We start from the raw sequence: 72,089 nt of genomic DNA on the forward strand, positions 1-72,089 counted from the left end.
TTTATGAAATCCTAGTCAAGCTTCAGCGAGGCGTCTATCAGTTGAATGGAAATGCCGTCCGTATTGCTAATGAATTTGTTAAAAGGTCTAATAGCGATACTTCCCAGATTCCACTCTTGATGCAAAGTTTTGCTCCTGCGGATTACAACATTGAATCCTTTTCTGCGAATTACACTGGCCAAGGTATGACCACGAGAGCCTATCAGGAGTGGGGCATCAAACTTTCTCGCAAAACTTTGGCTGACCCGTTAAAGGCCTTTATTTTATATGTTGATCATGTTGGTACAAAACGAAATAAGTATCTTCGTTTTTCCAGTGATGAGGACTGGATGATGTTCCCTTTAATAGCATAAGGTCCTCTGGTGTGGGGTCTCGAAGAGAATGGGGCTGCTCGCACTGGTCCTCTCCTCAACAAGCCCATCTCGCAGCGTATGACGCAGGTCGATTTCGCTGGCATAAGATGCCCAACGAGGTTAGTCTTATCTTTCTTTGGTCTCTTTGCCTTTATTTTATTATCTCCTAACGTCTCTGTTCCTGTCTCAGTATCCTCTTCCCTCGTATGGTATGCTGAAAGACCGTTCTAAAAAATCAGTCCAAACACAGGTTCGTATCTCGTGGCATTCCTTTTGGTTGTTGTTTTTGTCGATTCCTGTCCTCCCATTTTCAGGAGAATGAGCCTCAAATAATGGATGGATCTGCTAAGAATTTGAGGAAACCCCAACATTCTGGGGCTCCTTTCGCCACTGCCCAGGTATCCGTTTCTTTCTTAACTTGTTTTCTTCTTTTCGCGTCATCCCTTAACCTCATGGATTTTAGGACGATCATCCCACCTTTCGCACTTCACAGCGTCGCCGTCATGTCTTGGATGTGGACATCTTGACCCAAGTCCATTCCTCGGTACTACCTCGCACTGATTGATCTCCTCGTCAGCATCCTCGTTCGTCTGGGGAAACTATCCTGTCGCGTAGTGCCCCTTTTCCCGAACCTACTTCGTCTAGAGGGGGTCAACAAGCTAACGAAGTGGAGGATCCTTATCTTCTTCCTAACTTAAATTTTTAAGAGAGATTTTTGTTTCGACTCGCGGAAATCCCTCCTTAAGGTCTGAGGCTACTGAGTCTTTGATTTCTCTCAGTTTTAAAGATTTTTTGGCTGACGATCAATCTTTTATTTTGGACGCTTCTTTGAACCTTTCTATGGAGCAACATTCTTCCATAATGGGTTTGGTGAGTCTTTGTCCTGAGTTAATCATTCATTTTCCCCTTATGGTATTTTGCGGAATTTTAAAGTAGATTTTTCATTTTTTAGGAACAACATCGCAGTATGGCTCATCTCGTGGAACTTCGGGAGACTCGAGAACTGATGAAAAATTCTAGCGCTCATATTCTCCATCTAGTGGAGCAACTTGCAGAAGAGAGGAAAATCTCATCTGGTCTTCACCGTGACTCTCTTTTTCTTTGTTACCTTAGCACTGGCTTTCTCTTGATGATGACTTGCCTGTTTAATTCCTTCATTCCTCAGAACATGAGTAAGAGCTTAAGGATCAGGTTTCTCTTCTATCACAGGAGAAGGACGATCTTTCAAGTAAGGTCTCTACTCTCCAAGAGGATGTCCATTTTCTGCAGGAGGATCTCGATCATATGGTGAAGGACGCAACCCTGATGGAAAGGCGTCTTTGCAGAAATGCCCAGGACGAGAAGGTCCGGATCTTTAACGAGTTCCGTGATTCCCAAGGTATTCCTCGCGTTCCTCTGGATCTCGAAGTATTTCCTGATGACGAGCCTGATTCCGCTGCCAAAGAATTAATTCCTACTGTCCATGAGTCATCCCCTATCGGCGAGGATACTGAAACCGACGAGGTTCATGAAGAGGATGATTGCGAGGATACAGAATCCGACGAGGATCATGAAACGGATGATTGAGGACACATGACTTTTTAGAACTTTGATATTCTTGTAATCTTAACTTTTATTTCGGCTTAATACTCCCAATCTTAGGGGCAGACTTATTTGTATGTAAATAATGTATTTACCTCTTCTTTGTGTTTTTGTGTTTACATATATCTCGTGCCTTTACCTTCATAATACGAACTTCGTACCAAGTATATACTTTGGAAAGACGCTGAGTATTGTGAGGATAATGCTAAAGAAGAACATAAATTATAAAAGTATATACTTGCATCTTGTTCTTGTTGAGCATTAACTGATCAATACAGTGTCTCATTATTAGTCAAATTTCATGCTTAGCCCTTGTTACTTTCTGCACAAATTTATGTTTACCTTATGGATCAACGAGGTCTTATTGTGCCTCCTAGTTAAAGTCTTATTTTGCCTCATCCCTTTTGAGGGATTTTAATTCGACGAAGTATCAGGCGCTTATTACCCTTGCGAATAATAATCCATCTACCTCGTCTTAACATTTATTTTATTTTTCTCTGCGACAATGAGACAGGCAAACCTATTCCCATGAACATTATCCCCATGAAATTGTCGTCTTTTTTGGTCACACAACTCCCTAATCTGGAGGGTGCCATCCATTTATATTCCCCTTGATTGGCCTTTTAAGGAGGGCAACCCTAACATGCATGTTGGTATCCTCTCATCCAGTTATTACGACAGTCAGTTATTTTCGTGGCTTCTTATCTCCTTCGTCGATATGGCTTGGGGTTACAAAGCCACATCCTAAGTTAGGTTTCTTTGGTATCGATTGCATCATAGCCAAGACTTACCAAACAGACATGGCCGATAACGCTCCAGACGTCCCAGACACCCGCAGCTCAAACGAATACGCCGGCGCCTTGGTCATATTTTTGCACCTCTTACTGAAGGAAATCATAAAAAGGGACCCTCAGCGGATAGGTATTATCATTTCCCCTATCTTATCTCTCTGAGAGTTTTTCACGACATGCGTTTGGTCTTGCCTCTTGCACTTTCATGCGAACTAGGGTGCATGTCGTGGATTCTCAGCCTTCCTAGGCGAAGGTTTTAAGTTTCCTTAGAAACTGTTTATCCATGAATCTTATTTGCCTCTTAATGTGAGGTTTTATTTCTCCTTAGTTATATCTTGAATTTTGTTCGCTGATTCCGGAAGTCTTGTTTTTGTATAAGCTGATTATGGAAGAGATATTTCATTAATAAACCCCATTCAAGTACATGTTTATTGCCTTTTCTGCATTACAACATACATTCACGGATAATACTTCTTGATATATACTGGATTCCAAGGGTGACACAATTTTCGGTCTTGCCTCTCGATCTCGCCGTATATTATGTTCCCTTCTTTGTCTGTGTCTTTTCCTTCGCAATCCGCCAACTCGTATGCCCCATTTCCAACTACCCTTTTCACGATATAAGGACCTTCCCACGTAGACTCTAGATTTACTCCTGATCCCTTCTGATATGGGGGTATTTCTCGCAGCACAAGCTCTCCAGGTACGAAGCTCCGGGGTTTTACCCTTTTGTTATACTCCCTTGACAACCTCTGATGATAATTTACCATATGTTGTAATGCGAATTCCCTGATTTCCTCAAGGTCGTCTAATTTCGCTAGAATCAAATCCGAGTTTAGCCCTTTATCCCATGCTTCTCTTCTCGTGGTGGGAAGGATGATTTCAGCAGGTAGCACTGCCTCATCTTCATATGTCAAACAAAAGGGTGACATCCCCGTTGCATCCCGCCTGGTGGTTCTATATGACCATAGCACGTTTGGAATCTGTTCACACCATCCCTTATGATGATCGTCCAACTTTTAGTTTAATGTTGTTGCTAGCGTCTTGTTTGTAGCCTCCGTCTTGTTTCTTCAATGTGAGTTACCTTGAAGTAGTTTTGTGTTGCCAACTGAGCTGCTTGTTTTGCTGCCAAGCTCTCAGCCATTTACGTCGATGTAGCCACTGTCTGATAGTTGTTGTCCATAAATCCCAGCCTTGCTACTATCTCACCTCCTTAAATTGGATTCATGGTATCCATGGTTGTTTTTCCATTTTCTTCGTTGAAGCCATATCTTTCTTGTTTGTTTTCTTGAATACCAACTTGTCTATTTTTATTTCATTCTCAATAGTTCTAACCAATCCCGTTGGGGTTTGTTTTTGTTCTCGGAAGATAACTTCACATCTTGATTTCCCTATGTTCCATGTCATAATGCCACAAACTGCTACCCAACCAATCATATCATCCTCCCATTCTTTAGGATTTGTGAACCAGGTTTGAATCCAACTTAATTAGAAGGGTCTGGTACTTCTGCAATTTTTGCATCTAACGGACTTCGGAGTTTTTTTCCTAAAAACTTCCATTTCACTTCAATTAAGATTTCAAACCTTTGTTCCGTAAATTCTGATAATGAAGTTCACCCACTAATTGACTTAATAAAAAAAATACGTATGAAATAAGAAAACGAAAAATAAGGCACATACCCGAAAACGAGTAAACATGAACATGTGGAATGCCTGGGTATTTTGATCTCCGAGGATGAAAATCTGACCAAAAATTGTCGCCACAACTTGCTGCTGTAACAAAGACTGCCAATCCTGCAAACCTTCAAAAAGTGCAACTGCCGCCCCGTTCCAAAACCTGCAAACACCTCATTTTGTCGCATTTTTTAGTGATGTGGCTTTGGTCTACAAACTAATAGCGGTATTTGCAGGTTCATTGTTGTTATCCTGACCTAACGTTGTATGTGATGGTAATTTTTTTTGCGTTGTGGAATCTCAATGAGCATTTAGAAACCTTAAACTAACGTGACAACTCCATGGCTTCAAGTAACACAATGACCATTTATGCCCATCCCAGTCGACATCAAATCTTAACCATGAAAGCGTAAGTAAGTTCAGTCTTTTAAATATTCGGACAACCATACACAACATTTTCAAGCTATAAAATCATTGAGGTATCATTTCTTAGCAATTAAAAAGAGGTAGACTAAAAAGAGGAAAAAAAAGAGAGGAGAGAAACAAAGTGGAAAACAATATACTTACAATTTGCATTTGATTTATTCTTCTGTTTGCTCCTCTTTTATCTCCTCTTCTCCACTTCAGGTCAGGTACTACCACATCTTATCCACTTCACGGACTACCACATCCGTCACTATTCATCCACTCCATCTCCATTACAATCTTCTTCTTCACCTCAACTACATAAAAAAAAATACTGCGAATTTGAGAGGAGGAGAATCATTCGCTAAAAATAAGATGTCGTTAGATTTCGGGTTTTAGAAAAAAGATGCATCAATCGATTTGATTTTGGGTTTTATAATCGCATTTAAATTACTCAATCTACACCAAATATTTAATAGGAAAACCCTCGGAAAGAGTCAAGGTTAATAATTGAGTAACTTTGTAGAACAGAGATTGAACTGAAGTTGGAGAAAATTGAAGGTTACGGTTTAATCAGATTAATAAGGACATATGATCATCGTTCTCGTTTGCGATTAGGTTTCTCCTCTGAACCTAAGTCGAAGAATACAGAGAGAGTAATGAGTTTCTGCTTCAGATCTTGTATATATAACTTTTATTTTTAGGTCCTTATAAATTTAGTTATTTTATTACAAACCCACCCAATATCGCCCGTATTATACCGAAATCCTTATTAGATGGACGGCTGTAATCAAATTTCGTGTTTTTAAGTCATCTAATCTGACAAACCATATTGAAAGTACACACAAATTTGAGGTCGTACCAGAAAAGTCTATTTTCTTTATATTAGTAAGATTATTCATCTCTTTTTCCTCCTTTCAATTGATGTACCTATTACATATCATTTGTTTACGAAAGCGAGAACATTACAGATCGATATTGGTCTAACTATAGACATTAGAAATTAACATGATCTTGCTTAATTAAATAGCCTGTCATCCGCCTAAACACAAATGACAGTCACTTCTTACAGGGCACACGGCAAGATAATCCTTGCTTGGGGTCGGTTTTTTCTAAAGATTTCATTGTGTTATGAAATGAATTATATTGATAAATGAGGTGGCAATATTTTGAGAAGCTATTATTTATGTGTCTTATCCTCCCAAGATCCCACATAATAAAAGTATCTGAAAGCCTTCTCTTCAACCAACTTAGTCACAGTAATCATCGGATGATTCTTCACCCCAACCCACAAATAACGATAAGATCATGCAAAAGTCAAACCCAAAGTCAAATTTAGTCAACCTTGAATTCCTTTCGTTTATTTTCATCTGATTTGTATTCAGTTCTTCAATCTTTTGTTTTCTCTCTTTCTCTTATCTTTCTGTATATTTTTATGGTTTAATTTTATTGTTTTTTATCCTTTTTGGCCTCTTTGGAAAACCCTAATTTCAATTTTATCTTGTTTCTTATTGCTTTATGACAATCTTTAATTCTAATTGATCTTTTTCCCTTTAATGGCAGCTTAATTTCTCTCTTGCTTGTTGCCACACATTTGTATAGCAGCAGTATTATCCTATCACATCATGGAACATCTTCCCAGTTGGCAGTCTCAAAGTTGGCATTTTTAATGTTGGCTTTTTATTGTAGTGGTGCATATGTTATTCATCCTTATCGGTTCTCTTGATGTTAGTCTGAGTTGGGTTCATTATATTGGTTATCATGTCTCCCCTGTATGGAAAATTGCTCTTGAGGTTATCGGTTATCCATCTCACTTCAGTAGCTTCGATTTCTTCAACCTTTTATGAGTTATCTTTATTTCTTAAACCTTTCACCCATACATATTTTCTCCCTATTTTGACACCTCCTCTAAATTTTGATTATAAAAACTACATCAACGTATTGATTTTCATTCATAACCTTCTCTATTCTTTCAATATTTTTCCTTTCTTCACTAATATGGCTAGACCTGTTATGTCAAATATTTCTCAACAAATGGAAGAAATTTCAATCAGTGAATAACCAATTAGAAGGAGGGTTGTTATGCATTCTAATACTGCTATTTTAACTGGAGTCAGAGATTGGAGGTATTGCCGGCAAACTCTATGCCCCTGGTGTTATGATATGGCAAGATGTTGAACGTTCTTCTAAATTCATCCGGCCTCACATCAAAAGACATAGTCAATGGTTTGTTCAGGTGCGTAGCTTGGAACCTAATATTTTTGTTATTAAATTTCAAGTTAATGAAGATAAAGAAGCTATTCTTTTTGGAGGAGCTTGGAATTTTGATGGTCATTTGATAGTCTTGAAAGACTGGAATTTAACTATAGACTATCATCAGTTAGATTTTTCGGTTTCACCCTACTGGTTAGAATACAAATATCTTTTGCCAGAATTTACTTATGCAGACATCTTGAGAATGATAGGTAATATTGTTGGTGAGGTTAGAGTTGTCGAACCTGATGGTATTAACCCTCCTACTTCTTCCAAGTACAGAGTTTTAGTTCTTATCAACGTTAACACTCCGCTTATTACTGGAATTACAACTGTAAACGCTGCTGGAGTCACTAGATGGATTGTGTTTTTTTTAATGAAAAACAACTATACCGCCTTTGTCCTGATTGTAAAGTACCTAATCATGAAGAAAACGATTGTGGTGATAAGATAAATCAAAGACATGAAATGGAAGATACAATTCGAGGCTTTGGATTTGCTGAACCTATATTTCCACCTCAAAGAATCCTCAAGAAGAATCTCAACTCTTTCTGCAACATTATTCTCAGGATCAACCTCGACCATATGATGGAATGCGTATATCCATTTTCTCGGCTACTGCTTCTGATGCAGGAGCTTCAGCATCTTTCAATAACCAATCTCAGCCTTCTTCATCAGTTAGACCATCTTCTACTCTAACTAGCGATGGTGCTAGTACTAGTGGTACTAAAAAGAGGTATCGTCGACTTCCAACTTGCTCATAACTTCTGAGACTCAAGTTGAAGCTGCTGACCTTAACAATGGAAATATCGTTGATAATATTGAAGAGACTGCCTATGTTCATGATGATATCACTATTTCTGCTCAAAATAATGTGTGGGACATTGCTGCTGCAAATGCTTTCAATGCTCAGAACCATACTGATGCATGGAAACATGTGTCTATCTTTTTTACTCAGTCTCTCTTATTTTTTTCTACTTTATTTTCTCTGTTTTGTTTTTACTATTTTCATTTTGCTTTCCTTTTTATTTTGTCCAATATGAAAATTCTGTCTTGGAATTGTCAAGGTATAGGAAACCTCCATACTAGAGATTATCTTATTTTTTGTTTGAACAACAATGATCCATATATCTTTTTATTATCAGAAACCAAAGCTCAAGATAATAACATGAGACTGTACCTTTCTCGTACCAAATATCCTCATAATTGGTTTGATCCATCTTTAGGTTTATCTGGTGGTATTGCTCTGGCTTGGAAACCAGGAATAGATATAGAAATAATGCATACTACCTCTGACACTATTCATGCAATTATCCATACACATGATATAAAATGGATTTTTTGATTACCTTTATGTACGGTGCTCATAATGCAATAGATAATCAAAATCAGTGGCAGTATCTTTTAGATATGCATTCTTCAGTTGACATTCCTTGGGTGTTATTAGGTGATTTAAATTTTACAATGCATGACTCTGAAACTCAAACAAACAGTAAGTCTCATCCTCATCATGCTAGACATCTTAGAGACACTGTTCAACAACTAGGTCTCATTGATTTGGGGTATTCAGGAGCAGACACTACTTGGTCTAATCACAGATATGGAGAGGATTATGTTTCTGCTAGACTAGATAGAGCACTAGTAAATAGACTTTGGATTAATAATAATACACATGCTCATCTACAACACTTAATCCCAATTGCTTCAGATCATAGTCCCATTTGGCTTCATACTATACCCAGTACTACCAAACAATCACCTTTTAAACTCTACAAATGCTGGTTTCGAGTGGCTTCTTGTACATATACTATTGCTCAGAGTTGGCAACATCAATTTTTGGGATCTCCTTTTTATCAGTTTTCTAGTAAGCTAAAATTCACCAGAACTCAACTGCAACTTTGGACTACACAACATACAGACTCATCTTCAATAATGTTACGCCAACAAATTTCCTTCTTCTCACCCTCAAGTTAGGCAGTTAAGTAACTCTCTACAACAATGTCTTACTATTCAAAAATAGTTCTATATGCAGCAAGCAGGTGATAAATTTCTTGAAGCTGGCAGAAACACGTCTTATTTTCACTCTCTTGCCAATTTTAATAAAAGAAGATCTCATATTGGTGCTATACAAGGACCTTTGGGTATTTGGTTCGACAACATAAATGATATTGAGGATATATTTCTTAAACATTTTATGAACATCTCCACTACTTCTAACCCTTCTGTTCATCCAGAAATGTTGCAGCTTTTTAACCCTTGTATTTATCAAGATCAGAATAATTGTCTAATTCAGATGCCTGATGCTCAAGAAATTAAAGAAGTGGTATTCCAGATTATACCTTGGGAGTCTCCGGGTAATGATGGATTCCAAGTGGGCTTTTATCAGCAGTGCTGGGATATTATCAACAATAAGGTAATTTCGATGGTTCAATATTTTCTCAAATACAAACATATGCTCAAATCCATAAACCATACATATCAAGTTCTTATCCCAAAGATTCAATATCCTCAAACACCTGCTGATTATAGACCTATTAGTCTATGCAATGTTAGTTATAAAATTATTTCAAATATTCTGGCAAACCATTTGAAACCGCTTCTTTCTGATCTTATTTCACCTGCTCAAACTGCCTTTGTTTCTGGTTGACATATCCATGACAATATCATTATTGCTCATGAGATTTTGCACAGTATGAAGCTTAAAAAGATTAATCAAGCTCTTGTAGGTTTTAAATTAGATATGTCGAAAGCTTTCGACATATCTAATGGCCTTTTTTGATGTCCATCTTTCGTCAACTAGGATTTCACAATGATTGGATTAATATGATTGATCAGTGTATTTCTACTACAAATGTTTCTCTTCTTATCAATGGCAGTCATAGTTCTTCTTTCTCTCCGACTTGTGGTCTTCGTCAAGGTGACCCATTGTCTCCATATTTATTTTTGTTCATCATGGAAGCTTTTTCTAGACTTTTCCAGACTAATGTTGATAATAGACATATTAAAGGAATAAAGATTAATCAATATTGTCCAGAGATTAATCATCTGTTTTTAGCAGATGATTGTTTGTTATTTTTCCAAGCTAATTCCTCACAGATGGTGCATCTTCAACATTTACTTCATGTCTTTGGTCAGGCTTCAGGACAGATCATTAATATGCAGAAATCGACTATCTTTTTTGGTAAGCATACCTCTCACAGTCAGAAGTCTAATATATCTGGTATCATTAACATGAAAGTGATGGGTCTTGGTGAAAAATACTTGGGTATTCCTCTTCTAATGCACGGGTCAAGACAAAAAAATTATCAAGGAAGTATTGATAACATGAATAACAGATTACAAGGGTGGCAGAGTAAAATTGTTAACCAGGTAGGTAGAACAACTCAAGTGAATACGGTGCTGAGTACTATGGACATGTATCGTATGCAGGTTTTTAAACTTCCAGAATCCACTTTGTATAAAATGGAAAAAATTCAAAGATCTTATTGGTGGAATAACTACAGCAAAACCATTCTCATCATTTTGTTGCTTGGAACAAGGTATGCACACCTAAAAGACTTGGTGGTTTAGGTATTAAGGATTTAACCAATTACAATTTAACTTTTTTAGCAAAATTGGCTTGGAAATTGATTCATAATCAGGAAGCTTTATGGGAAAAGGTGCTTAAGGGTAAACATTTTCCTCATCATGATTAAATTTTTTTCCTCCCCCGGAAAGCTCTAACTCAAGTTGGATTTGGCAGAGTATTTGTTATGGACTTAAAATTATTATGAAGCATGCAAAATGGAAGGTTGGTAACGGTAGTCCTATCAACATATGTACACCTAACTAGATTCCATCTACGGATTCTTCAATTCAAGGCTGGGATAATTTGAATACTAATGACTATCAGTGGGTTTCTGATCTAATTGATATGTAAGCTGAGCAATGGAATGTGACACTGCTTAGGAAGTTATTTACTATGGAACAAATAAACTCTATCTTAACTATTCCTATTCAATTAGATGTAGAAGATAAGTTAATTTGTCCTTTCACAGCCACAAGCATCTTCACAAATGCTTCAACCTATAAAATGCTTTGTTAAAAAGATTTGAATTCTGATATGTCAATGGGTCTGTCTCAAAGTTTTTGGTTAACCTTCTGGAAGATGAAAATCCCTTACAAATATCATATTTTCGTGTAGAAAGTTATCATGATGTTGTTCCTGTCAATTCTAGAATATTTAAACATATGAATCTTTCTAATCAGCTCTGTGTTCTCTGCAATTTGAACCAGATTGAAGATTTGGATCACATGATACTTCACCGTCCATTCTCTCAACAAATTTGGCAGAAGTTTTTTGCTCAGCAATTTGTTTCTATAATGCAGCATACTTCTATTCTCTCCTGGATTCAAAGCTGGCAAGATAACGATACTAATATCTCTATTAATAAAACCCTTCACTTCATTCACTTAACATCCTGCATTGTGCATTTTATTTGGAAACATAGATGTAGAACTGTCTTTAGTAACATAACACCCAATCATAACTCTGTCATACATCAAGTAAACTCATATGTTGTTTATCATCATATAGGACATACACCTGACACTCTTAATGTTTCTCTGAGTAATACTCGCACCTTAAATTTTACTAGGAATCCTCCTCCCTTACACTTTTTGAAAATAAACATTGATGTTTCGTACAATCCTCATACTTTGTTAGCTGGTATTGGTATTATAGCAAGGACTTCTACAAGAGCATATGTCATGGGAAGGGTAACATTCAAAAGAGCTATCCACGTCCAGCAAGTTGAAGCTTGGGCAATGTTGGAGGCTATGCAAATGGAAACAGTCAATGGTTGGTCTAATGTAATCTTTGAAACTGATAACCTTGGTAACAGTTCTGTTCTTAATCAACAAAACACTCTCTCTCACTGGAAAAGTATGCCACTTCTTAGAAAATGCATCAACATATGTAATATTAATCCTATCTGGTCTTGTGTGTTTGTACATAGAGTTTGTAAAAAGCTGCGGATGCCTTGGCTAAGGCAGCTAGAAAACTGAATTTATGTGGGGAATGGTGGTTTCAACCACCAAACTTGTTAATTCCTTACATATATAAAGATGTATCAAACCAGTTTTTGTAATATAAGTGTACACTTTGTTCAAAAAAAAAACCAACTTAGTCAAACTAGTAATTTTCCACCACTTTCGGCAATAAATCTAGGCTTACCCAAGTTGGTTAGGGAGTCGGAATTTAATGTTGCATGGGTGGCAGTTGTGGAGTTGGCTTCGAGAAATTTTAATGGACGGTCCTGGATTCCTGATAATTATTTAGTAATCATCTAAAATATCAAGCTTTTAATAGGAAAAATAAACGTACTTTTGAAGGATCAACCTTGAAAGTGCTTCATATTTTCACAATGATAAGTAACCTATAGAAGATATTGGGTATGGGTAAAGAACTCTTTACAATTTTCTGCACTGAGTAAATTTGATAAGATTTGTACCCAAGAGAGACCCTCGTTTTTGCAACAAAACTCATCGTTATTACCACGAGATCAGTACATAATATTGGGGTTCAGATCCATCTACATTTTAATACTGCCGCAACAAAATAGCTAACAAGAAACACTTGGTCTCTCGGATTGCTCCATGAACCTCACTACGATCTAGGATAAGAAGAAGAGAAAGAGAACCAAACAGATGCAAGCGATAAACAAAAGCAAGAAGAAATAAAGTACTCAAGGATTTACAGTAGTTCAACAATATATACAATGTGTGTAATATTGTCTACATCCACCAAACGTCTACGACCTTTTTCTTTATTATAGAACCACCAATTGAGAATTACACAACTGATTGACTAAATCAATACATCGACTCACCACATCCGTGACCGAACACAAGAACTCTCACAAGTACCCTATAAGATCCAAAGTAGTGTCTTCACGCATACGTGATAACATTTACCACATTATCTATGACAAAGAGATGATCTTCTCTGCACACCCTGATATAAATTATCATGGACGCCTTCTGCTCAACACCAATAATCTACTCCAGCACCACCAAGATGATATTCTCCTTAAAAATATGTCTTACCAACATCTCCATATTAATACTCCATGACGACATATCCCTCAACATCGATAAGCATTTCATAAGCGCCATAATGATGTACTCCTTCCACCATTAGGTCTCTCACATACCACCCCAAGAGGTGGTATGAATTCCTCAAATCTCCATTGAAAATTCCATAGCTAAAACTCATAGCTTAGGCCTCCTTATATACTATACATATTACTTATCCTACAAGTTTAGGGTTTCCATAACTTGTCCATTAAGATCCTAGACATTAGGAATAAGTGAACAAATTTGGCTTAATCCCAAATATATGACCGACTTAGTTTTGGTTTTTCCTAAACTTAAATTAACCGACCCAAAATATGTTTGAGTTTATCCTAAACTCTAACACCGACCTAACCTACAATTCTCCACCTATGATCATGCATTCATGCATGAGACGATCAACTTGTTGTTCATCCATCTTCTGAACATTGATTGCACCATCACTGGTTGCCTACATATCCTCAATAGGAATCAAATCGAAATGTAGTTCACTCCAGAACTCCACCATAAGAGAGCAAACCAAACTTGAACATCACTAAATAAAGACTTAACAATCCAACCTATAGGTGATTGTATAAATCTCCATCACGGTGAAAAATTACCGACCATTAAAACAACCATCATCATACGATCACCCGTTATGCAACTTCTTGAGATACACCTTACTCCTTTATGTTCACAACTCCATATTGATTGGCATCAATCCAGGTGTATTGCATGACAACTCAATAAGACCATACACAATCATTTTTCATAAGCTACCTTCGAACTTAGTTAGAGTCATTATACGCCCTTAAGCCTTCATCGGCCGCTTCAAACTTTCTCCAAACTAAGAACACATCTTCGCCTTGGCTTGTCTTTCTCGACCTAAACTCCAAGTTGCACACCACATCCGTTAGGGTTGACATCCATAACTACTCGATCACCAAATAAAATTACCATAGTAGCCTTTGTGCTCTGCCTAAGTATTAACTTAGCATAACCATAGTCTTCATCTTCGTTTCTAAACTCCATCCGAGTCAATTCCTTATTTAAAAAAACTGACCACATACTTGCTCTTTTCCACGAGCATGTCCTCCAAAGCGAGTTAACGACAAACTTTGTGTTAGTTTATACTAAACCAACCATTATGTTGGCTTCCAAGAAACTAACCATCTTGTATGTACTAAACCATATTGAGCATGACTCTAACTGCGCACCAATTACAACTAATCCATGGATCACTTCCATTACGTACGAATCTCGATCTCATCTCTATGAATCTTTCTTTACGAGCCTATCTCCGATTGGATCATGATTTTACGACCATATTTACCCAATTGAGTTTTACTCCTTTAAAAAGATCATCATATCTTCAATTAATGGATACATACCAAACATCAAACGTGTCTAGCTTCACAGAGACTTTGACCGCTGACACACCAAACTTCTTACCATTTCAGCAACCTCACGGGCTTTGAGATAATCGTCAATCTAGTCTTTTATCAATTTCTTAAGAAAGCATAGACTTCATGACAGTCAAACCACAACACAATCGGACTCGGATAGAACTGTGACCATCGTCAAAGAATTTACTGTTACCCTTGTAACAATACATAATTTCACACATTCTGCTTTGTGCATATCCCTTTCCTATCTTGCTCCAAACGTACAACTATGTTTCGGAATCTGATAATTCGTCTTTCACATAAAGACCTAGTCACACCCAGCCATAATCGGAAACCTTAGGTAACTTCCTCAAGATCCAAGTAATTCAAGACGATGTTGTGTTTATCTTCTCATGCTATATATAGAAAATAACTTGACGGAAACTATATCGTTGCTGAATCAAATTTCTCAATTGAAATATTTACCTTCATCTCTACAAGCTCTATCCTTATTGAAAACAATTTCAATAACCATAAAAGATGAGAAAACTACCAAATATTATCATTGATATAATGTATCTCTCTCCAACAGAAAGTCTCACACTGATCATCAAGAAATCAAATAGCCAATGGATAGTAAAAGGTTGATGGAAAAAAATGCAGAAATTGCAGCCCACTCAAATTCATGCACCGTATTTTCTCCAAGTAGTATACGCTAGATCCCGTAGCCACATCACCATACACATTGTAGTATTGTATCTTTATTCTTTAAACTCTTGAAGTGTCTAAGCGATACCTTTTTAATTCCTCACTAAACGGGTCTTTACAATGTATGAACGTATCATCAAAATAAATAGACCAATATGTTTCTCCCAACGGTCTTGCACTTCAACTAGCTTTGATCGACTTCAAATGGTGTAAAACCGAACAACTCTTCGACAAAACGTCATCGATAAGAATCAAAAGATCACAAACTATCTAGCTTATCCATAGGAAACAGTAAGAGAGAAAATCCAAAACATTGTTCTTCAATGACATAATGCCATACTCAAAACAGATAAACAAACCCTACAAATTGTGTTAACAAACTGCTTCCTATACAACAATAAGAATTCATAGCTCCACCGCAACCAACATCACATCTCATCCAACGATCATGTCCTGCAACTATTTGTAGCCACATGCTTCAAATACTAAGATTGAAAATCAAATTCTTCACTTCTGGAACATATCAAACCCTGGCCAACGATAAATACTTCCGAAATGAAACCTACTACGAGAGTTTCCCAAATCCTTATTGTAAACAACTAAGGCAGAACGAGTATGAATTCATCTTCACAATTCTTCAACTTTAGGTTAAAGAAAACTCAGCAACATGATCCAACTGATGATGATTGATAACTAAATTATTATTTTCCTTGGTATAATGAGACTTTGACATGCTAATATTCCATCTTTAATTCCACAAACATAAAACCTAATATTTATAGCCCAACTACTATATTCTTGCCTTCTTGTGTCTTGTCAAGCAAACACCGATTAATTGAAAACCAATCTACGCAGGTCTTTCAAATAGTTTAAGAATACAGTACGAAGTATAGAGAATATATAAACTTAGTTGAAGCCATGAATAGGGTTTAAGCTCCAATAAGTATCAATGTCAAATCGCTAATGTAGAGCACCATTAACAACAAGACCACAAATATTGACCATATCGAAAGTAGATTATATATAATAACATTCCTTCAGAAGTACACTTTACTTTGCTTTGTTCCAAAATTGATGAAATCAAATCCTACACATACTTGAAAACAACAAACTTTGCATCTTCAGAAGCTGTAACATCAAATCCTCACATACTTGATGAAACCAAATCCTTCGTCTTCAAAATTTTCTGCCAACCAGAAAACCCAATACTTCTCTCTTCAAATCTTTTATCCAACCTAAAGCTATGATACCAATTGTTGGGGTTCAGATCCATCTACATGCTAATGCTGCGGAAACAAAATAGCTAACAAGAAACACTTGGGTCTCTCGGATTACTCCATGAACCTCACTACGTTCTAAGATAAGAAGAACAGAAAGAGAACCAAACAGATGCAAGCCATAAACAAAATCACCAAGAAATAAAGTACTCACGGATTTAACGTGGTTCAAAAATATACACAATGTGTGTAATATTGTCTACATCCACCAAATGGCTACGACCTCTTTCTATATTATAGAACCACCAATTGAGAATTACACAACTAATTGACTAAATCAATCCATCGACTCACCGCATTCGTTACCAAACACAAGAACTCTCACAAGTACCCTATAAGCCGTCTTCACCCATACGAGATAAAGTTTACCACATTATCTACCACAAAGAGATGATCTTCTCTGCACACCCTGATATAGATTATCATGGACACCTTCTGCTCAACACCAATAATCTAGTCCAGAACCACCAAGATGATCTTATCCTTAAAAAGATGTCTTACCGACATCTCCATATTGATACTCCATAACGACATATCTCTTAACATCGATAAGCATTCCATAAACATCGTAATGATATACTCATTTCACCATTAGGCAGGGGCGGAGGCAGTGTGTTGCAAGGGTGTGCAATTCCTATATTTCTCTATTTTGCAAGCCTAGGTAAATCACCAACCGAATCTTGCACCCCCTAGAAATGTGGAGTTGAAAGCGCAAGAGTGCAAGCTCAATTCCTAATCTTAGTTCTCACTTCTAAATCACGTACTCACACAGCCAGAGACGAGTGTCGCAACCATTAAGGGAAACTTAGCACCAATAACAATGGTAGCAACCATTAAAGACAAGTTAACAACAATGACAAGGGATAGATGAACACTGATTCTTTGGTGTGCAAAGAAAAAAAAAATTGGTTCTTTTATTTTGTTGTGTATCTTTGATGAGTGCTAAAAAGTGCATATTTCTATATATTTTTCTTGGCATTTAACTCATCTTTTGTGCATTAATTCTACATTTTATCCCATATTCTGTATTTTCATTGTTTTCAAGAATAAATATTTTTATTAATTAATTTTGCATTTTTAGGTTGTAAATAAAGTTTGGATGAATTACGGAGCAAAAAGAGCAGAAAAGTGGTCAAAGCCAAGAGGAATCACACAAGGAAGCCGCGAAGAATGTTGTGCGCAAGACCAAAAGTCTAGAACTGGGCTTGAAGAGGAAGAATTATTCTTAAAGAAGATATGGGCTTGGCATACCCAAGGCCCAAACCCCTCACCCAAACCCATTTCCGATATCCATACCCGCCTTCATCTTCAGCCGTGAGATTGGATCATCTCAGCATCCTACGGTCGCCTCATCGTCGTGCATCAAAATCTGAAAATCCTGCTTCACACTACAGCACCTAACTCTAATCTGCGCCGTTAATTTTGATGTATTATACATCCAACGGTCGCTACAAGCTGAGCTTCGCAAATCATCAAGCTTGCTATCCCCGCCACACACCCAAGCACCTAATACCTATACCCATCAACCAAACACTCCCCTCCTTCTTCTCCATCGACTTCACCTCCCTCACCCCCGTCTGCAGAACCACTCCCCATCGCCTGCACCACCATCACCTCCACCACCTTTCTCAACCACTCCACAACCAAACCAACTACAACCCATCTCATTTCCCATCATTTCCCTACCTCTCTACCTATCTATTTCATCAATCTCTCTTCTTTTCTTTCTCTAAAACCCTAGGAGAGAAATTAATGAATTAGGTCGAGTTAGAAAAGCAATTGGAAGGCATGGAGAGGAGCAGGAGAGTCAGAAGAATAATGGGTCGACGCATGGAGTAGTTATCATTCCATCAAATTAGGTAAATCAGTAACCCTAATTTCTCTGATTTGGGGAAAAATTATTGTAACCCTAATTGAGTGCTTGCAACTATAAACAGATGTTGTAGGTGTGTGTAAAAGATATGCCTGGGCTAGCCAGAGCTTCACCCAAGAGGACTGGACTAGCCAGTGCCTCAACTGTGATGTTTTGATTTGTTCTATCAATGCTATGTTTATGTTCAATGTTTCAATTCCAGTTATTTAATGTGTTAAACATGTTATAGTTTTATTTGCCAGGGTTTAGATGAAACCCTAGCTTAACATTTGTTATTCATGCTCTTGTCAGTAGCCATGAGGTGTTTAAATGCTCATAGTGAAACTCCATCTTAGGGATTCAACGCTAGCCTTTCACATTGGATGTCAGGTATCCATTGTAGTTAGAATCATCTAGTGTTGCTGAACTGCAACTCATGCTTAATTTTATATATTGTTCTTTTGATTAATTGTGCTTTAGCTAGACATTTAATGCTTAGGAGGAGTACCTTAGTTGTGATAGGAGATTTCATATCAAAATGACCCTTGCTATATAAAGGATTGACATCCCTCTTGTTAGTGGTTATAGAAAAACAAAGTTACTGTCAGTGATGAATAATCAGTGTGAGTTAGAGGTGGATTCAAAGACCTTGGTATTTGGTTTACATTTGTTTCCAAATTCTTGCTTCACTGTTTGCTTCTAAATTCTATACTTCACTGCCTTTGGCTCATTGCCATTGTAACTGTCATTTGCCACTGTCACTCTTTGCTTCATTAGTTCACTGCTCAGAGAATTAGCTTAGGAAACTTTAACTCACACCCTAGTCCCTGTGGATTCGACCCGTATTTGCACAAGATACAACCGACACCGTGCACTTGCGGTTACAACATGTAGGCTTCTTATTCTCTTATTTTACACACATTCCCAAGCCTACCAAGTTTTTGGCGCCGCTGCCGGGGACTTGGCTGCTTTTTTGGTGAAGTTTTTCTTGTATCTTAGTTTGCTGTTCTTGCATAACTTGATGTGCATCTTACTGTTTTGCATTGCATCTTAGTTAACTGCATCTTAGTGTAACTTGCATTAGCATATTGCATATCTTGCATTTAGTGTAATCATTTAGTGTAAGCATTTAGCTCATCATAACTTGTATTCATTACTGCATATTCATCTTTGCATTGCATACTCATTGCAATCTTGCCATTGTACTGTGCCTAACCTTCTTCTCCCTTGGCTGAACCCTTGTTGTTGCTGTTGTTGAGTTGCAGCTGGGCCTGCCACTTGCTGCTACTTTCTTCTTCTCCCTGCTGCTGCTGCTACTTCTTCCTGCTGCTGCTGGTGCTTGGGCCATTGCTACAGCCAGCCTCTGGTGCTGCTGCTGTTTTCCTTCTGCTGTTGTTGAGTTGCTGGTCTGAGCTTTTTGCTGAGAACCAAGCCCAACTGGGCTGTGCAACCAAACCGAGCAGCTGGGCTGTGCTTAAACAAGTAAGCCTAAACCAATTAAGAGAACCCAAACTGTGGGCTTCCATTTTTCTTGTGGGCTTGTAATTTATTTTACATTAGGCTTACTGTTTTTAATTTATTATGGGCTTGAATTTAGTTTAACTGTTGTAACTAAACTGGACTGTGGACTTTTAAAACTGAAATTTTGGGTTTCAAAACCCCAACAACAAACTTCCTAAAACGTTTTTAAGCCCAAGTGGGCTCGTATTTTGGCTAACTGAGAGCCCAAAAATCAAATACCCGGATTGGCCTCGTGCATTTATGGGCTTGGTTCACTGAACTCGTTAGTTGGGCCGTGTACTCAAATCTCTAGGACGTTCGCTGGGCTTGTCCCACAGAAAATTTGAACCAGTTAGTTGGGCCTCATCCCATTAAAACCAAAAGGAGTTTTCAAAACCCATAAGAACCAAATGTTTCCCATCAAAAACCAAATGTTTTTCATTCCCATCAAAACCAAAAATTTCCCATAAAAAACCAAATTTTTGAAAACCCATTAAAACCAAATAGTGGGCTTTATGTCTTTTCAATATGGGCCAACCTCGTGCTCTCCATGAATACATGTATCCCACAATAAAAATTCCATTATCATGTATTGTCTTACCTCAAACCAATAACCCTTTTAAAATATATGCAAGCATGATACAAATACTTCCTATATTTCGAGGGTTCGATTCTGAGAACCCCTATACTCATGTAAGAGAGTTTGAACAAATTTGTCGGACTATGCAACCTGATCATATGTCCGAAGACTCTCTGAAATTGCGTTTGTTTACATTTTCTCTAAAGGAAAGGGCCAAAACATGGTTTTACGGTTTGAGACTACAATCAATCAACACTTGGGACCAACTCACAGATCTATTTTTCAGAAAATTCTTTCCACATCATAGGACCATCGTTATTCGTCAAAGTATCAATTGTTTTGTCCAATTGGATGAGGAAACTGTTTTTCACTATTTTGAACGTTTTAATGATTTGTTGAGCGAATGTCCGCACCATGGATTTGAGAAGTGGAGACTTGTCGTCATCCTCTATGAGGGACTAGACTTTAAATCTCGAACCATGGTTGAGTCTATGTGTAATGGTTAATTTCTTGATAAACCTGTGGATGATGCATGGAAATTTTTAGCTGAGATTGCAGAGAAAACCCATCAATGGGAATCTGTTAGGGAAACATGGTCAACGCCACATGGTATGAGTCACCCCCATGAGTTAGAGTCTTATTCTTGTGATAGCTCCGACCTTAGGATTGAAAATTATCCTAGATTGCAAAATCCCTATCATGATGATGATGATGAATCAAATTTTTAAAATGGTATTTTAAGTCCAACTCGTACAAACGATGTTGAATATGAGCCTCATCTAGAGGAAAATGAGTTGACCGAGAACACCAGAGCTGTTAATAGGGACGAGTATGCATATTACTCGGATGATGATATGATGTTGGAAGAGCTAGTTATTCTTGAAGAGTCAATTCCGGTGTCTTGTGACTCCGAAATTCCAGACCATAGTGAAGAAACTTCCATGAATGATGTTTCTCCTAATATTCATATTCATTGCAATTCAGATAATTTGGACACTGATATGAGGCTTGTACAATTGTGCTGTGAAGATGAGCATGACATAGGAAAGGTTGAATCTTTTGTAGACATTAATGTTATTATACATGAAAACGAATTTGGTGTGTCTGATTCCCTGCCTAAGTCCCAATATGTTGTTTCTTCCGATGTTGATTTGAATACTACGGACAATCATGATACCGAGCTAGGTTTTGATGTTTTGTTCGATGAATATGAGCATGATTTACCTGTTTCTGATTTAGGGAAAGTATGTACTAGTACTATTGATCATGAAAATAAATTAGAAGTGCCTGCTTTCTTGCCTAAGTCACAGATTGAGATTATTCCACCCAACCTAGATTTGGTTTGTAACAAAAATTTTAAACCAACTTTTCTGAAAATTCCCAACCTAGGATTGGAACTGCGTGCCTCTCAAGTCCTCTTGGACTATTTTGCATCTAAATACAATACTTTTAAGGAGCCACAATTGGAATATGCATATTTGTCCGTCCCTAACAAAGTCCATTTCGAGTTAGACCTTGTGCATGATGAACCCCTAAAACCGCGATATTTTGTATCCAATAGTATATCTAGTGTAAAATCAAGGTTTAGGGGTAGCTCATTTGGTTGTTCACTCCCGCTCCCATTTCAGTCCAATTTTAGTGTTTTGAAACTGTCTATGTTTCAACACTTTGTCTTTTGGGTTGATCCTTGGTATTTGGTTTACATTTGTTTCCAAATTCTTGCTTCACTGTTTGCTTCTAAATTCTATACTTCACTGCCTTTGGCTCATTGCCATTGTAACTGTCATTTGCCACTGTCACTCTTTGCTTCATTAGTTCACTGCTCAGAGAATTAGCTTAGGAAACTTTAACTCACACCCTAGTCCCTTTGGATTCGACCCGTATTTGCACAAGATACAACCGACACCGTGCACTTGCAGTTACAACATGTAGGCTTCTTATTCTCTTATTTTACACACATTCCCAAGCCTACCAAGTTTTTGGCGCCGCTGCCGGGGACTTGGCTGCTTTTTTGTTGAAGTTTTTCTTGTATCTTAGTTTGCTGTTCTTGCATAACTTGATGTGCATCTTACTGTTTTGCATTGCATCTTAGTTAACTGCATCTTAGTGTAACTTGCATTAGCATATTGCATCTTAGTTTGCATATCTTGCATTTAGTGTAATCATTTAGTGTAAACATTTAGCTCATCATAACTTGTATTCATTACTGCATATTCATCTTTGCATTGCATACTCATTGCAATCTTGCCATTGTACTGTGCCTAACCTTCTTCTCCCTTGGCTGAACCCTTGTTGTTGCTGCTGTTGAGTTGCAGCTGGGCCTGCCACTTGCTGCTACTTTCTTCTTCTCCCTGCTGCTGCTGCTACTTCTTCCTGCTGCTGCTGGTGCTTGGGCCATTGCTACAGCCAGCCTCTGGTGCTGCTGCTGTTTTCCTTCTGCTGTTGTTGAGTTGCTGGTCTGAGCTTGTTGCTGAGAACCAAGCCCAACTGGGCTGTGCAACCAAACCGAGCAGCTGGGCTGTGCTTAAACAAGTAAGCCTAAACCCATTAAGAGAACCCAAACTGTGGGCTTCCATTTTTCTTGTGGGCTTGTAATTTATTTTACATTGGGCTTACTGTTTTTAATTTATTGTGGGCTTGAATTTAGTTTAACTGTTGTAACTAAACTGGACTGTGGACGTTTAAAACTGAAATTTTGGGTTTCAAAACCCCAACAACAAACTTCCTAAAACGTTTTTAAGCCCAAGTGGGCTCGTATTTTGGCTAACTGAGAGCCCAAAAATCAAATACCCGGCTTGGCCTCGTGCATTTCTGGGCTTGGTTCACTGAACTCGTTAGTTGGGCCGTGTACTCAAATCTCTAGGACGTTCGCTGGGCTTGTCCCACAGAAAATTTGAACCAGTTAGTTGGGCCTCATCCCATTAAAACCAAAAGGAGTTTTCAAAACCCATAAGAACCAAATGTTTCCTATCAAAAACCAAATGTTTTTCATTCCCATCAAAACCAAAATTTTCCCATAAAAAACCAAATTTTTGAAAACCCATTAAAACCAAATAGTGGGCTTTGTGTCTTTTCAATATGGGCCAACCTCGTGCTCTCCATGAATACATGTATCCCACAATAAAAATTCCATTATCATGTATTGTCTTACCTCAAACCAATAACCCTTTTAAAATATATGCAAGCATGATACAAATACTTCCTATATTTCGAGGGTTCGATTCTGAGAACCCCTATACTCATGTAAGAGAGTTTGAACAAATTTGTCGGACTATGCAACCTGATCATATGTCCGAAGACTCTCTGAAATTGCGTTTGTTTACATTTTCTCTAAAGGAAAGGGCCAAAACATGGTTTTACGGTTTGAGACCACAATCAATCAACACTTGGGACCAACTCACAGATCTATTTTTCAGAAAATTCTTTCCACATCATAGGACCATCGTTATTCGTCAAAGTATCAATTGTTTTGTCCAATTGGATGAGGAAACTGTTTTTCACTATTTTGAACGTTTTAATGATTTGTTGAGTGAATGTCCGCACCATGGATTTGAGAAGTGGAGACTTGTCGTCATCCTCTATGAGGGACTAGACTTTAAATCTCGAACCATGGTTGAGTCTATGTGTAATGGTTAATTTCTTGATAAACCTGTGGATGATGCATGGAAATTTTTAGCTGAGATTGCAGAGAAAACCCATCAATGGGAATCTGTTAGGGAAACAGGGTCAACGCCACATGGTATGAGTCACCCCCATGAGTTAGAGTCTTATTCTTGTGATAGCTCCGACCTTAGGATTGAAAATTATCCTAGATTGCAAAATCCCTATCATGATGATGATGATGAATCAAATTTTTAAAATGGTATTTTAAGTCCAACTCGTACAAACGATGTTGAATATGAGCCTCATCTAGAGGAATATGCATGATGAACCCCTAACAAAGTCCCTAACAAAGTCCATTTCGAGTTAGACCTTGTGCATGATGAACCCCTAAAACCGCGATATTTTGTATCCAATAGTATATCTAGTGTAAAATCAAGGTTTAGGGGTAGCTCATTTGGTTGTTCACTCCCGCTCCCATTTCAGTCCAATTTTAGTGTTTTGAAACTGTCTATGTTTCAACACTTTGTCTTTTGGGTTGATCCTCAACTCTTTATACTTTATGTATATGTTGAATATGAGCCTCATTTTAAGGAGCCACAATTGGAATATGCATATTTGTCCGTCCCTAACAAAGTCCATTTCGAGTTAGACCTTGTGCATGCTGAACCCCTAAAACCGCGATATTTTGTATCCAATAGTATATCTAGTGTAAAATCAAGGTTTAGGGGTAGCTCATTTGGTTGTTCACTCCCGCTCCCATTTCAGTCCAATTTTAGTGTTTTGAAACTGTCTATGTTTCAACACTTTGTCTTTTGGGTTGATCCTCAACTCTTTAGACTTTATGTATATAGTGAATTTTTGTATATAATCCTGAAGATTCAAAATCTTCAGGTTGAGTCACTTTGACTTGATTTCTTTTTCCATTTCTGTATATATTTTTCTACTCCATGGTGATCGCGGCTGAAATATGTTGGATTCTAACCATGAACAATGGAGTTCGGTTCTTTCTTTCGTCAAATCGGGTAATCTCTTTCCTTTCTATCAAAACTCAACATGTTCTTCTGATTTGTCCAAGTTATAAATCTGTTTATCATTAGAAACATTGAGGACAATGTTTAGTTTAGGTTTGGGGGTATGGTATAGATACCACGATAACATGTTATAATTAAAAACAAAACTCCTTCTTTTTGAAAAAAAAATGAAAAATGAAAAAAAAAATTAAAAAACATAAAAATGGAGCTCATTTACCTAGAAATGTTGACTCTTGTGCAAATATGTAATTTTTAGGATTCTTAGTCTAGATATTTAGGCACCCTGATTCTAGCACAATTCACATAATGATAAGAAACCTGCACGCGCACGATCTACCAATACATGTATAGCCTCATCCTTGAGGTGTTCTATCGGAAGTCACGATTGCCAATCACTTTAGAATACTGAACGAAACTTGACTAGCTTGTTCTTTGGTTGGTTGGGATAGAAGGTGGAGGTTACATTAAGAAAGACAACCATCGAATTTAACTGGGTGCATCAAAAAGGGCTACCTCTTGCAAAGTGTCATGTAATTTTTTGTTTCTTTTTGCTTATGTATCAAAAGTGTTAACATGTTAAAAACAAGAAAAAAAAAAAGAAAAAAAAAAAAAACGGATGTATATATTCAGAAAAATATCAAAAAAAAAAAAATCAAGTATTTATCAATTCCATCCTCTCTTGTTCCAAAAATAAAAGAGAGTAGTCAATGTAAATAAGAGTCATCTTTTGTGTTTTTGTGTTATAAGCAAGGAAGGGTGTATGCCATTGATGTACAACGCGAGTAATTGTGAAATACCTCCAACTCATACACAATTCTCGTAAAGTCCGGACAGCTGGCTAGATTTCGACCTCGGTTCTTAGCCTGAGAAACTATCTCTTGGTGATTAGTAGTCATAACATCCGATATTTCTTTACACATGTGTAGATACACTTTACACTCTTATCACATGTCTTTATTTGTTATCAGTGCTAGGATTGTGCCTTTGATAGCTAGATTGACATCTCCATTTTGCTGTGAGCTTCTACTGTCTTGCACATGTCACATTTCATGGAATCTGAGCTTATATTTTGTCCTAGAACTTTGTAGGTACGTTCTAAGCAAACCTTCACGAGACTTCAACTCGTTCACTAGGGACACTTAGTGGTTTAAAAGGCTTAGTGCATACGCTAAATGCATTCGAGAGACCAGCGACAGTGGTATAGGTAGTATTTCCTTAGTTTTGTTTTACTTGAGGACAAGTAAAATTCAGGTTTGGGGGTATTTGATGAGTGCTAAAAATTGCATATTTCTATATATTTTTCTTGGCATTTAACTCATCTTTTGTGCATTAATTCTACATTTTATCTCATATTCTGTATTTTCATTGTTTTCAAGAATAAATATTTTTATTAATTAATTTTGCATTTTTAGGTTGTAAATAAAGTTTGGATGAATTACGGAGCAAAAAGAGCAGAAAAGTGGTGGAAGCCAAGAGGAATCATACAAGGAAGCCGCGAAGAATGTTGTGCGCAAGACCAAAAGGCTAGAACTGGGCTTGAAGAGGAAGAATTATTCTTAAAGAAGATATGGGCTTGGCATACCCAAGGCCCAAACCCCTCACCCAAACCCATTTCCAATATCCATACCCGCCTTCATCTTCAGCCGTCAGATTGGATCATCTCAGCATCCTACGGTCGCCTCATCGTCGTGCATCAAAATATGAAGATCCTGCTTCACACTACAGCACCTAACTCTAATCTGCGCCGTTAATTTTGATGTATTATACATCCAACGGTCGCTACAGGCTCCCTTCTATCTCGCCGTCAGATTGATCTATCAATTCCACATCCAACAGCTGAGCTTCGCAAATCATCAAGCTTGCTATCCCCGCCACACACCCAAGCACCTAATACCTATACCCATCAACCAAACACTCCCCTCCTTCTTCTCCATCGACTTCACCTCCCTCACCCCCGTCTGCAGAACCACTCCCCATCGCCTGCACCACCATCATCACCTCCACCACCTTTCTCAACCACTCCACAACCAAACCAACTACAACCCATCTCCTTTCCCATCAGTTCCCTACCTCTCTACCTATCTATTTCATCAATCTCTCTTCTTTTCTTTCTCTGAAACCCTAGGAGAGAAATTAATGAATTAGGTCGAGTTAGAAAAGAAATTGGAAGGCATGGAGAGGAGCAGGAGAGTCAGAAGAAGAATGGGTCGACGCATGGAGTAGTTATCATTCCATCAAATTAGGTAAATCAGTAACCCTAATTTCTCTGATTTGGGGGAAAATTATTGTAACCCTAATTGAGTGCTTGCAACTATAAATAGATGTTGTAGGTGTGTGTAAAAGATATGCCTGGTCTAGCCAGAGCTTCACCCAAGAGGACTGGACTAGCCAGTGCCTCAACTGTGCTGTTTTGATTTGTTCTATCAATGCTCTGTTTATGTTCAATGTTTCAATTCCAGTTATTTAATGTGTTAAACATGTTCTAGTTTTATTTGCCAGGGTTTAGATGAAACCCTAGCTTAACATTTGTTATTCATGCTCTTGTCAGTAGCCATGAGGTGTTTAAATGCTCATAGTGAAACTCCATCTTAGGGCTTCAACACTAGCCTTTCACATTGGATGTCAGGCATCCATTGTAGTTAGAATCATCTAGTGTTGCTGAACTGCAACTCATGCTTAATTTTATATATTGTTCTTTTGATTAATTGTGCTTTAGCTAGACAGTTAATGCTTAGGAGGAGTACCTTAGTTGTGATAGGAGATTTCATATCAAAATTACCCTTGCTATATAGAGGATTGACATCCCTCTTTCTAGTGGTTATAGAAAAACAAAGTTACTGTCAGTGATGAATAATCAGTGCGAGTTAGAGGTGGATTCAAAGACCTTGGTATTTGGTTTACATTTGTTTCCAAATTCTTGCTTCACTGTTTGCTTCTAAATTCTATATTTCACTGCCTTTGGCTCATTGCCATTGTAACTGTCATTTGCCACTGTCACTCTTTGCTTCATTAGTTCACTGCTCAGAGAATTAGCTTAGGAAACTTCAACTCACACCCTAGTCCCTGTGGATTCGACCCGTATTTGCACAAGCTACAACCGACACCGTGCACTTGCGGTTATAACATGTAGGCTTCTTATTCTCTTATTTTACACACATTCCCAAGCCTACCAATCTTCCGTGTACCCCGCTCTTCAATTCCTGGCTCCGCCCCTGCCATTAGGTCTCTCACGTTTCACCCCAAAAGGTGGGATGAATTCCTCAAATCTCCATTGAAAATTCCATAGCTAAAACTCATAACCTAGACCTCCTTATATACCATACATATTACTTATCCTATACGTTTAGGATTTCCATAACTTGTCCATTAACATCCTAGACTTAGGAATAAGTGAACAAATTTGGCTTAATCCCAAAAATATATGACCGACTTAGTTTTGGTTTTTCCTAAACCTAAACTAACCAACCCAAAATATGTTTGAGTTTATCCTAAACCCTAACAACGACCTAACCTACACGTAACCATGGCTTATTACTGACTAGTATCATTTGGTCACATTTAGTAAATTGTACCTGTTGCTAAGCATTAGTATGACGTGATCCAGTTTGCGTCATACAAAAACTGAATGATTAGAGCTATTGGAGACGCCTATATACAATTATTACTTTTTATCATGTTAGCATCTAACTAAGAAAATGCGATTCATAAAAATTTCAGTATGCTACGGAAACGGAAATGTTTGGTGTACCGAAAACATACACCGTGATCTGCATGTTCGGGAGAGTTTAGTCTCTTCCTAAAGTGGGTGAGGAAGAATCTGAGGGCGAAGGACATGATGGATTTTCTAGTGAAGATAGAGATGTTGGTCAAGAGGATTCTACTGTTTTGTCTTCGTCTAAGTAGGCGAAAATTAGCAAGTTTAGTCAGAGCACAGGTAGGCCAAGGAAGGCATCAAAGGATAAACCTCTCGCTAATATTGTTTACCATTTGACCCTTGAGCCAGCTTCTGTCGTTCCACCTTTTACTGCACATTCCTCTTCTGCGAACATCGATAAAGGGAAAAGAACAGATGGTTTTCAACACGTTCCGCGATCAGTGCTACCTGAAAGTTCGTCTACCTCGGAAGGAGTTGCTGCGAATTTTATTTCTAAGATTGCCTCTGTCGCTCAATTTTCCATGTCCGATCCTGGTCTTGCCCCTGTTCGTGAACTGGCGCTGAATCTTGCTTCTCTGTCTTCTACTAGTGCATTTCGGCTTGGTATCGAGCTTTTGCTCGAACAACATCTTGCCTTTGATTATTTGGTAGGTCCAATCAGGGGCGGAGCTACTAGTGAGGTGGGTGGGTCACTGGACCCACCTAAATTTTGGTTAATCCTTAATTAGTATTACACGTCCTGAAAATGTAAGGGTGAAAAACGTTATAGCAGGCAAATGAAGGAAATAAATGAGTGAAAAAAGGCTGATTTTTAGGCTTCAGTTTAACAATCTCAATTGAAATGAACCTATTTCTACTCTGTTTAATTAACTTGTTCTTCAAAGGTGCAAAGCTCCATGAGAAGCGAAAACGATGTTGCACAATGCTTTGTGCAAGTCCCAATTGATCATGTTTATTGGCATCAACTAATATTTGAATGGATTCATTTAAGGTGGGACTTGATGATTATAGCTTCGTACTTCTGTGTTCAAACGAGATGTTTACATCAAAAGGTGGTTTTCCTTGTGATTAGTTATGATTCCAAAATATTTTTCGTATTACCCCACCCAACTAAAAATCCTAGCTCCGCCACTGGGTCCAATGGCTTATACCTTTACTTCAGTAAGTGGTGAAACTTCGTGACTCATATGTTTCGTTTTCTAGAACATGTTCCGGAGAGTTTCTCAGCTTGAGGATTACCGCAAGGTAGTGAGTGTAGTTCTCGCCCAGTCTGCTCAAATTTCATCTTTGGAGACTGGCGTTGCAAGTTTACAAGGCGATGTCTCTCTACTTCTCAAGGAACGCGACAAGCTTGTCAGGGACGTAGCTACCAACGAAGGCTTAGTAAAGGCTGCTCGAACTAGGAATGACATAATAGCAGGTAGATTTTCATCTTTCCTCTTACTTTGTTTCTTTATCGATTTTCTAGGGATATCTTCCTTAGTTGAGGATCTTGAGATTCCTTGCAGAGGTCTTTAACCTGTCTGATCTTGCTATCGCCGTGGAGTTAGATAGATAAGCTCTTCTGGTGTATTTTAATTCCCTTAATCAAAGTTTTATATTGGATGACTATGATGAAGACCATGTTGAAGATGGTGTTGAGAATTATAAGCTGAAGTATGGAAATCTTAAGTTTGAGTTTAGGAAGTTATTTTCTTTCGTGACATCCTCTAGGTCTCGCACTAGGAATCTTCAAGGTGTAGTTGATCAATTAAACAATTAAAAGAAGATCCTAGTTAGCGAAAAGAATGATATTGGACGTGTACACATGCTCTACCACAGTAGTGGAACAACAACAGCCAGAGCAAGCCGTCAGTAACCACCAGAACAAGTCTCCAGGAAGGTCTGAATCCTATGCAGTCATAGTTTGTTGTATTTAGTTGAAACTTTCCTGTATATTCGTGATAAGTTGAGTTATTCTCTGTATTTTGTATCCATATATATATCTAATGAAAAGAAAGAGTCGACATAGTTGTGAGACAATTCCACAGAGAAACCGTGTAGTTTAAGATGGTATCCTTGTAGATCCTAGGAACCCTAATCTCCAGACTTCCGCTTCACCTCTGTCATCCTTTTTTTTCCTTTCATCATGACTGAATCTGATCAATCATATCCTAATTCTCCAGTTCACACCTCTTCAGGGGAACCTACCCAACCCAATGAAACCCATATCAATCCTCCAGGGAATCCAAAACCTCTAGACCCTTACATAATCCATCCTAGTGACAACCCTGCGACAGTGATGTCTTCTCCACTTCTGCAAGGGGATAATTATGGTTCCTGGGTCAGAGGAATCACAAAATCTGTGAATGCTAAGGGAAAACTTGGTTTTGTTGATGGATCTCTCCCTCCTCCAATAGATGCATTGCAGTTCCAATGCTGGAAGAGATGTGACGATCTTGTAGGCAGTTGGCTTCTCAACTCATGCCAACCAGACATCAGGGCTAGCTGTTTATATGCCCCCAATTCCCATGCTATCTGGAAGGACTTGCAGGTGAGATTCAGTGTTTCCAATGCTCCAATTCTTTTTCGTTTAAAGTCCTCTATTGCTTCCATCAGACAGGAGTCTATGTCTGTGTCACTCTATTATACGAAAATCAAAACACTCTGGGATCAGTATGATTCCCTGGTAGCTTCTACAGAGGCCTGTATTTGTGGTGCTGGCAAGCACATGATTAAAAGGCTTGAAAGGGAGCGTGCCATGGAGTTTCTACAAGGTCTGCATGACAGGTTTTCCAACCTTCGCAGTCAGATCTTAACCATGGACCCTTTCCCTACTGCACTCCATATTTTCAATCTGGTTCAGCAGGAGGAAGAACAAAAACACATCACTGTTGTTTCTCTTCCAACAGTTGATGCTGCTGCACTCAATTCGAATCGCCATTTTCCATCCAGTTCTCGTTCTTCAGCCAACCAAAACAAGCGCCAGCGTCCGTTCTGTGACTATTGTAACAAGCTTGGCCATGTCAGAGACAAGTGTTATCGACTCCATGGTTTTCCTCCCAGCACCAGCAACTCTCTTCCTCCATCTACCAGCAATATGCACATCACAGCAGCGACTACAGTTGCACCAGCTGATACGTCTGCCATTCAGCATGCTCTGCCAACGCTGTCTGCTGACCAATATTCCCGTCTTATAGCCTTGATTAATCCTGCACCAGAGTCTGCACAGATTGATACTCGTACCAATTTTGCAGGTATCACCTTATCCACGTCTCTTGTTGATCCCTGGTTTGTAGACAGTGGTGCCACACACCACATCTGTAATTCATTGCACTATTTTAAATCATATATGTCTGTTCAGTCATTGATTCAAATGCAACTACCAGATGGATCATTCTCCGTTGTTAAGCATATTGGCGAAGTTTTTTTCTCGCCTACACTTACGCTGTCGAATGTGCATCATATTCCTAATTTCAAATTCAATCTTATTTCTGTGAGTCAGTTGACTCGCCAAACTAATTGTGTCGCTTATTTCTTCGACAATGTCTGTTTCTTTCAGGACCGAGTAACGAGAAAAGTGATTGGTCAGGATGATTTCATCTCCGGCCTATATCATCTCCAAGTCATTCCTCATTAGTCCTTCAATCGAGTCTTGTGTAATAAAGCATCTGCCGATGTTTGGCATTGCAGGCTAGGCCATCCTAGCTTAGAACGTTTCAAATTTCTTTGTCGTAATTTTGATTATATTAAATCTAGTTCTACTCACTTCTGTGATGTATGTCCATTGGCTAAACAAAGTCGTTTATCCTTTAATAAAGTTGCATTGTCTTCGAAACGCTGTTTTGAACTTATTCATTGTGATATTTGGGGTCCTTTTGTGACACCCTCCCTCACAGGTGCTAAATATTTTCTCACTATAGTTGATGATTTTTCACGTTGTACATGGATTTATCTCATGCACACCAAAAGTGAAACTTTTAAATTTCTCAAATAATTTTTTAATTTTGTTATCACTCAATATTCTAACAAAATTGATCACATATCCACTGGCACTCCCGTTCGATTTCTTTCATCCTTGCAAAGATTGCAGTCTGATAATGGCTCAGAATTTTTATCCAGAGAAATGCAAACATGGTTTCATGACCATGGTATTTATCATCAACGGAGTTGTGTTTCCACTCCTCAACAGAATGGTGTTGTTGAACGTAAACATCGTCATCTTTTTAGCGTGGCTCGTGCTCTTCGTTTTCAATCACATTTTCCAATCACTTACTGGGGAGAATGTTTACTCACGGCATGTTATCTCATTAATAAAATGCCTACTCCTTTTTTGCAACATAAAACTCCACATGAAGTTCTCCTTGGTGATGTTCCTAATTAACGTCATTTACGCGTTTTTGGTTGTTTGTGTTATGCTCGAAACACAAAAATAAAAACTAAATTTGATTCACGAGCTAAGCCTGGTGTATTTTTGGGATATCCCTATAATCACAAAGGTTACATTATTTTGGATCATCTCACAAACACAATTTTTGTGTCCAGAGATGTTGTTTTTCATGAGCATTTGTTTCCCTTCAAAGATGCTCAATTGACATCTGACAATGTAATTTCACCTTCTATAGATTCTGATGATGTTTTCTATGAGGAATTCATACCTGTTGTTCCATCAAATCATGTGACAGATACATCTTCTCCTAGTCTTTCACCTTTTTTGCAAGAAGATGATTCTAATTCGTCCACACACACTTCGAATGATTCTTCTTCTCCTGTGAATGACTCTCATTCTACATTCAGTTCTCCGGGCGTTCCACCTGACGCAGTTGTTTCTCCTAATCCTATTTCTGCCACCGAGAATGTTTTACGCAGATCCATCAGAGAACATCATCGTCCTTCTCACTTGAAAGATTACATTTGCTCTATTAAAAGGTTCTTCCAACTCTCTCTATCCTCTTACCAATTATATTTCTTTTGATAAATTCACTCCGCAACATCGTGCTTTTCTCTCTTCGGTCATTGCTAATGATGAACCACGATCCTTTACGGAGGCCATTAAATCTCCAGCGTGGTGTGATGCCATGATTAAAGAACATACTGCTCTCCAAGATAATGATACTTTTACTATGACTACTCTTCCCCCTGGAAAATCTGCCATTGGCTGTAAATGGGTATTTAAGCTTAAATATAAACCGAATGGTGACATTGAACGTCATAAAGCCCGGCTGGTTTCCAAACGATACACACAACAAGAAGGTATTGACTATCATGATACTTTTGCTCCTGTTGCTAAATTAGTCACTGTTCGTGTTTTATTGTCTATTGCTGCCATTTTTAATTTGCCTCTTCATCAACTTGATGTCAATAATGCGTTTTTACAAGGGGATCTCCATGAAGAAATCTACATGAGACTTCCTCCTGGTTTTCAGAAAAAGGGAGATACTCGTGTTTATAAACTCAATAAATCTCTGTATGGTCTTAAGCAGGCATCTCGTCAATGGTTTGATAAATTTTCTACTGCCTTACTTGAGAAAGGTTTTCAACAGTCTCGTGCTGATTACTCTCTTTTTCTTTTTCACAAAGGTGCAGTCTCTATTTATGTTTTGGTTTATGTCGACGATATCATCATTACAGGTAATAATGACTTGGCTATTCACGAACTCAAACATAAACTAGAAGCCAAATTCTCGCTCAAAAATCTTGGGCGTTTGCAATATTTTCTGGGAATTGAAGTTTCTCGTTCTCCAAAAGGTATTTTCCTTGGACAACGTAAATATATTCTCGACATTTTCCAAGATGCATGTTTTTTGGGCGCTAAACCTGCTGCTTCTCCTATGGAGCAACACCTTAAATTATTACCGGATTCAGGAAATCCTCTACCTGATCCAAGTGTCTATCGACGATTACTTGGTCGTCTATTATATCTTCAGGTGACTCGCCCTGATATCACTTATTCTGTGAATTATTTAAGTCAATTTCTGCAACATCCTTGTTCTAGTCATTTGGATGCTGCTTATCGTGTGGTTCGTTATCTCAAAGGTACTGTTAGTCATGGAATTTTTCTCTCTGCAACTAGCTCTCTTTCCCTAGCTGGTTATACTAATTCAGATTGGGCAGGTTGCCCAATTACTCGTCGTTTTACGGCAGGATATTTCACAATGCTGAGTGCTAGTCCTATTTCTTGGAAATCCAAGAAACAACCCACTATTTCTCTTTCTTCTGCTGATACAGAATATCGAGCTCTCGCCAGGGTAACTTCTAAGTTACAATGGCTACATTATTTATTCACTGATCTTCGTGTTAATATTCCGAAACCAATCCCAGTCTATTGTGACAATCAGGCTGCTATTCACATTTTTGAAAATCCGGTATTTCACGAACGAACTAAACAAATCGAAATTGATTGTTATTTTGTTCGCGAAAAATTGATCTCCGGTCTCATCAAACCGACCCACATTCCCTCTGCAGCCCAATTGGCTGACCTTTTCACCAAACCACTTGGTGTGGATCACTTTCGCCATCTTGTCAGCAAGTTGGGCGTTCGGCAACATCATCCTCCCGCTCCTACTTGAGGGGGGTATTGGACGTGTACACATGCTCTACCACAGTAGTGGCACAACAACAGCCAGAGCAAGCCGTCAGTAACCACCAGAACAAGTCTCCAGGAAGGTCCGAATCCTATGCAGTCATAGTTTGTTGTATTTAGTTGAAACTTCTCTGTATATTCGTGATAAGTTGATCTATTCTCTGTATTTTGTATCCATATATATATCTAATGAAAAGAAAGAGTCGACATAGTTGTGAGACAATTCCACAGAGAAACCGTGTAGTTTAAGAAATGAATTGATTAAGGAGGGGGAGAAACCTCTCCAGGCTTGTCAAAGGGAAAATCATGAACTCCGCGTGATTCTTGAGGAAATCCGAGTTCGCCTTAGGATTGAAGGTATTGAACGACTTTGATAAGGCTTTAGGCGAGGTTGAGGAAAACAGGGTCATAGCTGTTAAATATGCTAGTTGGGTAGAAAATCACTAGATGGTTATAGATTCTGTGATTATGCAGAATGAAGGTGTCTTAAATGATCCATTCTTAGTTTCCCAACTTGTTCTTTTTTCAATTGTTTTTCCTTTTCTAACACATTTTTCTTTTCGCAGAGAATGAGAAGAACCTTCAAGTGGAGAGGGATTCTTTGAGGGAGAAATTTGAGCGTTTGCAACAAGAATTGGCGATGTTAAAAAGTGGCGAAGCCTCCTCTTAGCATCAACATACTGACTTGTCTGAGAAACTTTCTTTGGCGAATGATGAACTTCTTCACGTTAAGACTGAGGTTGAACGATGCAGGGGAACTATGGAAGGTAGGTATGCATTGTTGAAGCACCGGAAAAGGTCCCAACTCATTAATGGTGGCCGCGAAGCGCAAAGATTGTGTAACAAAGTTGCTAGGGATACTGCTGATCTTGTTACTTCTGAGAATGGTTTCCCTCCTAGAAAGTTTCTTGATGTTCCCGTTTCTTTGGATGAAGTTGTTGATCCTGGGTCTAGTGACGAGGAGGAGGTTTATGAAAATGAGGAAGAATTCGAGGAAGAGGATGAATACTGACGGTGATGGCAAGTCTAAGGGTGAACTCCTTGAACACGTTAGATAGGATGGACTTGCTGATGAATCTGTTGTGAATGATGCTGAAGGTGATCGGCATCCATCTCATAATCCAGGGCAGAGCCAAACGGTACCTTCTTCTGAAGGTGGCATCTTAGGTTCTTCACGTCCTGGGACTGTTGGTCATTTTTCATCGTCCTCTCCATATCGTGACTGGGCTGCCTTTTAATCACTTTTTCGCTTTAAGACATTATATTTTTTAATATTGTCTGTTTTTGTGGGCGCTCCCAAACTCGGGGGGCATGACTTGAACTTCGAGGAATTTGGGACATGTTTTTCTGTGTCGAGAAAAGATTGAAATAGATACATGTATATTTTAAGTTACTTATTTTGTACCGTTAGTTAGGGTGTCTGACTGACAGGGTGGGAAGCACAAGGGTTTTAACATCCTCATTCTTGCCTCTGCTTTCCACCTTTAAAGGAGGACTATATCCTAAAATGCTCATATTTTAAGGGAATCTAGGGCTCTTTTACTGAGTTCGTCATGTTAATGTGAAATATCAATATGTATAATACTTAGCTGGAGAGTGTCATGTCCACTTTGTCCATGTTCGCTCTACAATGCGATTTTATATCTGCCTTATTAGTGAAGTCCATCCAATGTTTCAACTTTCGTCGCACATTTTGGATATTTTCATATTAATTTGCTTGATATTCATAGGTCTTAACTTCCTCCTAAGTAAGGTCTTACCGCCTTCTACCACGTAGAACTTTAAAGGACTTATGGTTGCCTTGGGCAGGGTCTTCCACTTGTTGGGAGACGATATATCAGTTCCATATGTTCTCGCGAGTCATTGGCCATCGATCTCGCCTTAACTGTGTTAGTATTCTTACCTCCGCAGGTTATTTCTGCGACAATATACCGTTCCTAGGTACTTCCGAGAGTAAAAAGCCCCAATTGACACATTTATATTCCCCCTGAGTCGCCCCTTCAAGGAAGCCACCCCTAACCATTTTGGTTGAGCTCCTCCCATCCGGTTATTCAACGACCAGTGTTGTCGCAACCCCATGTTTTTCTCCTAAGTGACTTAATAGGCATGAGATCACACCCTAAGTGGGGTTTCTTTGGACCGAGTGTATCACATTCCAGGCCATATTCTATTCCACTGGTCTGCTTTTACACCCCGTACCGGAGATCTTATTCGTTGAATGGTTCATTCTCAGTGGCCTCCATTGGATGTTCTTTTCTTTCACCCAAATAACTTTCTTTCCCAGGATACAACAGCTATGACGCGCGTTAGGGCTTAAGGGTCGCCTCTTACACACTGTGCAGTCCTCCTGTCGCACAGTTATGTGCGAACTAAGTTGAAACCCCATCACTGCAGTCTCAGCCTCCCTAAGTAGAGGTTTTGATAATACTTTGCTGGCCCCTATTGAGGTCTTATGAAATTTTTTATATTTCTTGTCGCTTTGCTTTCGTATCGCTTTTAGTTTTCTCGCCCAATTATCAAAAGAACTTGCTTCATTGTTGAACTGATACATAGATGATGTGGGGGAGCGATATATGTTTTTCAAGCTCTTTTCTATTTTGTGTGTTTGACTGTCGCATGGTGAGTAGAGTGCGACAAGTAGTCACCACTTCCTTTGTCTCATATTTTTGTCAGGGATTGATGTCTAGTGTGGTCATTATTGTCTTTTTCACAGATCTGCCTCACATTCTTTTACGCGATTTTCCGTTTTTCTTATTTATAGTTTGCGATACTTCATTGGTTCCTTGACTTCTCCTTGTTGTAATGCGGACGTGGTTCACTTGTTATACCATATTCGCCCATTGTTGTCCTCAGTACGATGCCTTCTTGTTCATCCTGTGTTCTTTTCGCCGGAGCTGGCGTATTTCACCTAACGAACTTTTGTCTTCTCATCCTCCCCTCTCTTTCTAGATCTCTTTCCCTACAAGATGTCTTGTAACTTTGCCCATATTCCATCCCCAATTCGTATTCTCGGATCCTCCTTCGTAGGTTCTGATTTTCTATCATTAGCCACTCACGTTCTTGCGTGATATTTATTCTTTCTTCTATCAACGCTCTCTCTGTTTCTCTCCATTGTGCAAATCGTGCTTCATTTTCACTCTGAAGTGTGATTTTGGTAGTGGAATCGGCTTTCTCTTCTTCGATCGCCCCAGTTATCGTCTATCATTGGCCTGTCTGGGTCATCTGGTTTAACCCACTCCATCCAATACTGTGGATCTTCCATGGATGCAACTAGCTCTTTTCTGTGCCTGCCGTCGGGATTACTCTACTGCGCTGCTAGGATCTTCAGGGTCAGGGGTTCTCAGATCCACTGAAGATTAGGGTTTTTTACAATGCAAGTTTTGAAAGGGTGATGGATTCAAATAGTGTGCGAGTGAGTTCTCATAGTGGGCAAGAAGGTAATGATGATTGATAGTTTCCGATCGAATGCTATCAGGTGAGGAAAAATCCTCCCTGTTTCTAGCGCCAAAATGTAGTTATGGAAAATTCCACAACTACACCCAATGAAGTAATAAGAACACAAAGTCTAAGTCATGGATATGGACTCAGACATTCATGATATTATGTATCACTTGACACTAAATATGATCTTCAAACAAGCTTCTTTATTGAAAGTATGATGCTCTTACAATTATCACAGATATTTCATTACAGAATGATGGGAATAATAGCTAGAACTCAAGACCTAATTCTCTTCCTTTTCTCTCTATTATTATTATCGCTGCCACTAGACTCAACCCCTCTTTCTTCATTCTTTAGGTCTTTATATAGGCAAATACCCAGGTAGAAGACAATTGGGTTCACGTGCATGGTCTCCGCTAGCTGACTTCTGTTTAACCTGTCTTATTCACCAGGCTTTTGGAAGATGTCGCTGTCTTTCGCGTGGCTCCTTCGCGGTCTTCATAATAGATGTCGTGATGTGCTTATCGTGTGATCATCCTTCGTGCGTCTCCTTCTTTCTCGCGTGATTTCCTTTCTGCTAAGTCTTCTCTTCGTCGTATTGATTATTGTCTTAGTTTAAGCGAGGTTATAATTTAGTCTTGCGCGATATTTATCCCCTACATCCAAAAACATGATGCTTATTTTCTTATATGCATGTATCTTATACATGAATACTTTTGAACTACATGTCAAAAAATAATTGGTAGAAAATGAACTTTTAATTTATAGATAAAAGATATGTGGATTATTACATGTACTACGTGGTCAATTGATAGTAACCCTAACTTTATACCTGTAAGACAACAAACCAACAAACGGAAATCGTAGCTCTCTGCTTCTACAAGCTCATGAACCTATCGACTTATGGAAGAGTACTCTATACCTATTCAAACAAATGAAACAATTTAGAATTATATATATGGTTAAATGTAATATAGAGAACACTATATGCATCTATTGTGGCATGAAAAATCCAACCCTGTTCGAATTCTGTTGATTAATCTGTTAACCGAAAAATATGTTTAAAACACTGATTATCAAAGAGTGAAAATAAAGTTTCCTAAACTTGAAAAATTCCACAATACAAATATAATTAGGATTATTAATATAAGTTTATTAACTCCTATATAATAGCGAAAGCTTTTTAGTATCAAAAATAAAAAATAAAACTAAAAACAAGAAGTCTTTTAACGATAGTTACAAGATATGTATGATACTAAAAGAAATAGATGGAGAAGTGATTTCATCCCTCAGAAAACAAGTAACATAATAAATGTATAAAAATCATGATAATATAAGTCTTTTTTTCAAATCATGGATCTGAAAAGAAAATAGAATAATTTCGGAAATATTATTATAAAGATGAACGAAAATAAAAACATAGGATGTTCAACATTCAAAGAATATCTACAATAGAAACGCTATGTAAACATGGATATAATTCAGAATCGAGAAAGTGTGAAAATTTGTAAAGAAGGTTTTATAGCATATAAAACTGAAGAAAGAATACGGATATTCGATTGCAATAAGTAGACATATAGGTTTGGTTTCAGGTTTAATGACTAGCACAAGTGAAATAGTATTAAAAGGTAATGTCATGCTTCGTTTTACGTTAAACCTTATGGTTGTTTCATGTTATTTTTTAATTTTTATATACTATTGCTTTCTTATTTTACTCAGAAAACTAGTTGTTTTTGCAGATGTCGTCACAATTTTTCCCATAAAAAAGTTGTTCTAATCTGAAACAAAAAATAAAAGACTCACCATCAAGGTTGTATTGTATCTACACGTAGTCAACCTTGGGGGAGTTATCAAGGTTGTGGAAGTGGATTTTTGGAACAGGCTAAGGTTACTTTCGGAAGTTTTATAAATAGTATACTATCTAGGCAATTTACGTAAATACTAAGGGGATGACTCCATTGTAGATTCACACTTGATATAAATTATTTATTGTATAATAAATTAAGTTATAGTCCCTCGTTTCCCAAAGTTTCATGTCTTTCAGGAGGTTCCAGGTTAGAGCTCCGATGGCGTAGTATTGCAGGAAATTAACATGGATGGTAGAGTTAGCTTGCCCCTTTGTAACACAATATTAGCGTCTCCTTCCGCTTCGGCTGCTTTGGCTAGGTTACCCATGAGGCTCGCTGGTAAATTAACACGACAACCTGTTCAATTCATGTAATAATACGTTATTGGAGTTTAGCTTGTTATGCTTCCGACTAGTCAATATAAAAAATACATAAATTATAATAAATATATTATTATATTTAAAGTTGTAGTCTATTTTAGGTTGAGTTTGAGCCGTAAAATTTATCTTTAAACTCCTATTTAAGGGGCATGTATTAAAATATTAATGTCATGTGATTTTATACTATGAATGAGTTTTGATTAGATTAGAAAATTTCTTTTTATCTTTTCAATGACTAACTCACCATAGTTCTGCAAACCCGAAGAAAGGGAGAAGAACAGAGGTGTGATGCTGAACAACCAAATAATCCTAGCTAAATTGGGGCCTATGATGATTAATTGGGGTCTATGAATTTCTTCATCCACCACATAGAAAATGATAAATGGTGTTTAAATTTGATGAAACTACCATTTTACCTTCTATGAAATTTTAATACTACCAATTTATCCTCATTAAATCCTAATAAAAAAAAAAAAAAAAAAAACTAAATCAAATCAAAATTATTTCCATTTCATTTCCATCAAAATTCAAAATTCAAAATCAAAAGAAAACATTGTAGATAATCACCAAATTCATTAAAATAGGTAATTTTTCGTTTTAGCTCGTTCTATTAACCCAATCCCCTGGAGTAGGTTTCAATAACATGTAATCACTCAAACAATCCAATTTTTTTAAGTCACAGTTTTTTGGGTTTATAAGAATCTGTCTACGTCAATGCACTTGTAAACCGATTTCATTTAGAAACGGTTGTTGTTTATGCCCACAAAGACCTATTGTCCTGGATAGACATTCTCGTTGGAGGAAATTGAACCAGAATCGGTTTACGTTAATGCTCACATAGCCAGATTCTTGTATGGAAGAGATAATTATTTTTCTGTGGCTTTTTTTTTGTTCGAATCGGATTACATAAGCATTTTTATAAACCGATTCCTGTTGTGTAATATCAGGAATCGGTTTTTACATATGTATCGTGTAAACCGATTCTGACTAACCCATTTTTATTTTTATAAATGAGTATGAAATCATACTCGATTTCATTTCGACTACAAATGAAAATAGTTTTGTACTCGAATTGAAAACGAGTATAACTTTATACTCGAATCGAAAACGAGTATAACTTTATACTCGAATCGAAAAAGAGTACAACTTCTTAAACGATATGAAATCCGAGTATGAAGTCATACTCATTTTTAACTCGGGTATAAAAATGAATTTTAATTTATTTGATGCTTAATAACACATAATCTACAGATAAAAAAAAATTACTCACAATCGGTCTATGTTCATGTCCATTTAAACCGATTCGGATAATCGGTTGATTTTCATGTCCATATAAACCGATTCTGGGTAGAAGCAAGTTTTAAAAAATCTCTATATGTTTTTGAGGTTACAATAGGTTGATACCAATGAAAACATAGATTCTGAGTTGGTGTTGTTCAAAAAATATTTAAATTTTAAATGTTTTCATATTCAAATGATTCAGTAACACAACTTAATTTCACATCTAACACGATATTTTATCACTAATCACCAAAATTAACACTAATTAATCAGAGGTAAATTTTCCATTAAAAAATAATTTATTAAGGGGTAATCCATTTTACTTCAAAATGTTTTTTTTGTCATTTAGTGATAAGCCCAAATTAATTCCTATAGACCCCAATTTAACCAGGCAAATAATGTATGTACGGAAACCGAAAATAATCTAGTGGATACTGTATACCTAGTATGAGTGTAAGTCACTTATAATTCCATTTCCATTTTATCATAGAAATAAAAGTACGAAGAAATTAAACCACATAGTATGATTGTAAGTCACTTATATAGCCAAAGAGTAATTCTTATTAACATTGTTCTTTCAAGCACGCGGACTTATTATTTGTCTTTATTTCAAATGCCCAATTCAGTGGTCAAAGAAATCGAGAAGATAATGCGTAACTTTTTTGGGGGTCTACTACTTCTACTGAAAAGCGGAGCTGGGTGTCCTGGCCTAAAAATAAAGTGCCTAAAGCTAATGGAGATATTGGAATTAAGAAGCTGAAACTTGTCAATAAAGCACTACATTGTAAGTGGATCCGGAGATATGGAGGAGAAAAAGCAGCGTTGTGGAGAAAGATAATTCATGAAAATTTTGGAGGTGATCCTAATTCCTTTTTTCCTAGAACTACTTTAAAATCTATGGTCCATGGTCTCTGGGCAGAAATTCTAAAATCTAGAGAGTATGTTAAGTCTAGCACATCATTTATAGTATGTAATGGTGATAGTATATGTTTTTGGACCGATAAGTGGATAGGGGATAATACTCTTGAGAATAGGTTTCCGGCAACTGTCAAGGTTTCTAGAAACAAACTTGCAACTGTCAAGGAGATGAAATTTTAATTTCAGTAGAAGTCTTTATGAAATTGAAACCGCAAATCTGTTGCAAGTGCTAGAAGGTTTCGCAACTTCAATTCACAATTTTGGTCAAGATTTTTCCGTGGCAAACTGTTATTCTTCAATGGATGTGGATGGTTTTATTTCGTTTCTCATGCATAAATTTGGAATCCAAAAATTCCATTTGAAGGTTTCCTTTCTAGTATGGACACTCTGTCACAACGGAGCTCCAACTTTGGATAAGTTTTATAGGGCTGGTATGGTAAACTCTGATCAATGCTTGTTATGTTCTAGGAATCAAGAAATGTTTTGGATAGTTTTGGAGTAAGTTGGGTATTTGCTGACAACGTTATGTCTAATATCTAGAAATGGTCCAATAAAAAGAATAATAAGATGATAAGATTCGGGGATGCTACCATTTCCTATTTGGTGGGCAATTTGGACGGAGCACAACTGTAGGTTATACAACAATAGGAAAAGAAGCTTAAATCAACTGGTGATTTCTGTCGAATGTAATTTATTAAATTGGTCTTTTCATTCTAAGTTATTCAAAGGCTTTTGTCTAAGTACTTTAATTCGTAATTGGGGGCTGTTGTTGGTAACAACTAATTTTCTTTTTTCTTTTTTGTACTCTTAATATTTCATTACTTTGAAGAGTTGTTAATTTTTAATGAAATTTTCCCATATACTTTCAAAAAAGAAAAGAAATTAAACCGATGTCACGGAATTGAGTAAGGGTCACTAAATATACTAAACAAATTAGTAGTACTGGTATAGACATGGATGGGCTAAGAAATTAATGGCGGTGTTAAGAGTCAATTATTCATGTGGTATAGAATTGGTGGTTGTTCATATTTTAAATAAAAATGAGTATGGATTCATTTGGTATATGAATCAAGATGAAACTATATACATCAGACATAGTATAATTACGCGGAAACAACGAATGGGTGAAACCAGTTTCATCGTAGTATCAACATGGATGAAATTACATATAACAGATGAAACCAATTTCATAATAGGTTTAACATGGACGAAATCAAATTCCACCAATTTCTAAAACAGGATGAAACCAGTTTCATACTAATTAGCATGGATAAAAATAAATTTAACCAAATTTAAAACAGGATGATACCAGTTTGTCAGTTTCGTACTAATTTAAACATGGATGGAAACAAATTCAAGTAAGATTTCTCCTAGATATTATTTGAGTAATTTTTTCTTTTAAGTTTACAACTAGGATGGATCCAGTTTCATCCTAGCTATTTTTCGAATAATTTTTTTATGGGAATTTTAACAAACTGCCACACTTGCAAATCCCGATTCAAGAAACTGCCACCGTTTTTTTCAGAGTTTATTTAATGCCACAACCGTTAGCACTAACGTCTTGGACCCACATGATTGGTCAAACTTTTTTGACTTTGTCCAGATTACTTACACGTGTCTTATGTGGACGGCTCAAGATGTCGAGCATGAGATTATTACACGTAGCACAGGCTAAATGACTATTTTATCCTTCGTGGGATTGAAAACAGTTTGCAACTTTGTATCGTTTCATTTTTTTTCTAGGGTTTGCTCGTTCTCTCTGTCCGCTCTGTTCTCTAGTGGAAGAAATTAGGGTTTGGGTCAGTTTTCAGCGGGATTTTGCTTAGGTTTAGTGTCTGAGTAAAGGGTTGGGGAGCGATCGAGATTCAGAAAAAGAAGGGGAAGGACAAGCAGCAGATATGGTATGATTGCAAACCCTAATTTCGTTTTTCTGAGTTGAATTAGGGGTTTTCTCTTAGGTTTCTGTTTCTCTTTCTTGTACTTTTTTTCTCTTGCTCTATGTCCGCTCTGTTCTCTAGTGGAAGAAATTAGGGTTTGGGTCAGTTTTCAGCGGGATTTTGCTTAGGTTTAGTGTCTGAGTAAAGGGTTGGGGAGCTGAAGATGAAGAAGAATAAGGGGAAGCACAAGCAGCGGATATGGTACGATTTCAAACCCTAATTTCGTGTGTTTGATGAGTTTTATTTTAGGAGTTTTCTGTGTGAAGTGTGGAATTTTTAAAACCCTAATTTCGTGTGTTTGATGAATTGATGAATTTTATTTTAGGGCTTTTCTGTGTGAAGTGTGGAATTTGATGAATTTTATTTTGTTTGTTCATTTACAGTGACCATACATATTATCCATATAGAGATATCAGTGTGTTTGTTGTGAATAGTAAACTTAATTTGCTATTCCCTCACATGGATAGAGATAGAATTGACCTTAAGGAATTTGAGAAGATGTTGCGTGTTAAGTTGCATCTTGATGAAACAGAAATTCCAAATTTATATTGGACCATAGACCCATGTCTGCCTGAGTATTTGGTTACAAATGAAGACTTGTTTAAGTTTTGGGAGCATGCTGTACCTGATGATAAAGGGTTCATATGTTTACAAATGAGTGTAATGAATTCAGAATTTAGGAATGACAATGACTTCATTAAGGATGCAATGGAACAACCAGTAGTAACAATTGATGAGACTCCTAAGAAGGCACCTAAGAGGATTGCTAAGAAGCCAGTTTCAAAGGAAAAGTCAGTAAAGATATCACCTACAAGGAGATCACCAAGGTTGCATGCTCAATCAAAGAATGAAAACTCAAATGGAGGAGCATCTAGGAAGTTTTTGTTCATGGATCTGTTAAATGAAGTGGAATCTCAGGGTTTTTCTTGCCTAAGTCAAGCCACTGTTGTTGGTTCTAGCAGTACACCAGTTGATAGCTTTAATCATGATTACTGGGTTGATGAAGTAAACAACACTGCTGCAGGGGATAAGACTGATGCAGGGGATAAGACTGATACAGGGGATAAGACTGCTGCAGGGGATAAGACTGATACAGGGGATAAGACTGATGCAGGGGATAAGGCTAATGCAGGGGATAAGACTGATACAGGGGATAAGACTGATGCAGGGGACAATAGTGATGGTGATGATGAGGACAATGTGGTGCTAGAGAACACTACTGTAGATGAATGTCACCCCATTGAAGACCCAAATGCTCCACCAATCTTTGACAGTGATGAAGAAAATGATATTGATTATGAAGATATTGTCAAGACATACAAAGTTGGAGATGAAAGCAGTGATTCAAGCAGTAGTGAAGAAGACAATGAAGAAGGTATGGACCCTTTAGTGTTTATAATTTTTTGTTTATTTTTTACATGTACTAACACTTTGATGTTGATTGCAGTTTCTAATGATGACAAGAATAATGATAAGGATAATGATGGTCCTGAAGTAAATGATGATAAATATTCCAAACCAAAGCTTGATTACCAGATGTGGAAAGAAATGTTCAATATGCACAGTGATGAAGAAGAAGAACCATTATTCCCTGTAGAAGAAGAGGTGACTCCTGTTGATCCTACTAAGATGGAGGTAAAGTATGCTTTTAATAACAAGAGTGCTTATAAGAAACATCTTAGGGGTTACTGTGTAAAACATAATTATCAGTATACGGTCTATAAGAGTGACAAAACAAGATTAAGAGTGAGATGTAGGTTTAGGGAAGAGTATGGCTGTAACTGGTTTGTAAATGCTAGCATAAAAAGGCATGAGCCTACTTTTATTGTTAGGAAGGTTAATCTAGAACACACTTGTGTTGCGGATCCAAAGAGTTTTAACAGATCCGCGGATCCTGAGTTCGTAAAAGATGTGGTACATGAGAAGTTAAAGCAGACAGCTGGGGCCTTAATTCCAAAGCCTAAACACATTGCAAGAGACTTTTTTGTAACTCATAACATCAATATACCTTATATTTGTGCATGGAAGGCTAGAAATCTTCTTTTAGAAGATCTGTTTGGTAATTATGAAGACAGCTACAAGGATGTACCCATCTTTTGTGCAATGGTGGCTCATACTAATCCAGGGTCTGTTGCTAAATACACTTATGGGAAAAGAGGTATACATTATGTTAAGACATTCATGGTTGATTCATTTATTTGTAAGTGGTGCTCAGTTATTTAATGGTTGGTTACTAAATGTGCAGATAAGACATTCATGAGCATGACTATTTCATTTGCTGCACCAATGAGAGGATTTCAGAAAGCTTGCAGGGGAGTCATAGGTTTAGATGCATGCCATCTAACTGGAAAGCGTGGTGGTGTTCTAATGGCTGCAACAGCAATTGATGGTCAGAATTCTCTGGTGCCTTTAGGCATTAAGGTGGCTAAGAGTGAAACCAAGGAGAGCTGGACTGGGTTCCTCAAGGATTTGGCTCCAGCAATCAATGCACATCATGCTGGCAAAATTACCTTTATTTCTGATAGGCAAAAAGGGTTGTTGGAATCTGTTCCAAAGGTTTTCCCTGGTGCAAGAGTTAGATATTGCTTCAGGCACTTGTACAAGAACTTCAAGAAGTACCACAAGGCACCAACCTTGCACAACTTATTGTGGAATGCATGCAAAGCTTACAAAGTGAGGCATTTTCAGGTTTGTGCCTCTCTTTTTTAAATATCCATATGTTTTTTGATTCATAGTTAGTAGGTTATATAATAACTCAGGTTACTATAATGTAGGAGCACTTTGACAACATATGCAAAGAAAGTCCGGCTGCTGGTGAATATCTTAGGAAAGAAGATCCAAGTACTTGGTCTAGGGCTTATTTTGATCCCATTAGCTGTTGTGAGCATATGAATAACAATTTCTCAGAATCATTTAATTCTATGAGTTCTAATATGAGAGATAAACCAATAATCCAACTAGGTATGATGTATGGTCAGTTAGTAATGGGTTTGTTATTTAAGAGAAGGGAAGAATCTGCTAAGTGGAATCAAAATGATTTGGTCCCTGCTGCTGTTAAGTTGATAAATAAGATGCTTGACTTGGTTGGGAAGTTTGATACAGAAGGAAGTGTGGTTGGACAGGTTTATTTGGTAACTAATGTGTCTACCAAGAAAATTTTCACAGTGAACATTGTAGACAAACAATGCACTTGTTTGCAATGGCAGCTAAGGGGATTCCCTTGTCAACATGCTGTATGTGCATTGAAACTGCTCAGGCCAAACTGGAAAGAGTAAGAAATTTTGTAATATGCTATTACTTTTGGGTTGTAATATGCTATTACTTTTGTTTCTGTAAACTGACACATTTGTTTGATTGGTTGAACAGTTATTGTGCTCCTTACTACTCTGTGGAATATTATAGGACCATATATGCAGATGCTGTAAATCCACTAGAAGACATAAGTGAATGGAACTGGGAAGATAAGGTACTTTTTTCAGCATTAAATATATTATTGAATGTGTACTTTTTTCTCTACTTTTTTCTCTACTTTATTATATCCTTATTTCTCATTTCTTTTAGGGTTAGGGTTTCATTTCTTTACTTTAACTTTCTCATTCCTTTTCTCTTCTTCTTATCTTAATTGGCAGGCATCCATGGACATCAACTTAAAGCCTCCTCCTTATCAAAGAAAAACTGGAAGACCAGCAAAGAAGAGGAAGAGGAGCTATGATGAACCTGAAACTGTGGTGAAGAAAAGGAAATGTGGAAAGTGTGGATCTACTGCTGGTCATAATAAGAGAACCTGTGCTGGTGGTGATGTTGGTAAAAACCCAACTGGATTCATGCCAAGCACCGAGTATGATGCTGCAAACTGCACCTTCACTAGTAGAGATCATCCTGAAAGTAGCAGTGCAAGGGGTAAAGCAAAGGTGAACAAATCCAGAGGTACATCTTCATTTGTTGGTGAGTCAACAGGACCTAAAAACTTTGGAAGAGCACCAACAGAACCTAGCACCCATGGATCTACACAAGATGTTCTGAATTTCAGTCAGAACTTTACTGGTATTGGATCTGTTAGTCAACATATTCCTGTCACAAAGGGAAAGCAAAGCAAGGCTAAGAAGAAGTAGAAGTGTGTGTGTGCTTCTTGTTGTGTTAGATCTTTTTTTTTTGCTTTAGACACTGATATCATAGTGTTAGATCTGTTTTTTTTTATGTACCTGAATTCAGTTTTATTTTGATGGATAATCTTACTTTATGAATGGAAATGATATTAGTTAAGAACTAATTACATGTTAATAGTCTTTTGAAGTTCCTTACATATGGCATTGAGATTGAAACTTGAATGGATAACCCTATTTTTTGCTGCAATGAAAAGGTGGTCTGATACCCATCTAAATGCTTCACAATCTGTGCAGATCAGGTAAGCAATGTTTCTATTGTGTTCATTTTTGCATCTTCTCAGCTGCATTATTGACTTGCATTGCTCTTTGTAGCATTCTTGCTTATGCAGTGGGCATTCTTTGTAACAGTGGGTCTCTTCTCCACAAGCACAACAACAATTCTCTTTGGGTAGCTTGATATTCTTGGATTTGAGTGGATGACTGGCAGAATCAAACCATTCAAAGTAGGTGCAGGTAGGATTTGAACACTTCAAGAACATTTCTCCATCTGTTTCTCTTGTGATGGATCTTAGTAGTTGTCTTATACCATTACAAGGTATATGTTTGCATCTAGAGTACATCCAGGGACAAACCTTAGACTCATGACTTCCTTGTTCACATGTTGGACATAGATCTGGGGTAGTTTGCTGTCTAAATTTGCTGCTGCTGCTGCTCTTGCTACTACTACTGCAACTGTTACTACCTGGAGAGTTTATAACCTTTTGGCTCATTTTTATGTGTTGAACTTCTGAAGAAATTGACTAATGAAGAGTTTGGGATCTTCATTAGTATATATAGAGCTTCAAGATGATGAATAAGACCGTTATAAATCCAGGTAAAATATGGATCGTCGATTTTTTCTCTTAGATTGATCCCACGTGTATTCCGACCGTTAGCAAATCTTGCACGTTTTTCTCACGTGCACCGAGTCGCGAGTTAACTCACTACTCTATAGCCGGTTAACTCAATCCCAGTGAACTGATTAACTCAATCCCTGTTAACTGATTCAGGGGCTTCTATGTAATTTTGGACGGGTTATTTAATGCCACGTATGTACTAACAAAGACTAACAGCCGTTAACCGTTATCTCAAAAAAACGGGATGATAAAAGTCAAGAGTATGGCATTTAATAAACTCTCAAAAAAACGGTGGCATTTTCAGAAACTGCATATTGGAAGTGTGGCACTTTATTAAAATCCCCTTTTTTTATTTTAGTTTAAGGCAGAATACAACCAGTTTCATCCTAGTAAAATTCGTCGAAAAAAAAGACTTTCGAATTTACCATCAACCATGTATCTTCTTTTGTAGATAATTTAGAAATATTTGCGAAAATATAAATTTTATTAAAATCCGTTATACAAATATAGTAGTGACACGTTCATTATTAAGTGCCAGGTTTCTGTATTTATAATCCCTATTTTCAACAAAACCGCCAATCAGTCACGCGACAGAAATACAAAACTGGAATTAAAGAAGGCAGATTACTCCATGGCTATTGATAAGTCGGATGGTAGACATCTAGGCTAAATTGACTTCTCAAAAAATTTCTTGATCCACGTCCACCCATATCACAACGGGGTGGTGCTATTACTCGTTAGATTTCCCAGCTATTGCCACATCTGAAATTCAATGGTTCTTCGTAGTCGGCTATGACGTCTATGCACCAATCATCACACGCTCTTAACATTTTTTCAACAAATCTCCCTCTTAACTGCTCCCTCTGTTCCTTCTTAATAGGTTGGTTTTGTTTTTACAGAAAATTAAGGAAATTAAAAGAACCAATCATTGAAAGTGGTCCTCATGACACTTATTAGTAAAAGAAGTAAAGTGAAATGGTCCACATGATAATTGTCATCAAAAGAAGTTAAGAGAAAAATGATCTCACAAAATCAAAGTAATATTTGACTTTCCCAATTTGAAAACCAGCCTATATTTTTAAAACATTTATTTATAGAAACCAGTCTAAAAGGAACGTAGGGAGTATAAAATTAGCATCACAGTTTGAGCATTCTCCAGTCTCCTAGTGTACCCCCTTAGATATGGAATCATCAACTAGGAGTACTGATCATGAGAATCACTCGTGACTGCATCGGATTCCTCCACTTCATCATCATCATCTATACTAGCGGTAGTAACAACAATGCCCACGGTTGCAATGGTTGATGCCGTGTGTACCATATGTATGGAAGAACATCATGAGCATAATGGATCCGAAGGTCGCCATGGTAAAAGAGCACCGTGTAACCATGTATACCATGCCGATTTTATTTCCACTTGGCTCTCCCGTTATAACTCATGCCCTCTCTGCCGATGCACTATCAACACCACCAGCAACCCCACTGCTCCACCTTGTATGTTAATTGGTTCTTTATTTTAGGCAATTCCGCCGACCATAACGACATTTTGTAAAAATATTACAATTCAATTATTCTTTCATTTTTTTTCTATACTCTTTATTTGTTATGTAAATCAGCAATGATGTATGAAAATTTTGGTTTTCCAATTTGTATTGCCGGAATATAGATCCATTGTAACACCAATTCAGAAGGAACTCGAGGACTATAGTCTATATATGTACTCGTGAGATATGTGGTTGTTTCAATCTCTTTGAACTCATCAGGTTTTTACTACACATTTTGTCATAAATGCGTAAATTTGGCATGATATAAAGTTTGAGAAAAGAATCGAATCCTTGTTACGACGAGTTTCAAATGGTTAGATCTCTTTTTTTATCAATAAAAAAGAATTATATCAAAGAAGCGAAAGGAAGTCATTATGATTGCAAACCACAATGATTAAATACGTAGGTATATTGAGCCAGCGGGATAGAACTTTGCTGGTCTAAGTAAAGCTCTCACAAATCTCCTCCATTAAAGGCCTTGACAAAATATGCTCTCATGTTGAACGGTGATGAAATCCTCGTTTCTTATTGGTCGAAATAAGTCTTTTCTAATGTAGAAGCTATGGTGTGGACACTTGGCATAGTTTTATTGGTTAGAATATTTAAAATCGGGTTACACTTTGTTTACATCAAATACTTAATTGTTTGCTAGTAACGGTGTTTACAAAAAAGTAGGTGGACAACACTTCTGTCAGAGTTGTAGGCTACATTATTTATTTATACCATGTTTACGCCAATACTTAGATGTACCCTAGTAAAGGTGGACAATACTTACGTTAAAACTTTGAAAATTTAACACCGAGTTATAACACCACTTCCATGAGATAAGTATTGGATTTCCGGAAGTCCGACAGCTTTGTTTCTGAATTTGACTACGCTTCCATAAGATACATAGTTTCCTTATTGTTGGATTTCCTGAATAAGTACCAATTCTTGGTATTCTGAATAAAATTCTATTAATTTATTCTTCTAAATCCACATTCAAGCACTCATCTGGATTCTCTCTCCGAGTCCCAGAGCCTACTAATGGAGGATTATCTATGGCTAATGAATTTCATCTACCTAATTAATTTGAAGCTATTCTAGGGTGATTTCAAACATAGATAAATAGAACACAATGAAAAGGTTACATGATGAACTTTTTAGTCTTCTTTTCGTAAATTTCCGACGCAATCAAAACCATTCAGTGCGTGTTAGGATGCTTTTCTGTCGAATTTTTTCATGTCGTTGCCTTAACCAACCTGTTTCTTGGGTTTCCTGATATAATTGTGTTTCTGTTTATAGATGTTTTTTTCCTACTTATCTTTTGTTCTATTAATATCTCTCCGTTCCTAAACTCTAATTTTCTTACAGCAACAACATAGAAGCTGCACTGTTGTTCACATTACGAATGAGATTCGGACATTGAAACTAATTTTTGTCTTTTGATATTGCATGTGATAATAAATCGAATCCTTGAGTTTATTTATTTCGTCTGATTTTTATTTTATTTTGCACACCTATTTTATTTTCTTACTGATTCAGTCATTTTTCTTTCCATTAGGTGATGATAAGTTGATTTTAATATGGTTTCAATTCTAAAGAACCTAATCCTTTCAACCCAATCCACAAGTTGCTCTACAGGTGAGTAGGAGACGGAGTTTTCCTTTTCCCTTGATTTTGGATCATACGAGTTGTGTTTTGTAATGTCTGTATACCAGTTGGTTCAATCTATTGTCGAAATATCTAACAAGGTTAACTATTCCCCATAAAGATCTTTGTATGAAGTTTCATTAGGTGTTTGAGCTAGCTTTAAAAAGGGAATCAATGTTTCTTCCCTATAATTTTGAGTGCCGTCTTCACACTTCAAGAGATGAAGTAAAAAAAAAAAGAGTTAAAACGTATCGATGATTGATTAATATTCGTATGATTCAATTTCCATGTTAGGGTTATTTTATTCATGATTTTAATGACCTAAAGCCTGATTCTGTTTTGTTTTTCTTTTGGACCAGTAAAAATTGGTGTTGTCTTCCACGCCAAATCAATTGGGTCTTCTTTTTCAAATGGTTAAGTTAACTTACTTGGTTTTAGACTTTATGATTTAATTTTGGTAATTAGGGGTTCTCAGTTTGTCTTGCACTTTTTTTGGTCAATTGAATTTGTAATCCTAAACTTTGATCCATGGCATAGCGATTATGTTCACAGATGATGTCATTTCTATAGCTTGGAAAGGAGCAGATTTAAGGTTTGTTTGATGTTGCACTTGGGTTTGTTTCCTAACTTTCATTAACTGACATGCTTGCTTGAAAGAGAATATCTCAATACTTACAACTCACCGGTTAACACTCCACTATTCTCATTGAACTTCCAATACCACACCCAACATACAATGAAGCATCTACTAAACTAAATGAAAAGAAAAATCTTTAGTTAACTGAGTCAACGCACCAACGTTGTTTATACTATTAAAATGATATTAGTTTGGTTCAATACAAATGTAATTCTTAATATATGTAATGTTTCCTTCTCTAGGGCCTTCACTGACCTTAGAATTCTTGATCATTTTCAATTTGCCCTGAATTACTATCTACCACATAGCATTGTATCTGCTTGGACGCGGAATGGAATGGTTGATCTAATTTTGAGTTTTCTTTTTAATATTATTTGCGTGTTATAATATTTTTTTAGCCGTTGGGTCTGGGTTAATAAAAACTCTAATTATTATTCAATGGTGGTTTTAGAATTTGCTGGCATAAGGATACTTACATAACGAACTATTGGATTGCATACCCTATTCATTTTTTACCTATTTCTAACTCTCATATTTACATAATGACAGTAATCAAAAGGAAAGGAAATTAAATGAATTCTATTGAGCAATGCTGGACCACGTGATGAGCGATGAAGACACCATTGATGATTGGTATGTACAAAGTGAGTTGATCCACTTAACTGACATTCTCTGACAGCAAAACTCCATGTCAAACTGCGGTTCGCAGTAAATAAGAAATAGGTAAGATTAACTGGATGCTAAATTTAAATCCAGTTAAACTCCACTTAACTTAACCTCATTTAAATCCTTTTTTCGGTTCTTTCTTCAGATTTTATTCTGAACTTTCTACATTGTTTTAAGGTACGCTTAACTGGATGCTAAATTTCTTTTGTGCTTGTGCTTTAAATTAATTTTGCGTTTTTGTGTTTAAACAAGAAGGTTTTATGTTTATAGATAGATGGAAAATCCAAACTAACATTGAGGTAATCATCTAAAGACTCGAAGGCATGGAAAAAAAAATTCTCACGTTAAACAATGATGAAACACATATAAATAATAAAATCCGCACGTATTTCATATATTTTTTTACCTATTGAATGTATTCGTCAGCCACATCAAATTAAAAATGCATCGTCACGGGACGGGACGGGACGAAACTCTACGTACACCAAATTAAAAAACGCATTTTCGCGGGACGGACAAAACCCCGCGTACGCAAAATCATCTCCATGGACGAGAGAAAACCCCGCACACATCAAGTTAAAGGAGAAAAATATCCGGTGCGTAGCATGGGCACAAATCTAATATAAATTAATAAATTATAGTACTGTATACTATATCATCTTCTTCATCACTTGATTCGATATTTCCTCTTAAGAGAAGGACTCGTGTCCTGAAATCTCGACATTCCATTTAACCTGCACTGACCTAACCGAAAAAGTAAAATGCCTTTCGAGTTATTATAGGAAGCTGTTTGGGAAGTGCATGACGGAAAAGATAAGGAATAAAAAATTCAAAATTGCATGTACAATGTTCTTACAGATGTATCCAAAAAACTAAAATTTGGTAACCGTCTCTGAAATAAAATACCAAGACGTATATGCGTCAAATTTTCGAGGAAAAGAAACATACAATATACAATGTGCCGAACCGGATTTTAGCTTTTTAGGCAAGCTCCGATTCCTTGAAACGCCACTCAAGTAAAAAAATAAATAAATTATGTTCTTTAGTAAAATTCCTATCTCAGTAGGTAACAATCATTTCTTACCGAACAACAAATTTGATATTCTGTTGAACAGAAATTTCATTGGTCTCAAGGTTAAAATTCTATGAGCATATGTCACATACCATGATACTCATAAAATTCCACAAAAGTTCCAATTTTCAACCAGATGGCCAGTTGCCAAAATTAACAGAGGCCAATTGCCCAAAGTTGACAGAAGGCCAATTACCAAACTAAGACGGCCAATTGCCAAAATTAACAGAGGTCAGTTGCCCAAAATAAATAGACGACCAATTGCCAAAATAAACAGACGGCCAATTGCCAAAATTAACATAGGCCGATTGCCCAAAAATAACAGACGGCCAATTGCCAAAGTAAACGGAGGCCAATTGCCCAAAACTAACAGAATGGCCAATTGCCAAAAATGAGAGATGGCCAGTTGCCAACTCTAATAATTTACACGGCCAGTTTCTTAACATGAGAGATGGTAACAATTATCTCTCACTAGGTAGTATAAACAAATAATACTGTTGTTGATGGTGGTTTTTAGCTTAGGGTTAAAATCGTAAAATCTTACATTTGACATGACGTCACTACAAACACTAGCACATTTATTGAATCATTAAACATACCTACGTAAGAATTACCAGGGTACCTTTTTTTTATATACATGTGTCATGTTCCACGGCGGAACCCTTAGTATTGACCGACATTATCTTCGTACATACCAAACCCTAATTCTCATGTTACCGCGCCAAGGCATACCAACCATGCCAGCCGCACCACTGTGCCAATGGCAAACCATGCCAGCCACATCTCCGCGCCAAGGCATGCCAACCATGTCAGCCGCACCACTGTGCCAATGGCAAAACCTCCGCGCCAAGGCATGCCAACCATGCCAGCCGCACCACTGTGCCAATGGCAAACCATGTCAGCCACATCTCCGCGCCAAGGCATGCCAACCATGCTAGCCGCACCACTGTGCCAATGGAAAACCATGTCAGCCACGTCTACCGCGCCAAGGCATGCCAACCATGCTAGCCGCACCATGCGCCAACGGCATGCCAAACCCTTGGCCCCACCATGCCAAGCCAACCGCACCTTTCCTAGGCCCTAACCATGCTAGCCGCATCATGCGCCAATGGCATGCCAAACCCTTGGCCCCACCATGCCAAGCCAACCACGCCTTGCCTTGGCCCTAACCATGCTAGACGCACCATGCGCCAATGGCATGCCAAACCCTTGGCCCCACCATACCAAGCCAACCACACCTTTCCTTGGCACCAACCATGCTAGCCGCACCATGCGCCAATGGCATGCAAAACCCTTGGCCCTACCATGCCAAGCCAACCGCACCTTGCCTTGGACCCACCATTCCAAGTCGTCCGTACCAGACCCTTGGCCCCAGTATGCGAAGCCATCTACGCCAAAACGAAGGCGTGCGACGATCAACGGGAACCCTTCCATCCTAGATGCAAATCCTAACCGTCCAAGATCGCCAAACAACGCATGGTAACTTTTGTCCCGAAACCCTAGTTTTGGCCACGCCAAGGCATGCCATGCAACATGTGTCAATGGCATGCCAACCACCTTGTCGCGCCATACCATGCCGGCCTTTCCCATGCGGCTATCAAAACGAAGGCGTGCGACGATCAACGGCCACCCTTCCATCCTAGATGCAAATCCTAGCCGTCCAAGGTCGCCAAACAATGCATGGTAACCTTTGGCCCAAAACCCTAGTTTTGGCCACGCCAAACCGCGCCAAGGCATGCCATGCCACATGTGTGAATGGCATGCCAACCATCTTGCCGCACCACACCATGTCGGCCTTCCCTATGTGGCTACCAAAACGAAGGCGTGCGACGATCAACATCCACCCTTCCATCCTAGAAACAAATCCTAGCCGTCCAAGGTCGCCAAACAACGCATGCTAACCTTTGGCCCAAAACCCTAGTTTTGGCCACGCCAAACCGCGCCAAGTCATGCCATGCCACATGTGCCAATGGCATGCCAACCAACTTTCCGCGCCATACCATGTCGGTTTTCCCCATGCGGCTACCAAAACGAAGGCGCGCGACAATCAACGACCACCCTTCCATCCTAGATGCAAATCCTAGCCGTCCAAAGTCGCCAAACAACGCATGGTAACCTTTGGCCCAAAACTCTAGTTTTGACCACGTCAAGGCATGCCATGCCACATATGCCAATGACATGCCAACCACCTTGTCGCACCATACCATGCCGGCTTTCCCTATGCGGCTACCAAAACGAAGGCCTGCAACAATCAACGACCACTTTTTCATCTAAGATGCAGTTCTTATCCGTCCAAGGTTACCAGCTAACGCGTGGCAACCTTTGGCCCTAGTTTGGTCGCACCTAAACAAAGCCAAAACCCTAACTTTTGCCCGCGCCTAAACTGGGACATATTAAAGGCATACTGATCATACTTTCATGCCATTGGCTACCAAACGAAAGGTTGCAATAATCAACGGCTACCTTCCTCTTAAGATGAAAAATCTCGACCGTTGAAGGTCACCACCGAGCCGGCAAATCTCCCAAGCTCAACTTGCCAGACAACAACAACATGCTACATTTTTTCCACGAAAACACTCGAAACATCAACGCATGTCACAAACTGGGGAATGCTCATTGGGTACTGGTTTGGCGGTTTACAGTGTGCGACGTACACTACGCTTGTTATTAGAAACTGTCATAAGGATGAGGCGGTTAGTAAATACAGGGAGTAATGGTGAAACACTTTCTTTTATGGAACATCAATTCCAAGCGTTACCGGTTACCACCTCCTCCCATTTACTCACCCGTTTTCCATTTCTTAATGAAATCAGAGTACGTTTCATTTCGACATATATAAATATGCATTACCTATTTCCACCGAACAACAAGTTCGAGTCAGGAGCATACAACAATGAGAAAACGTTTGCTAGCTTTCCCATATGTTAGCTTCCCACTTTCTGATACAAGTCATAAAACAACTACTCTTCCAGAATCAACTATTCTGGTCTCAACACTCTCTTCGCTTCCCTCCCCAAAACCAACCCTTCTCTTCCACTTTGTGACCGAAGCAAGTCTGGAACGGCCATTTCTTGGTTTAGGCTGGACTTGTACAGATTGATTTTTCTAATTTAAAGTACTCCCTTGCAGTGCATTGTTTAGGGTTTAGATTTGTTTCTCACCCACATCACACGAAATTACCGATACCAGCAGAAACTGTTTTCACCCTCAAACAATTGGCGACCACAGTGGGAGATTGGTCTTTCGGTTACAATGTCAATTTTCAATCCTCGATCTCATACTTCGACCCAGACGTCAGGACGGTAGAGGCAAAGGATCCGCTCAGGATCGACGAATCAGCTACCAGACGACCCGATACGATCCACTCAGGGATCGACGACTCAGTTACCATACGACCCGATTACCAGTCATGACACGACAAGGGGCGACTGGGGAGTTCCCATAGGTTAAATGCAAACGATCCGCCCATGGATTGACGAATCGATTATCAAGTGACTCAGGGACGACTGGGGACTTTCCACAATTGCGGTGCTTCTCAAAAAACTCGGACTTGCACCTGACTCATTTTTCGTTAGAAGATCCAAAAAACCGAGTAAGTCTTGCCTAGACAAAATACATGGTTTACCATTTCAAGTTTTCACGGGAATGATAAAAACGATAGCCATGTTATGTTTCATCCCATGTCATCTACCGACACGTAACATTCATGGTTCCATATCTTCCCTGGGATGTTTGTGTCACTTACAATCATAACCAAAAACGACATCATCCTAAAACAGTTCATCCCGAATGATAATCCAAAACCCTTATAGGTAACACTTTTCTATCAACCCAAAAATCCGGAAAATCAACACCATAAAGCCAGGTGTTTCATTTTCCTTTCAAAAAAAAAAAACTAAACATAATAATTTCAGAAGACACAAGTGCATTCAAAGGAAGCCATTCAACGGTGTTTTTCTCTTCTAGAAGAAGGCGTCCTTCGTCATTTGGAGGACCGCCTGTTTCAGCTCCAACCTCTGGTCACCTTGGAATGCAACTTTTGGATCTCAGATAAACCCTAACACCCAGTTCCTCGTGGAATCAGTCACCTACCCGTACGTACCTACTTTACATAATAACGATAACCAGTCACTATTCATGAGGTAGCCCACGCTACTACAGTGATATTCGAAGAGAAAAAAAATATTTCTACAGATTCATGGAAGACATACATATAGCTAGGATTTTCCCCAAAACAAGAAAACAAATTGAAAGAGAAACAATGGAGTACATAAATGAAATACGCTTTCCCACTTTATTACTGTCGCGCTACCCCTAACACCAGGACGTGAGAACAAAAATAAGAGATAAAATGGAGAGCCAACCCCTTTCATACGCATAACACTTTTGGAATTTGAATAAGGAAATGATTTCCTATTTGAGCTACGTATGGAAAGAGGCAACTGGGGCAGCAAGAACAAGTACGCGCCACGCCGAGTCAGCGTCGTGCCAAGCCAACAGTCCGCGCCATGCCCAACCAACAATCCACACCATACCAAATCCAAGACAACATCCACGCCAAGCCAGCGCCCATTCCAAGACGATCCAGCGCTAACAGCTTGCATCTTTCTAGCGCCAGAAGCTTGCATCCTTCCAGCGCTAACAACTTGCATCTTTCCAGCGCCAGCAACTTGCATCCTTCCAGCGTTGCCTTTTGAACGCCCAGTAGAAGGGAATCAGCAATCTAATTTCATCACACGTAAAGATCAAGAAAGACTTCTCCAAAATATAAGCAAATAAAATCAGCAACCCCCCAGAGTTCACAAAGACTCACTTCCTGTCAGGAGCTGCATGATTTCCGGGGACTTCTCCCACAAAATCGTACAGTCTAAGATGAAACATTATGTGAGATTTTGTAGGAGCAGCGTCAAGACATATTCGCAGCCCTAAACCGCACTGCATCAGGGAAGCAGCTGTTTCCAACCAGAGAAGTCGTTCCGAAACCCAAACCTCTCTTGGAAAGCACGATTGATAGATGGAACTGGGGACTCCTAACCATTGTTCGCTTGAAGGGTGTCAGTTTGACAGCACACTATTAACGCAGCCGCTCCGCTTCAACGTTCGCTCCAACAGCCGTTCACTTCAACGTCCTCCAGCAGCGGCTCCGCTTCAACGTTCGCTCCGACAGCGCTCCGCTTCAACACTCGCTCAAGCAGCCGCTCCGCTTCAGCGTTCTCTCATAAGATGCTCCAGAATCCAAGCCGAAACTTCAGCGTTTGGCTTCTTAAGTTTCAACATCCTTTCCAAGAGCTGAAGCTGCTTCAACGTCGTTTCTTCCTGCAAAGGGTCGTACCACCATGCTCCCCATGTCAAGGATGATGATCACATCCAGCCAACCTTTGTAGTCATGACCGCCTTTTGATCATCTCGCCAAAACTCGTGATCATGGACAGTTTGCTCGCTTACGCGTCCAACCAATCCTTTTACTTCCATGGAAGATCATACAATTCCAGCCAACCTACTTTGTTACCATGACAATGTAGTCTCTTCTATTACATCTGCTACTAAGAACTGTTGCCGCTCATTTGTTGATACCAGCCAGAGCTTCACCACAGCAGTAATCACTACAAAAGTAACTTGTACTCCTCCATATTTTAAGTTCCATGTGGAAGAAGTAACAAAATCACCAGTACGAACGCACGATGGTGATGTCTTTATCATGGTCAACCCACTGACAATACAAGATGGAAACATGTAAACCATACTTGGGGACTGAGGATATACACAGAATCCCTTCACTGTCAAAGCTCAGAAGATACGTTCAACCAAAAGGTCATTGCCACAACAAGGTCATCTACTCTTCAAGGGTGTAGCGCAATAAAATCATCACCTATCTGTCCAGAAGACGCCTTCAACACTTTACAAGGGCACGGAGGATCCCAAGCCTGTTCAGAGGAAAACAACTTCAGAAACTGAAGAAAAATGCGACTGGGGACTGCTCATCGTAGTCCATCCCGACGACCATCAAAGACTCATGAGATAACTCCAGAGACGCGGCTGAAACATTCTTTTGAAGAAACAGAGGGAGACATGATAAACAACATAACTCTCTCATTCCTACCACTTCACTATCCAGAATATTTCATCATGTGATATTCTGATAACCCCAGCGTCACATCCAGAAGAGTACGATAAGCTCAAATCCCGTGGACGTGGATTCAAGGCGATGCAATGAAAGTAGGCTACACATGGGGACTACCAACATGGGACGGTTTCACTCCCCTAAACCAGGTTATTTCTGATTTCAACATCATCACTGTCGAAGTTATACGAGCCGCAGGAATTTCTCAACATGAAGCGTACATGCACCGAAGAATCCAAATGCACGCCACAAAGATACATTCACATATTCGGCCAAGCCATCGGATCTAACAAAGCACAACTAGGGACTTCTCACCACATCCATTCCACACGATAGTCAAGATTCGAAGATGGTTCGAAGGATGCCACTTGGAACCAAGTCCTTGAAGACTTGACAGTAGCACATCACCAACGAAACGTCTCCCAACTCATCTATTTCATCCAGTGTCTCCGGAAGATTTCGACCAATACAAGCATCCACAACATATTGTCATCGCGATCAGAGGTCCAGGCACTGATCAACCTAAAATCAAGGATGGACGAAAACGCAACCACATCCATCCATCCCAAGAATGCAATGGAGTTTGATAAATTTTGAATCCACTGGAGAGACACTATAGACAAAGCACGGATCCGGACGAGCAACAGAAAACAGAAAGGTCAATATCTCTTTTCATGCGGACGGAGTTTCTAGAGTTTGAACAAAAAAAGATTCCTTCTTGCTCCATGAAACGGATGACTAGGCGCGACTATGCCACCTCGGGACCGCAACATCCCTCCTGAGTTCTTCTTGAATTTTACTGTCGAGCTGTTTTCACTTCCGAACGAGCTCAAAAGGTAAATATTCTCGCGTTGGGAGATAAGAAATTCTTTTCCGTTCAGAATGGAGGGGCGGACCGTCAAAATCCGAGTTCGTACGAGAATTATACAACGATTCTAGTAAGGGGCGCTAATTAGGATTGCAGCATGCTAAAAATAGAAGCAAGTTGTTACCTTTCCGAAACCAGTCGTCACCTTCCCAGGGAACTGAAACAAGTCGTTATCTTCCCGAAGACATTCGTCACCTTCCCAGGGAACTGAAACAAGTTTTTATCTTCCCAAAGAAAGTCATCATCTTCCCACGGAATTAAAGCAAGCTGCCATCATTCCACGGGACCGCAATTCTTCCTGAATTTTACTGTCGAGCTGTATTCACATTCCGAACGAGCTCAAAACCTAAATATTCCCGCGAGGGGAAATATGAAATTCTTTTCCATTCAGAATGGAGGGACGGACCATCAAAATCCGGGTTCGTACGAGAATTCTAAAGCGACTCTAGTAAAGGGCGCTAATTAGGGTTTCGGCATGCCAAACCCTAATTCAGACAAAGTTGCCATCATCCCATGAAACTGAAGCCGTTCGTCATCCTTCCACGGAACTGAAGCCAGTTGTCATCCTTCTAAGGAACTCAAGCTAGATCCACTTCAAGCCGAGCAACGCAAGCAGCTCCATTTCAAGACGACAATGCTGACGGCTCCCATTCCAAGCCGACCAACTCCTGCGGATCCCATTCCAAGCAGACCAACGCCTGCGGCTCCCATTCCAAGCCAACCAATGCCTGTGGCTCCCATTCCAAGCCGACCAACGCCAGCGGCTCCGCTCAAGCCGCACCAACACCGACAACTCGCTAATCCAACACCTCTGCGTTCCCTAGGCCAGCCAATATGACGCGTGACCAAGCCAAGCCGACAGTCTGCATCTCAACCAGCAACCGCCTCTACTATTTCAAGGTCTAGCCAACAACACCACGAGTAGAATTTATGCAAGGCCGCCAACACAAGAATCACGAATACTCCTTACCTCTCGAAAAAGGTTAGTCGGGTCATCGTGACCATCTTTTCATGACTTGCCATTTCGACTTTGTCCTGACCTGTCACTATGTTATGCTTACCTCGCAACAATGCTCATGTTCCGAGCTAAGCAGGGGACTTAATGTTGATGGTGGTTTTTTAGCTTAGGGTTAAAATCGTAAAACCTTACATCTGACATGACGTCACTACAACCACTAGCGCATTTATTGAATCATTCAACATACATACGTAAGAATTACCAGGATACCTTTTTTATATATACATGTGTCATGTTCCACGACAGAACCCTTAGTACTGACCGATATCATCTTCGTACATACCAAACCCTAATTCTCATGCTACCGTGCCAAGGCATGCCAACCATGCCATCTGCACCACTGTGCCGATGGCAAACCATGCCAGTCACATTTTTGCGCCAAGGCATGCCAACCATGCCAGTCGTACCACTGTGCCAATGGCAAACCATGTCAGCCACGTCTACCGCACCAAGGTATGCCAACCATGCCAGCCGCACCATGTGCTAATGGCATGCCAAACCCTTGTGATGAGTGCCAAATATTGTATATATCTATCCCTTTTTGTTGGCATTTAACTCATCTCTTGTGCATTAATTCTACATTTTATCCCATATTCTGTATTTTCATTGTTTTCAAGAATAAATATTTTTCTTACTTAATTTTGCATTTTTAGGTAATAAATAAAGTCTGGATGACTTGCGGAGCAAAAAGAGAAGAAAAGTAGTGAAAAGCCGGGAGAAATCACGCAAGGAAGCCGCGAAGAATGGTGCGCACAACCTCATTTTCTACACACAAAAACGTCTCCGTTCTCAGCCATCAGATCAGTTCTCAGAAGCATCCGATGGTCGCTCCTTCATAGAGCATCAAAATCTGAAGTCTCTGCCAAGCACCACAGCGCTGAAATTCCAAGCCTTCAGATTAGATGGTAGTTGAATCCAACGGCTGCTCTCTTGCTGTTCATCAAAGTTTGATATCTCCGCCTTACACTACAGCACCTAACCTAATCTAGCACCGTTCGTTTCGTTGTATCCCTTCATCCGACGGTCGCTCCTCGCTTGCCTCCGCATCACCGTCCGATCTACCTACCAGCTCCACATCCCACGGCTCATCCTCGCTGTTCATCCAATTTGCTACAACCGCCCAACACCCGAGCACCCGAACCCTATGACCTAACCAAACACCCCCCTTCTTCCCAAAACAGTCGAGCTCTCCTTCACCACCATACCCTGTTTGCAGAACCAACTCCACTGCCACCACCGCCGTACCTCCATGTCCGCTACCACCAACTCCCCACCTGCTCAACCACCGAAACCCCTATCACTCTAACATGCCTCTCACTTCTTTTCACTGTTTTCCCCTAGTCTAGGGTTTTGAAAATAGAGAAAAAGCATTGATAGACATGGTAGAGAATTAGGTGAAGCTAGAAAAGAAATCAAGGTATGGGAAAGGCACCAGGAGAGTCAGAGGAAGAATGGGTCGAGTTTAATTTGATGTTGCTACATCAAATTAGGTAAAAAAATCAAACCCTAGTCTACTGTTAATTTGGGAATTTTTTTTGGTAGAACCCTAATTGTGTCTGTGGGTATAAATAGCCTTGTGGGTGTTGTTGTAAAACTTTATGCTGGACTAGCCAGTGTCCAGGACTGTGAAGTTCTGTTAATGTTTAATTTTAAATTTCAATTTCAATTTTAGTTAATTTTCAATTTCTGTTTTATTTCATGTTTAATTCCATGTTCATTTAATTTATGTTCTTATAATTTCTGTTTGTTTCTAATTTCAATTTGGTTTTGTGTTTAATGTTAGTTCACTGTTATGTCAGTTTTGTGTTTAATGTTTAGTTTTGTGCTTAATGTTAGTTCACTGTTAGTGCCATGTTTAGTTCACTGTTGTTTTAATTCACTGTCAAGAAGTGGAATGCTAGGTTAGAGCTTTGAAGCATTGTGTTGATTGAGCAATGGGAGAAATTAGTGCTCATAGCAAGCTAATTCTCTTTCCATTCCATTTGTATGCTTAGGATGCACTGAGTTGATTGAGTAGTGGGGAGAAACTAGTGCTCACTAGTGACAATGAGCAAGCTAGTTCTCTTCCCACTCTGGAAGAATGCCTAGAGCCATTGACTTGGCTTTGTTTCTTTTTCTTATTCATTTTCCTTAGCTATCTCCACATCCCTACCCTTGGCCTTAGGCCTTGGTTTGTATTGTCATCTTTCTTTGCTGTCTAGTATTTGCTTTGTTTAGTTCTTGGCTGTTCTTTTGTTTTCTTCATTTGCTTCATTGTCCTTGCTTCTGCTTCCACTGCCCTGCAGTACTGCTGCTGCTGCTGCTGCATTCACTGCCTTGTGCTGCTGCTACTTCTTCTCTTGTTGCCTCCCTTCCACTGCTTGTGCAGCTGCTGTGCACTTGCCCTTTGCACTGCTGCATTGCTTTCTTTGCCTTGTGCTGCTGCTGTTGCTGTTGTCTGCTGCTGCTCCACTGTTGCTGCCTTTTCCCTGTTGCTGCTGTTGCTGCAGCTGGTTAAAGCCTAAGTCCTACTGCTGCTACTGCTCTAAACCCAGTTCAATAAGGCTCAGTTCAGTTCACTTGAACCCAAATTCATTACATTTCCAAAGGCCCAGATCCTTGACTGAAACCAAAGCCCAGTTCACATCAAAAGACACTGAGCCCAATTCACAGTTGAACTGTTGAGCCCAAGTTCAGTTCACTGTTAGCCCAAAGCCCAGTGCAACTCTAAGACCAAAAGCCCATAAGTTCACAGTCAATCCAAAAGCCCACTGAGCCCAAAACCATTTCATAGTTACAAACAAACCCACTAAGCCCAAAGCACAATTAGAAGCCCAATAGCATTTAGAGCCCAAATAGCTAAACACTACAAAACACTCCCAATCTCTGTGGATCGACCCGTACTTGCACGAGCTACAACCGACGACCGTGCACTTGCGGTATTACTGTAGGCCCGCGTTTTTCTTCGCTTCATTTTTATACACTCCTCCGGGCCCACCACCTTGGCCCCACCAGGCCAAGCCAACCGCGCCTTGCCTTGGCCCCAACCATGCTAGCCGCACCACGCGCAATGGCATGCCAAACCCTTGGCCCCACCATTCCAATCCAACCGCGCGTTTCCTTGGCCCCAACCATGCTAGCCGCACCAGGCGCCAATGGCATGCAAACTTGTGGCCCCACCATGTCAATCCAACCGCGCCTTTCCTTGGCCCCAACCATGCTAGCCGCACAAGGCACCAATGTCATGCCAAACCCGTGGCCCCACCATGCCAACCCAACCGCACCTTTCCTTGGCCCCACCATGCCAAGTCGTCCGTACCAAACCCTTGGCCCCACTATGCCAAGTCATCCGTGCCATTGGCCCCACCATGCCGGCCTTCCCTATGGCTACCAAAACGAAGGCGTGCGACGATCAACGACCACCCTTCCATCCTAGATGCAAATCCTAGTCGTCCAAGGTCGCCAAACAACGCATAGTAACCTTTGCTTCAAAACTTTAGTTTTGGCCACGCAAAACCGCGTCAAGGCATGCCATGCCACATGTGCCAATGGCATGCCAACTACCATGCCGGCCTTTCCCATGCGACTACCAAAACTAAGGCGTGCGACGATCAACGGCCACCCTTCCATCCTAGATGCAAATCCTAGCCGTCCAATGTCGCCAAACAACGCATGGTAACCTTTGGCTCAAAACCCTAGTTTTGGACACGCCAAACCGCGCCAAGGCATGCCATGCCACATGTTCCATAGGCATGCCAACTACCATGCCGGCCTTCCCCATGCGACTACAAAACGAAGGCGTGCGACGATCAACGGCCACCCTTCCATCCTGGATGCAAATCCTATCCGTCCAAGGTCGCCAAACAACGCATGGTAACCTTTGGCCCAAAACCTTAGTTTGGTCAAAGGCATGCCATGCCACATGTGTCAATGGCATGCCAACCACCTTGCCTATCCACACCATGCCGGCCTTCCCTATGCGGCTACCAAAACGGAGGCGTGCGACGATCAACGGCCACCCTTCCATCCTGGATGCAAATCCTAGCCGTCTAAGGTCGCCAAACAACGCATGGTAACCTTTGGCCCAAAACCCTAGTTTTGGCCACGCCAAACCGCGCCAAGGCATGCCATACCACATGTGCCAATGGCATGCCAACCACCTTGCCACACCATACCATGCCGACCTTCCCTATGCGGCTATTAAAACGAAGGCCTGCAACAATCAACAACCACTTTTTCATCTAAGATGCAGATCTTAGCCGTCCAAGGTTACCATCTAACGCATGGCAACCTTTGTCCCTAGTTTGGTCGCGCCTAAACAAAGCCAAAACCCTAACTTTTGGTCGCGCCTAAAGTGGGACATATTAAAGCCATACTGATCATACTTTCATGCCAATGGCTACCAAACGAAAGATTGCAATAATCAACGGCTACGTCCCTCTTAAGATGCAAAATCTACGTCCCTCTTAAGATGCAAAATCTCGACCGTTAAAGGTCACCTCCGAACTGGCAAGTCTCCCAAGCTCAACTTTCCAGACAACAACATGCTACATGTTTTCCACGAAAACACTCGAGACTTCAACACATGTCACAAACTGGGGGATGCTCATTGGGTATTGGTTTGGCGATTTACAGCGTGCGACGTACACTACACTCGTTATTATAAAGTGTCATAAGGATGAGGCGGTTAGTAAATACAGGGAGTAATGGTGAAAAGATTTCTTTTATCGAACATCAATTCCAAGCGTTGCCGGTTACCATATCCTCCATTTTACTCACCCGTTTTCCATTTCTTAATGAGGCCAGAGTACGTTTCACTTCGACTTGTATAAATATGCATCACCTATTTTCACCGAACAACAAGTTCGAGTAAGAAACATACAACAATCAGAAAACGTTTGCTAGCTTTCCCATAGCTTCCCACTTTCTGATACAAGTCACAAAACAACTACTCTTCTAGAATCAACTATTCTGGTCTTAACACTCTCTTCGCTTCCCTCCCCAAAACCAACCCTTCTCCTCCACTTTGTGACCGAAACAAGTCTGGAACGGCCATTTATTGGTTTAGGCCGGACTTGTACAGATTAATCTCTCGAATCTAAAGTACTCCCTTGTAGTACATTGTTTAGGGTTTAGATTTATTTCTCACTCACATCAAACGAAATTATCGAAACCAGCAGAAACTGTTTTCACCCTCAAACAACTGCAACTACCTCTTACCAACGAACGATATATTATTCCAGAATTGTAATCGTCTCCGAATAGATGGTATGAACTGCCGAAGCAGCAACCAACACTTCCAGATTATATGAGCAATCTTGTAGGGTTGTGCTGAACTGTATAGCGACTTCCTACGTACCCTCTTTGTTGCTCGAAGGGATCAAACACGACTGTAGTTCGTCATCATTTGATTAGATAGTGTGAATTGCGTAGCAACAACTATCTCTAACTTATCACACCAGCAGTATCACATCAATCACCGACAGTATCATAAGGAACCGCAAAATTCATGCATTTTATTTAAAAACAACAAGGTAGCTAAAGCTAACTCAATGTTCAGCGAAACCAAAAGAGTAATTAAAAATGTCATATTCTATCTTGTTACTGAATTTTAAGCTGGAAGTTATCATGTAGAGCCAGACATTTTATGCCCATGTACATTTCTGTTTTCATTAGCATTAAATCCCCGGAGTCTAAAACCACACATTGTATGGCCATGTACATTTCTGTTTCCATTAGCATTAAATCCCCGAAGTCTAAAATGAGATATCATAAGAATGTTCGCAGGAAAGTAATAAAATTGAGAAGTTCCAATGAACAGAAATCGCAAGAAGACCCTACAAATAAGGACAAACGGGTATCCACAAACGGGTATCCACAGAAAGACGGAACATAAAATAGGAATGCAAAATTTGGTGGATCAATGGCCTGCATGGCAACATGAATCAAAATACAATAAATCCAACCAATCCCTTAAATTTATCACTCACTGGCATTTTCCATATTTAAAATATTCACTAATCACGGAAAATGGTCAGAGTAATAACTTAAAAGAAAATAAACAACAAGCATCTTCAGCATTTGTCCAGGTACGGATCATGCCACCATCAATATGGGCACCCTTTTTCCTTTATCTACGTAATCATAGTGAAGTACTAAAGAAAAACAACTCCACAAATACTTAGTATACCAAAAGACTTGTCTTTAGTTAAAAATGAAAATGACTAGGTGCATAAGAAGGGTTGGGTTGCGTACCAAGAAATTAGACACACAACCAAGTTCACATAGTGCAGTACACATTAATTAAAGTGTACATTTTCAAGCTAATCCTAAACAATAGTATTAAACTAAGTTAGTTGAGTCCAATAGCTTAAATGTAAAATAAACATTTTTAACAACACTCATTTCACTCCTTCACGGCTGTAGTACTACCAAACGCAATTGGAAACTAAGAAGGTCCACCTACTATAACTATAAGAGATAATATTAAGAATATTTAGCCATACAATTAAGAATATTTAGTCACACAGAGCATGGTGTGTGTATACACTAAGGCACACTATAGAAATGTTCAAAAAGTGGAAAAGAAAGAAAGTCAGTAAGCCAACTATCCCTCTAAACTTCTCATTTTTGGAAGTGACAATAAAAATTTCAGTCTATTAATTTTACCAACGTCCAAGTCACGATGATAGTACGGAAATACTAATTTCTGTTGAGCGAAGCATATTCAATTGAGTACATGGCACCAACCCTCACAACAACATTTCCACTAAGGCCATGTTTGGGAACTTTGACAACATAAAACTTAGTTAGGGAAGAATTTTTTCTAACTCGACTAGAGTTATCATAAGATGTATTAGTAAAGATGTTGTTTGTCATTCTATTGTATCCATCACAGGTTTATTATATATTATGTTTGTCTCACCATACTCTAACCCCATATTTTTACAAAATAGTCCTATATTAAGGAAAAAATTATATGGAGGAAAATATAAAAATTAATCAAAAATTAATTAAAAAGAATGAAAAATTGAAATAACTACCTATATAACCGCCTAACCTAGGTAAGGATATTGGTATCCTAGCTATTTTGGAGAATACCATAACCTTACTTTTTTGGGTTCCTAAAATCAAGGAAGATTTAGTAGTTCCTGTTCAAGATTAGGATTGCAGTGAGACAAACATATTTTTACTGTATTTTCTTGATAACCCAACCTAGGATAGGAATTTCCAAGGGGCCAAGCACGACCTAAATGATTTCACTAGGGCTACTCTGGGTTATGAACATTTCCGTCATCCAATTGATCATTTCCTTATTAACTATGCAAAATAACATCCATTTATCCCAACTAAACCTGCAATTATCATCTTGTATGGAACACCAATATTTTCTTGGTAATTCTCCGAAGTAGACTAAGAAATTAAAATGATAATTAATTAATTTTTCAAAATTAATTGAAATCTCTAATACGTTAGGAAAAAGGGATGCGAGCTACGTGACCAAGAAACAACACTCTCATCCATACTATGTACAACAAAAATGCTGCAGAGAATGGTAAGGATAAAAGAAACCGTCAATCTAACCTGTGTATCGATATTTAAGCCATAAATTAGGCGACTGAAATCAACCCTTTTCCTCTTTGGCTTAAGTACACCATCACCACCACGTCCACCACCACTAGTTTAACAATTATCGTTACTATTGGAGATCTTGTATTAATAATACTACGTTACTCGATCTCTCACTCTTAGCATCCTTATTTTATCTGTTTTCTGGATATAATGAACAACAAAATAGTTGGATGATAAAAGAAGAAAAAGGCAGTAGAGAGACAACGAAGAAGAGCAAAGAACAGACTCCCCCGCTCTCCCTATTTTTTTTGGTCCCTTCTTTTTCATTCCTTTCTTTTTTTTATCATAATCTCTTAGTATTTTATTTTATTTTATTTTCCAGAGATCACCACGTGTATGAAAACAAATAAGAGTAAGCTTTAATCCTCGACACGCATCCATCTCCATGCATATCCATTTAGCCACCCTCGTTTATTATTGGAGCAATTACTTTCCCTTTCTAAGAACCATGTTTTGGATTTGGGCATACTCATACTTATGAAAGCACCCAACTTAGGTTTTTTTAGCACATCCAAATAAAATTCTTATGCATCTTATCTCAAACGGGTTGAATTAAACTCGAGAAAAGTCAGTGTCCTTACACAATGTTTATTTAGTCCAACCTTGATTTCCATGATGGCTTCTTCACAATCTTGCAAATGTACTATATAAACAAGGACAGGGAAATCCAGCTTGATCGATCCTAGAAATCTCCGTATTAGGTAAGTCTCACCAGACAACAAGGAATGACTAATTTCTGCAATTGGGCTTGGAAACTTCTTTTTATACACCTGTCATGTAAAATTTGGCTACTATGAAATTGTTCGGG

The 72,089-nt window shown here is 38.8% G+C and overlaps 2 protein-coding genes and 1 long non-coding RNA gene across 3 annotated transcripts; 2 read left to right on the forward strand and 1 right to left on the reverse strand.

The window, feature by feature from the left end:
* Positions 1–3,111: 3,111 nt before the first annotated feature.
* Positions 3,112–5,442, reverse strand: LOC113300567. The gene is made up of 2 exons (XR_003335834.1): positions 4,967–5,442; positions 3,112–4,562 (listed from the first exon to the last, which is right to left on the reverse strand). It is a non-coding gene; the product is annotated as an uncharacterized LOC113300567 (long non-coding RNA).
* Positions 5,443–44,658: 39,216 nt separating this feature from the next.
* LOC113294284 lies at positions 44,659–46,141 on the forward strand. Its single transcript, XM_026542681.1, has 3 exons — positions 44,659–45,311; positions 45,494–46,006; positions 46,135–46,141. The coding sequence occupies exons 1-3, from the start codon at positions 45,274–45,276 to the stop codon at positions 46,139–46,141; spliced, it is 558 nt and encodes a 185-aa protein (XP_026398466.1). The 5' UTR covers positions 44,659–45,273.
* Positions 46,142–48,094: 1,953 nt separating this feature from the next.
* LOC113294285 lies at positions 48,095–49,695 on the forward strand. The gene is made up of 3 exons (XM_026542682.1): positions 48,095–48,381; positions 48,477–48,576; positions 48,740–49,695. Exons 1-3 carry the CDS (start codon positions 48,095–48,097, stop codon positions 49,220–49,222), a joined length of 870 nt encoding a protein of 289 aa, XP_026398467.1. The 3' UTR covers positions 49,223–49,695.
* The last annotated feature ends 22,394 nt before the right edge of the window (positions 49,696–72,089 follow it).

The sequence above is a fragment of the Papaver somniferum genome, chromosome 7 (genome assembly GCF_003573695.1).
Source record: "Papaver somniferum cultivar HN1 chromosome 7, ASM357369v1, whole genome shotgun sequence".
In the NCBI taxonomy this organism is placed as follows: Eukaryota; Viridiplantae; Streptophyta; class Magnoliopsida; order Ranunculales; family Papaveraceae; genus Papaver; species Papaver somniferum.

Coding starts and splice junctions, on each gene's coding strand:
- LOC113294284 (XM_026542681.1), top strand. CDS start 45,274: ATGAAGAAGAATAAGGGGAAGCACAAGCAGCGGATATG. Junction 45,312..45,493: donor AAGCACAAGCAGCGGATATG/GTACGATTTCAA, acceptor GTTCATTTACAG/TGACCATACATATTATCCAT.
- LOC113294285 (XM_026542682.1), top strand. CDS start 48,095: ATGGGTTTGTTATTTAAGAGAAGGGAAGAATCTGCTAAGTGGAATCAA. Junction 48,382..48,476: donor CTCAGGCCAAACTGGAAAGA/GTAAGAAATTTT, acceptor TTGGTTGAACAG/TTATTGTGCTCCTTACTACT. Junction 48,577..48,739: donor AATGGAACTGGGAAGATAAG/GTACTTTTTTCA, acceptor CTTAATTGGCAG/GCATCCATGGACATCAACTT.